At 44.4% G+C, this 72,089-nt stretch overlaps 1 long non-coding RNA gene across 4 annotated transcripts; it reads left to right on the forward strand.

Moving 5' to 3' along the window:
- Positions 1–10,606: 10,606 nt before the first annotated feature.
- Positions 10,607–55,588, forward strand: LOC138467091 (uncharacterized). Of its 4 annotated transcripts, none has more exons than XR_011268025.1 (5): positions 10,607–10,857; positions 16,280–16,464; positions 54,600–54,811; positions 54,966–55,089; positions 55,212–55,588. It is a non-coding gene; the product is annotated as an uncharacterized lncRNA (long non-coding RNA). The 4 variants fall into 4 exon arrangements; XR_011268023.1 differs by having other exon boundaries at positions 10,607–10,811; positions 55,212–55,585; XR_011268027.1 differs by lacking the exon at positions 16,280–16,464 and having other exon boundaries at positions 55,212–55,583.
- The last annotated feature ends 16,501 nt before the right edge of the window (positions 55,589–72,089 follow it).

Genomic DNA, 72,089 nt, shown 5'->3' on the forward strand with positions numbered 1-72,089 from the left:
CTCGCCGGTAAATGATGGTGCATCGAGCGCGTCTTGATGCGGTAAGTAGGCGCTATGCGCAGCGCTATGATGCCTTGCCTTTGCAAACCTGTTGCCTTTTTGTTCCCGTAGATAGCAGTGCTCACCCGGAGCAAGAAGTCCCAAGGCGCTGCTGGTCGATGGGCGACTTGTGAGGTAAGCTTCCGGCACGATTGTAAAATGTCTAATGTCCTGTTTCTCCCTTTTTTGCAGATCCGTCGGTCCAGGAGGCCCGCTGATCCTTGGATGCTGTTTGCAGGAGCTGAGGGCAGATAGCAATGGAATTACAGGTAAAATGCTGCTATTAATGATGTCCTTTTGTTTTTCAGATGCTGTTCTTCCGAGGTTCGCAGGTACAGCTGAACACGATGAGCGTCACGTTGCAGGATTGCAAAGTAACGCGAAGTGTGTCATTCAAGTCGGGTGTGGTTTAAATAGCTTCAGAAAAGTAGTCCAGGAAAAGTAGTTGCTAGGCTACCACACCCAAAACACTATACTGCATAGCTTGGTTCCAAGGGAACCAAGGGAACCAAGCTATGTGGGTGCCTCCATGTTGGCTGGCACTGAAAACAAAGTAGTCCCAAAAACACAAGTCCTCACGAAGTATGAGCCTGGTGCCAACAGCGCCAGGACTGGCCCAAAGAGGGCTTCAGCAAGGGATGCCTGAGTTTGTTAGAGACCCGATCCAAGGCCCCTCCTGGCCCATGGGCTGGGCAGGGGGGGTTTTGGATACGGGTTGTGACACAATGTTGAAGTCCCCGAATAAAATAAATGTGCGTGAAAACTTTGCGGATAGGCGGACGGGATATGTGTTCTACGGATATCTTAATTCTGGTTGCGGACATTATGAACAGTGGGGGTGTTATTAGGACACCCCCGTTTTGGGTGATTGCAGAGAGGCAGACATCTTGTGTGTTCTAAGAACATCTCCATTTTAATTACAAACAGTACGAATAGGTATATTGTCCTTAGGACACCCTCATTTGGGTTAATTGCGGACAAGCGGACATCTTGTGTGCTCTGAGGACATCGCCATTTCAATTACAAACAGTACAAACAGGTATATTGTCCTTAGGACACCCCCATTTTGGTTAATTACGGACAGGCGGACATCTTGTGTGTTTTAATGACACCTCCATTTTAATTACGGACAGTACGAACAGGTATAGTGTCCTTAGGACACCCCCATGTTGGTTAATTGAGGACAACCCGGACAGCCGCGCTGTCCGCGGACACCCTGTCTGCCTTTTAAAAAAAAAAATAAGACATGGGCATATACTAAGAAAACACTTAACATTTTATTATTGTTTAACAGTAGAGAAATTAGGAAAGAGAGGGGGAAGCAGAAACGGAAACAAATACAGGTGAATTAGGGGTTTGGACATGATGTCTGCGAGGGAGGAAGGGATAGAGGTCTCATTGTACTGTTTTTCTTGGTGGGGAGGGTTTGGGGATAGTTGGCCGGGACATGGAGAGGGGGAACAGGTACATGTGGGACAGTGGTATTTAGTGTTTTATTTAATGTGGCCCACAACACATTCTTTTGGTTGATAGAAATGTTGCATTAACAAATCCATTTTTAGTTCCATTCGTTACAGAGGATCTTCTAATATCTTTTTTGGTATATTATTTTTATTGGTTGTCTGGTCTGTTAAAAAAATGTGTTAAGTACACATAAAGTAATGGGTATTAATTGGCTTAAATAGAGAAATGTTGTGTCTACCATTGTTATCACTGTCTTCACTCATTTCCTCTTGTGGGAAATTTTCTTCCAGCCATTCCAAAGTACTGGACATTTTTGTGTTAAAAAAAAATATATTAATTTTAGTGTACATACTACAGAAAATGTATAAGTATATGAAATAAATGTAGTGTACTTACTACTTTTTTACAAACGTTTGCTGTTACTGCTTTGTAAGTATATTCTTGCTTCTTGCTGTGCAGTTTTTGTGAGGTAATTCGGTAGGAGGTATATTTATTTTGTTTTGGCATATTCCATTATATTGGAAATGCTACTTCAGTGGATGGTTGGTGTCTTACATATACAGTTTCCACTTCTTATTTATTATTAAATGTAATGGGCCTCATTACGACCCTGGCGGAAAGTGACTGACCGGACCGCAACAGCGTAAATAGCGTTTCCGCCATTGCACGAAGGAGCAAAGTGCGGCTAATCACGACCCATCGGGCACGAGCATTACGCCATGGCGGAATAAGAAAGGCTGCGATGGCGGAAATGACCCCAAAACGGCCCTTACCGCCGCCGTACGCTGCACCAGGTGCAATACCGCCACCCATCTTAGCGGTCACCGTAATGAGCGGTCACCGTAACGAGCGGGCACCGCAAATTACGGCCACCGTAAATATACGGAAACGGAAGTAAAAGCATGTGGCCGGAACGGGAAACAGCACGCCGCACAACTATAAAATCCGAATCCCAACACAACCATTAAAAATCCGACCCTGACACACATCCCAACCCGTTAGCAACCCCAGTTAAAAAAATAAATATGGGAAAGGTAGCCAAGAAAGCGTGTGACCGCAAGCGGCAGGTACACTTCTCCCGAGAGGAACTGACCGTGCTCACCGAGACCCTCCAGGAAAATGCCGCCGTCGTCTTCTCCAGTCAAATGACCAGGACGGCCCTTGCCAACAAGAAGGCCATATGGGCCCTGGTGGCACAGCGCGTAAGTGCGGTGGGGACAACACCCCGCACGCCACAGCAATGTCGCAAGCGGTGGGACGACCTGCGGATCCGCGTACGCAGCATACTTTCTGCGAACAGGAACATCGCCACAGCTACCGGGGGGGGTTCAGAGTCGCCCATCAAGTTGACCCCCTGGGAGGAAATCTGCGCCTCCACCATAGGAATGGAGAGCATAGAGGGAGTCGGAGGGATGGAGAAAGGAGTGCCGACATCCGGAGAATCAGGTAGGTTGGCCAAGAGAAACAATGCGAAATCCACAAACCACGAACATGTGCAGTACCATGTGACCCCATAGTGCAATACATACTTTGCCCTGACAGCGCCCTCTAAAAGTCAGAATGAACAAACAAATCAATCAAGAAGCCATAAACAACCCCTACATGTGCAGCATGCACCCCCTAACTGCAGGCAGCCAAATGAATGCATCCTCAATCCACACGAAAATGAGACCACCTCCAAGGCCCAGTCCCAAATCAGCCTCATGTACCACCCCAATGCATTTGATACGTTGCCATTCCAAATCCGACAGACCCATAACTAACGCTCGCCCCTCTTTACTCCACCACAGGGTCCGATACCAACGACGAGCTGCAGGACACCCCTACCAGCACGCCTGCAAAGAGGGCCAGGACCAACGTCCCAAGAGCCTCCACCTCAGGTGCAAGGATCAAGACACGGCAGCAGCAGGAATCAAGTGGCAGCACACTGGAGGGGACTGCAACAGGCACCCCAGCAGCCAGCAAGTCCACAACCCCAGCACCACAGGTCCCCCCAAAGAACGTATCTGATGGCACTGCCTCTGGTGGTAGCAGCACCATAGGTGACACAGCTGTCATGCCAGCATGCTCCGACACGGAAAACAGTGCTGGCGACGTAGGTACCATCCATGACCTTTCCCAATCCCCCTGCATGTTCCATCCCCTACACCATGACGAAACCACGCAGGGGCACCCTGAAGACGACGACTGGCCAACCCCCACAAGTCCTGTGCCAAGGCAACATGTGTTGAGCAGCCCCCCTGTCACACCACCGCAAATGTCCATGGCCCAGCAGAGGCAACAGTCCCTCGACCTGCTGATCGAGCAACAGCAGGAAGTGTCCACGCTACTCAAGGACCATGCAAATGAATGCGGGGGTTCCAGGGCAGCCATGGAAACATCCACCGAGACACTCAGGGCACAAATAGAGAAAAGTAGTGAGAGCCTCAGGGGAGAAATGGAGAGAAGCACCGAGAGCCTGAGAGCACAAATGGAGAAAAGCACCGAGAGCCTGAGAGCACAAATGGAGAAAAGCACCGAGAGCCTGAGGGGGGAACTGCATGCGACGTCCAAAGACGTTTGTGCTGAACTTGCTGCTGTGCGCCGTGTGCTCTCGGAGCTCTCACAAACCCTCAGAGACATGCATGGACGCGAGCAGGCAGAGACATCATCCGTGGCAAGTTCCGTCCAGGGCAGCCCCCAACGCAGATCTGGCAGGAACCTGCGCTCCACGGGCAGGGGTGCCCCTGATACCCGTAGAGGGGGCTTGCAATAGCGTCCAACCACGGACAGCATGCATATTTGGACACTGGTGTTGGGGGGTGAGGTAGTAGGGTGGAGGGGGTGTGTTGGGCTTCACTGGGTGGCGGGTCCATAGGGTGTATAAATCAAATCACATTAACAATACAGCATCTCATAATCATCCAATGACATGTGTGGACATTGATATTTGCGTACGAGGCCTTCATAGGCGTACAGTCCACAATGTGCCTGTACTACACACACACAGTGCCACAGGTCCCCTTTCCGTGTAATAGGCACCATGCGTGGTTGCTAGAAGCATGCATCTATGATGCTCTGTCGGATTGCACGTGCATCCTGTGCCTCATGGACTCCTTGAGGTGCCTCCACATCCCCACCCTCATCATCATCATCATCTTCAGGTGCATGCAGTACAGCGTCAGGGGGCATGGGCACATTCCTACGTATGCACATGTTGTGCAGCATGACACATGCCATGACCATCTTAGAAACCTTCTCATGGCTGTACATGAGTGCCCCGCCAGACCTGCTGAGGCTGCGGAAACGAGCCTTCAGTAGGCCGAATGCCTGTTCAATGACCACACGGGTACGTGAGTGGGCATGGTTGTAGTCCTCCTCATGCTCGTTCTGTGGGTTCCGGATTGGTGTAAGGAGCCATCTCTTCAGTGGATACCCGGCATCACCTGTATGAGACGAATAAAGGGTGTCAGTGGAATGATAGTGCTAAGTAGCCCCCCCCCCCTGCAAGGTCATTGACGCATCAAATGGGCCACGATGTCATGCATGGAATGAGACTCACCGAGTAGCCAGGATCTGTGCCCTGCGTGTCGCTCCATGTAGCGTGGTATTCTTGTGTTCCTCAGGACCATAGAATCATGGGTAGATCCTGGAAATCTGGCACAACAATGCGTAAATATCTTGTTGGAGTCACACACCATTTGCACATTGATTGAATGAAATTGTTTCCGGTTGCGGTACTGGACCTCCATGGCATGTGGGACAACCAATTCAACATGGGTGCAGTCGATGGCACCAATGCAACCCGGGATGCCGCCAAGTGCATGGAATCCCACTTTAGCGTTGGTAATCTCCTGGTACGTGCGTGGTAGTGTGATGTGGTCGTCGGCGTGCTTCAGGAGGGCATCGTGCACTTGGAAGAGTGTCCGTGAGAACAGTGGCTGTGAAATGCCATGCAACTGTCCCACTGTGTGCTGATAGGTGCCTGTGGCCAGGAAGTGGAGTGCAGACACCACCTTCAGTAGGGGTGGGATGGCGGTTGGGCTATCTATCATGCTCACGAGGTCAGCATGTGTCATGTCCACAATGGCGATTATGGTGTCCCGGTCCAAACGGTAGAGGGTGTGGATCTGCTCAGCAGTGAGGTTGAACGGATCGGCTCGGAGGCGTGGGATTGCGGGCCGCCTGCGTGGTGGTAGTGGCAGTGCTTGTGGGCCTTGCTGACCCTGCCTTGCCCTCCTCCTCCTCCTTCTCCTCCGTCTCCCCTGTGCGCCCGGTTGTTGTACCTGTTGTTGTTCGTCGTCTTCTTGTAGTTGTAGCACTTGCAGTGCTATCTGGTCCCCCAGGCCCAACATCGCTAGTCCTGCCGGTAGCATTTTGGAGTGGGAGTGGTTGTGGGAGGGGTTTGGGTCTGCAATATATGTGCTGTCGGCCTGTATGGCCTCCACCTGTGCTGATTGAATGAATCTGTGGCAGATGCAATCCCTTCTGGCCGAGCACGTCCCGCACGTAAGGCTGCATTTGGCCGCATGGCATCTTGGGATTGGAATCATGTATCTAATCCCGATGGCAGTGTGATGTACTTTGACTGATCTTCATGGTATGCTCCCATTGTTACACATGCTATGATTGCAGCCGCTTACATACCTGTGAAGAGTCAGTGGTATGTAGGGCTCGATCGATGGCCGACCCTCATGCAGCACAGTAACGTACTTCACCGACGGGCGTGGCGTCCCATTTGTGATTGCAGCCAGTTAGCATCATGACACACAGCCGCACTACATTGATGTAATTGTGAATGCAAGCGTTCACAGAAGCCTTTTCGACGTAATGTTGCAAGTGAGGAATTCGAAGGCCAGCATTTTGGGTTTTGAAGTAGCGGCGAGGATACGCCCACAGGTCTGGCTGGAAATGTAACGTTCTATTGTAGAATGTCCTTGGGACATGGCCCATAACGAGCAGGCAATGAATGATATGAATTGAATGGGATGCGCAATAGCGTAGTGGACGATAAGGCAGGACGTTCCCAAATCCATCTTGCTTCACAACACTACAGATCCGGCCAGGGGCACAGTGGTTTTTGCGGACTGCATTACGCACAGACGCGATGGAAGTTTCACATATTATGTGAGTGAATATTCATGCGTTTTCATTGCGGGATGAGGGAATGATGAATGGATGCATGGACTGATGATTCCGTTTAGGGTCTGCCATGTACATGGGTTTTTTGATTCACTCCCCTTCCCCTGCGTTATGTGATGCAAGGCTGCCATAGTGGGACATACGTCTATCTGCCCTTGTCGGATCCTCCCTGTCTCGACGCGCCTTCATACACTTGTGTCTAGGCACGTTACTAATCCCATGTCATGGGTTCTATCTTGACGGACGCATGCACAGTAACCGACGTTGCCAATGGTGTATTTAGCTCGATTGGTTTCGTTATGATTCGATACTGATTTAGGGGTGTGTATATTCCTTTGGAGTGGGCTAGCATGCATATGGGTGTGGATTTGGTGTGTTGAATGAAGATTGTAATGCATCATGAGTCCCGTAATGCAATCGGTTAATTTGTGTTTCTTTTGGGTGACAGGTATCTCCTGCCCTATTGCAGATGCCATCTCTACGCCACTCCTCCAGATGGTTTTTACTCTCGACTCCTGCAGCTTCGGGTGAATCAGTGGAGCACCATTTCGATCTTATGGGACGATCGCCAATGGGCCACATGCCCTTACGCTGTACTGGTGGCTAGGTGCAACATTTCGGCCTTTCAGCTCGACTAGTGCCTGCCTCATGGGACGGACCTGCGGTTCTTGCCGCTTCCATGTTGCCTTTTGGAACGTTGATGTAGGCCCTGTGTGCCATGATGGTACAGGGCGTCACACAAGTGGAAGCCGGTCAATTATTGCAGATGCAGCCCTCGGTGATGATGGTTGTTTTGGTGGTATTTTGCAAATTGCTGTGGGGCCTTTGTCATTTGGATGTGCATTTAAATTGTATTCCGATATTTGTCGTGTTGCGTTGTTCTTTGCAGGTGATGTGGCGATTTTCGCTTTGTGGCGGTATGTATTGCGAGATGATCTGCATTGTGTTCCGCCTTCTGAGTTGAGTTGTGTGGTACAGTACTGGCCGCGTTTGCCTACGTAGCACAGTATGGTCACGGATAGGGGCTGCCATTGTGTCTGTTTACATGATGTGCTGTTCAGGGGCGGGGGATTGGCTTTTGGCCGACTGGTGCCTGTCAGCCAGGTCGATTGGTGGAATGATGGGTTGTTCAGAATGTGGCTGGTCACAGGTGACTGTGTTTGCGTGCGTTTGTTGGAGGGGGACTGGGGTCATGTCCATTGGAATAGCTTCTGTATTGATGCCATCTGTGCCCTGCAGCTCCCATCGGCCCCTCTTGGGATGAGCCTGGCTGCTCAGTCACTCTGCCGACTTGTGTGGTACATGCTTCTGCTGATGGTTGGTTTGTTTACTGGCATGAGTACAGGGCTGGTGCAATCCCCCTCAGGATGCTGTTTTGGATGTTGCCTTGCGCTGGTGGCAAGCGATGGGGGACTACTGTTGTTTTGTGTCATGTGTTCTTGATTTTCATTTTGATGTATTGTACCTTCGCATGCCTGTGCTGCGTCAGTACGGCTATGGTGACATGCCGTACATGGATGCCCACTCACGGGGCGCTTTGAGCCCCTGCATGCTTTTCTACGTTGGCATGCATGGGTGAATTGTGGATTTCACTGGTTGCATAGTGTGAGTACATTGCGCCTGCCAGGAGTTGTGCAATGAGGCCAGGGAGTGGAGTACAGGCACTCAGTGGGCCATTTACGGTTGGTTCACGTTGCCGTATTTCTCGCCATGGCGGAATGGTACTTTACGACGTGCTTGATGGCGTTCAGTACATGTCCGCTAGGGTCAGAATTCGCGTACCGTTGCGCCATGGCGGTGATTCCGGTTTTGCAAGGCGCGCGTGCGCGTACTTGGTGCAGTTAGCGTTGCCGTTCACTGCGGTGTCGCTAATGGCATCGTACTTTACGGTGACGGGTCATGATCGCAACGAGCGGTGTTCGATGGCGGTATTGCATTTCCGCCATCATTTTTCCATTTCCGCAAGGGTCGTAATGAGGCCCAATGTGTTTATGTGGTGCTTTTTGAATATGTTTGGTGTTTTTATTGTATGATACAATAATGTGAGATACCCCCTGAGTTTTTGGATAGTGCTGATGGTGACCGCGTTCGCCTGCGGAAATGCGCACGGTCCGTGGAAATCAAAATCACTAGCAGGACAGGGGGTTTAGTATATTCTATGTTATATAAATATAAGGTAAGGGAGTCTTAGTAAACAATTATCAGATTTCCATTATCTATATTTATATTCAGTGAAAAAAAATGTAGTTAAAGGGATGTTATGGTTAAGTTACTCTACAAAAAAACTATGAAATTCAGTGAAAAAAACTTTGTCAAGGGGATGTTATGGTTCCAACTAAAACCGAAAAACCCTTGAAATTCGCCAGTTACGGTAAGCTAAGCAACCATAACTCATGCTACCACCGTGCACTGCTAAGACTAACACCCAGAACATCAATAATGACATCACAAATGTCATTGATGACATCACTGATGACATCACATGTGCATTTACTTTTCATGAAAAGTCTGTTCAAGGGATTCTTATTGTAATGTTGATAAAAAGTGTCAATGATCATTAGAATAAATGTCATGAGGTACGCAGTGCATTAAGCAATGCATTGATATAAATAGCATTCTATTATGAAGTTCTTTCCAGTATACTAAGCTGCTCTTGTAGAACCGTAGGAATTGAGTGTAGCATACATGATGGAGGTGTAATACTAGTAATCTTGCTATGTGGAATAGTGAAATGATAAAAGCTTTCTTATTAGAGTTTAGTATACTGTGAAACATTTAATAAGTACCTAATAAAACCCACTTGCTACATAATTGCATTATTGCAAACAAAACACAGGCAACAACACATACAAATATGAGCATATACAGGGAGAATGAAGTAAACAAAAAAAACGCAGTATTACCAGACAATCTCCATAACCTAACTGATTATCTTCATGCACAGAAATGATTGCTGTGCTTCAAAACTACTACTTCCCTATGTATAACTATCACATGATGTGAGTAGACCCTAAGAAAATTATTGTGAGTACAATGTATACAGGTATGAGCATATCCAGGGAAAGTACAGTAATAAAAAAACAACAGAACTATAAGACAGTGTTGATAACTATACTGATTATCCTCATACATAGAAAGCATTGTTGTCTTCCAAGTCTGTGCTTTCCCCTATGTATATGTTTCATATGCTGTGAGTGAACCCTGAGTGAATTACTGTAAGAACTCATTTGAAGTTATAAGTCTACAAATGTAGTACTTTTAGAATTTTTAGTTCCTGACTGTTACTGTAATCAGTGATGTTATCAATGACATTTGTGATGTCATATTTGATGTCCTGGGTGTTAGTCTTAGCAGTACACGGTGGTGGCGCGAGTTATGGTTGCTTAGCTTACCCTAACTGGAGAATTTCAAGGGTTTTTCGGTTTTACTTGGAACCATTACATCCCTTTAATAAAGTTTTTTTTCACTGAATTTCATAGGGTTTTAGTAGCGCAACTTAACCATAATGTCCCTTTAACAAAGTTTTTTTTCACTGAATTATATATATACATATATGTGTGTGTGTGCATATTTTATGAAACACCCTCATTGATGAGTAGCAAAAGCTTGATGCTGCAATATTTCGCACACACGGCTGTTTCCTGGTGTATGATTGATTCGTTCTGGGTCCTCCAAAGCACAAGGTCTGCAAGAAAGTCTGAGCAAAGCACACATCTGAGGCAGACCTGATTCCGTTTAGAGATGTGCTCTATTAAAGGTCGATGAAACATTCTCCCCTACACCATAATCAATGAAAGCAATTCTACAGCTGTCAATGAAGGCCGCCTAGCTTGGTACCGTGCCTGCTTTCCATACCACGAATTCTCATACCTCATTGTATCAAGGGCAGGTGGAACTCCGAGGCTAATCCTAATAAGCTGTTAAATCTTGTCCAAAAGAAGCACAGGATTTGGGCGGGCTTTACGAGCTGTTTCTTTTTTTTTTCTTCTCTTCAAACCAATGCAGGAAACAAGTCGCCGAGTGCACCTGGATATGTTTTGAAAAACAGTGATGGAATAAGGCCGCGCGCTGAATAAGAGTGGAATCTGCCCTCGGGATGGCACCTACCAACAGGCCTGAGCGCATTGATGAAACTGTTCATGTGGAGCAATTGCTGTCAATACAATGAGCACGGGGCGGAAAGAACAGTACGTATCAACCGCCTGCTCGAAAGCCTCTGTTCTAATGCGCTGGGTAAGCAGAACGCTGACGCAATGCAAACGGAGATCATTTCGTTTCACTTATTTCCACGCAGCGTTTCATAGAAGCATACACAATAGACCCGCTCGCAACATTTCAGAGCACCGGCAAATAGAAGTGCAGTCAAACAAACGTCAAAACAAGGGACGAGGATGTTGGTAGTGTATTTAAAACTAGCAGCATTTCAGCAAATATAGGGTGTTGGCACTTTCTAGAGTTATAGTTGAAATGTGCCGATCTCTCATTCTGTCCCATGTGAGGCGTGAGTAATGTGTTCGGTTGCATGTTTTTCATTACCTTCTGAGACTTGGGGCCTGATTTACAAAAACACGTTTGAATGGGAAAACCCTACTGAAAAAAAACTGTGTAAATCGGGCCCTTGTAGTTTAGTGTTCGTACATGGAAAAGTAAAACTGCAAGAACTAGACTACAATGAATACAACCAGGACTGAATGTTTTACCCAAGAGCTCTGGGGGTGAAGGGGAAAGGGAAACAGGTAAGTTCACTGCCTGTGGCGTTTGGGTCAGTGGTGCTGCCCACATGGCATGACAGATATCTGCTGGTGGATGGGTGTGAGGGGGGGCACTACAAATCATAGAAACCCCTAGGATGTTTAGCAGTTTACTCTGGGTTGCTGATCTGGAAGGCTTCCGAGGCATTGATGGTGTTGGGGTCCAAGAAAGGGCCTGTAGTCTGAGATGGATTGATGGGGTATTTGTTGTTGTGGACTGGTGGTAAGAGTGTCACATAGCTGGCAAGGGCCCCTCAGATGTAGGGTGGTAGGAAGAGGGCTCCAACGAGTTGTTTGGAGAGTTGAGTCTCCATTTTGGGAGTTTGCTGTTGGGCAGGGTGGAGTTGGGATGCTCTTGCCCCAAACCTCCCTCCTCCACCCCCTTTTGTTTGGGGAAGTGGACTTGGGTTAATTTATGGGAGCCAGCAACTACTGCAACAGGATGTGTGGCCAAGGGATATTCTCAAGCCTCCTGAACCAGGACATGCAGGAGGTTGGGGTTCCTGACTGGGAGGGCATGGGTGCCGTGGGAAGAAAATGAGGGCGGGATGTCAGGAGTTATGAAGACATAACCAGAGCTTTACTCATACTCAGCAAGTCTTGGAGCAACAGGGTTGCTTAGATGGGAGAGAGTTTCAGTGCTGCTGGCAGCACGGTTGTATCAGGTAGGGTTGCATCAGCAGCGTTGGAGTTCTCTGCACCGTGTGCCAAGCCAAATAGGGGTGTAGGAGGATGGGGACTCGTCCAGCATCTATCCAGGTGAATGATGTGCCTGATAGGGTTCAGAACCGGAGTAGAGGGATAAGTAGTGGTTTCTAAATTGCTACTGAGCCTCTCACACTATTACTAAACTAGCAGTGATCTCAATCATAAAGGTACACCAGGCACAACAACAACAGTACACCTCCTTCATCTCTTTATGATAGCATGGCAGACTGCACTCTTCAAAGAGGTGCGAGCCACCAAAGAACCACCCAACACAAGAACATTACTTTGATAACAAACTAGTCTTTGATTAAATTAAAATGTAAAAACATTATTTTAAACCATAAAAACCCACTCCTGTAAAGAAATACACTGGATGTTTAGACCTTCAGTTGAAAGTGGCTCTATGGGTATGAAGACAGGGGTACATATGAACTGTCTTTTGTAGCAATGTTCACTTTTAAGCATGTCTTAAAAGTTAAAGATTGAGGTCTTAAATGTCTCCAGAGCTCTTAAAACCAAGCCAAGGGGACAGAACCACTACACATACCATTTGGACTTGTTCTGGTGGGGAAGGTTTCTATGGGGTAAGTTGGGACGAAACGTGGAGCGGTGGTGGGTGGAGTTAAATGGGTGAGGCATTGCATGGCTCAAGGACAGGCTCCCATGGGATAGAAGATGTCAGGGCTATTGAAGGTGAGCATGCGTCAGATCAGTGGGCAAGGCATTGAATAGGAGGAGGCTTGATGGCACCTCTGTGATCAATGAAATAAATGGAGGGGCTGGGTATGGTCTTCCAGGTGCTAACTGAAGAAGAAGGGGTGCTGGAATTGGCCCCTTTGCCGAACATCCAAAGCTGTGCAGACGATTAGCTCTGTGTGGGTATTGACATGTTAGCACGGTACAAGAAGAGATGGTGGGATGAGTAGAACTCATAAGGTTATGAGAGGTATTCAGCTGTGTGTGTGTGTGGTTTCAGGGGTTGCAGCCAACTATGGAGGGCAATGTAAGGGTGGCATTTAGGGGATGGGATGGGGATGGGTTAGGCTGAAAATCTGCATTAGGTCGCAACCCAGGTTAGCATAGTTTCTTAAGCCTTTGACCTGTCACATTAAAGCAAACTTTTATGCATAATCTGAATGTCAGTGGTGCATGTGCCATCCCTCCCAAAGGGCCATGGACTTAAGATAGTGGTTCTGCCTGCAATACGTGGGGGCTTTCTATTGCTGTGTGGGTTGTTGTGTTACATCAAAACATAGAACTTTCTTGAACATTTTTCAGTTTTCTCAGCATTGTTGATCCCCTTCCTCCCTCCCATAGTGGGGTCCCTGCCCTTAAGGGTGATATTAGTAGTGACAGGTGGTCACTTGATGGGGCATAGGCAATAGTGGCATGCGATTTCCATGTTTCTGGGTTAGGAAGTTTCTACTGGTAAGATGCTGGAAGTTTTGTGTCGCAGGCCGATGCAGTTAGGGGTTACATTTGTAATGTGTTATGAAAAGAATGTGCTTTTGCTGTAGAGATGGGTGTAGTTGCCTCAGGACAATAGAGAGAGGGAGTGAACTTTGTTAGGAAGGGTGCTTTCGTTGAGTACAGGATATTAGGGAGGGACTGTAAACTCTGTCTGGGTGTGGACAAGCTAGCATGTGGGAGAAGAATGTGGGGAAGGACTAGACCTCAAAGGGTTAAGAGATGTAGACGGGATTCAATTGTGTACGTTTTTTTTACTGCTGAATATTCTGGGTGTTATTCTCTTCTCGTGTTCTTCGTTGTCTTATCTGTTATGTTCTTTGTGTGCTCTGAGGCCTATGTGCGTGTGGCGCTCTATAAAAAGTAAAATAAATAAATGAATAAACAAATAAAGTCATTGGGTTTGCAGCCATGAAATGCTATGGGCATTTGACATGGGTAGAGTGATTTGAGGGTGGCATTTACTGGAGGTGGATGGGTTAAATTGACACTCTAAGTTGCAAGGCCCTTGGTCTATGAAGGCAGCATGCCAGGTTAGCATGTTTTTGTGCGCTTTTGATCTAACAGATTGCAGCAAACTTTTACACGTAAATAAGGCCAAGGCAACTGCTATGCTTGTGCCACTGCCCCAATTTGTATTCAAGGCAAAACAAGGAGGCTTGGCATCTCACTAATCGGTTAAGGGTAATGAAGGCAAGTCAGTTGACTATTGCTCACAAGAGTCAACGATTTACCCTCTGCCTCTCCTCACACAATATCTACAACCCCTTCTGTGCCTTTTAAATAACTTTTTGCGTGTGATTTTGTGATATTTAAAACTACAATAAAACACAATAAAAGTAAAAATACAGCACAGTTTAAACAAACAACATTACAATGAAAGTGCTCTTACTCATGTCTTTCTCACTGGGTCCTAACATGATGAGGCCTTTGATAATGATGAACACCACAGCATACTAACATTCCTAACCACCATATCCATCACTCACTAACTCCAGGTGAAATTCAAAGTTACTAGCATTTTGGCTGGTTCATACAAACAGAACTTTCCCAAAGCCTTTTGGAGTTTGGGTGAGTTCAGTATCAAAGGTTATAAAAAAGGCATGTGTGGTTGGAGTTTATGCTCATGTGCCCCTCATCTGCTCATCTGCCCCTACCTGTGCTTACAAACTCAGTCTTGTAAGCACAGGTAGGGGCAGATGTTTTCTAAGCAATTAAGGAACTGAAATTGTGTTTAGTTGAGGAAGAACTATTAAACTGAGATATGGTGTCATTAAGCCGGTCAGATAGCGCAGTGAGCTGAGCCCTAGCCCCGATATCTTTGCAGAGACTGCTGTGGCAGGTTCGAATCCTGGCTGGATCATCTCAGTCCTTTATCCTTCTGTTATTCCAGCGCTCTGAGACCTATGGGTGTGTACCACTATATAAGAAATAGATTATTAAGGGAGATTTATAAAGTTAAATTAGGATTTAGCTGAACAAATGGTAGCATTTTAAAAATAGTATAGATAATTGTTGTGTAATTTATACAGAGGACAGGAACCCAGTGACCCTCTTGAATGACATGCACCCATTTTAAATGGGGCGAGTGACAATACAATGAAGAGAATGTTATAGAAATATTTGGAGACATGACATTCCATGCATTGGTTGTAGTTGAGTGGGGCATATTTGTGTACTAGGAAACAGAACATCTTACAATCGTTTAGACGTAGAAGATGACATTAATGTTCTGTAATTGAGCATGCCACCTTTTTGTAGTGAAACAGAATACAAGAATAGAGTTAATCAATTTGTATTTTTATTCGTTTTATTTGTATTGAGGGCCTGGCCCAGAGGCTTCTGGGCGCATTTCTTAAGAGTACATGGTTACAGGAGATATAAAGAGTAGTTACACAGTAACATACAGACAGTAGGAGAGTAGGCAAACACATGTACATTAGATATTATCAGGTAAGTTGGGTAGTATTACATTTGAAGCTGCTAGCACTTGACAAGGTTACAGGTATTACATTTGAAGCTGCTAACACTTGACAAGGTTACAGGTATTACATTTGAAGCTGCTAACACTTGACAAGGTTACAGGTATTACACTTGAAGCTGCTAGCACTTGACAAGGTTACAGGTATTACATTTGAAGCTGCTAACACTTGACAAGTTTACATGTATTACATTTGAAGCTGCTAGCACTTGACAAGGTTACAGGTATTACATTTGAAGCTGCTAGCACTTGACAAGGTTACAGGTATGACATTTGGAGCTGCTAGCAATTGACAATGTTACAAGCGAGTACATTGAACAGATGCATATATAGAGTTACAAACGTGTGCAAAGATAAGTTAAACTAGAATGCCAACAAGGTAAATTCGCAGTGGGAAGAAGAAAGTATGTAGGTAGTTTCCAGATGGGAACAAGTGAGGAAGGTGCGGTAGCAGTAGACCTAGTAGGATCAAACCTAGGTGCGGGCCTGGGCACAGTCTTGAGCAGAGAGCCAGGTTTTCGTTTTTCTCTTAAACGTGTGTTAAGATGGCTCAGCTCTAAGTAGGTTAGGTAATGTATTCCACAGTTTGGCAGCGAGAACAGGGTAGCTGGACGTACCTGCTTTTTGCAGCTTGAATCAATAAATTAAAGAAATAATTCTGGTGTTGTATAAGGCGCTGTTGACACCGGGAATTCCGGTTCAGAGTACTTCCAAATTAATCTTACGTTGTACCTGCTTTGTTTCCTAGACATATGTATTCAGTTGAACTGGAGTGATGAACGGATGAGTCGATCTGACTTGGGTATTGAACCACTGACACAGCATTGTGCTTGAGTTATTTGAAGGCAGGAGTTTACATTAATTGGCTCTAAGTGTGCCATGTTTTGATGGAACAGACTACCAGTGAAGAGAACAACGTGAAACAAATTGGAGGTGAGAAGTGCATGACTAAGAGGCTGTAACAGAGTGTGTTATCTTTTTGTGATTAGACAAAATACTAGTGAAGAGAAAACCATGAAATTATTTAGTGGCAAGACATCATTTTCAGTGGCTGCAATCAAAATATGTTTCCACAAAGGGCTTCACAAGTAGTGTCCTTTTTTTCCATACAGTTAAGGGGGAGGGTTTAGAAAGTGCACAAATGTTGTGTCACACAAAGGTTGTCAAGAAGGTTTCTACAAAGATTTTCGCTAAGGTATTGCGTTTTCTCGTTTTGTCGGAAGGAGAGAGGTTGAAGGGAAATGGCTTCCAAAAACAACCACATAGGGAGTGTCACAAGGGTTTATCTTTTTTTTCCTTTTTCGTGGAACGAGTAAAGTTGAAGTGAACATTTTAAAAAGAATCGTAAAGGCGATCTCACAGAAAGGTTTTCACATTAGCTATTGATTTTTCCTTGTTTTTGTGGGTGGAACGTTGAAGACAAGTGATACAATGTGGAAAAAACACACAACACAGGCTGCAACACATGCTTGCCTGCTCTTTCCTTAAGTGGCTTTTCTATTTATTGTTAGTTTATAATACACCCACTGCAAAAAAAGTTTCAAGGACAAGAGGGGCCAAAAGCAGGAGACTGAGAGTTCACTGTCTTGGGGCATTGGTATCTGGTAAGTGAAGAAAATAATAGTATGGTGGTATTCAACAACCTCAATTAGTTAGGCTGAGAGTGTACTGATGTGTTCTCTTCTTCTGTCCACACTGTTTGTCAGGAAGCCTGCAAGTACTGAGAGGGGTAGGAGACATCACAACATGTGACAGGAACTATCTAGGTGCCAGTGAAACCAGTTAGGAGGCTAGAGCTGGTGCTGTTTGTAGGTCGAAGAGCCCTCTAAACAAGGGCCAGTGCAGGCTGGCAACCCAGCATCAGAATACATCTGGTTTGTTTCAGGGATTTTTCCACGTTTCACAAAAGAGGGCAATTCCATAGCAACCACTCAAAGTGATATGAGTTTGTTTAGATTGCCAGGTCCGACTTTTGTACAAAGAGAGTCTCCTCTTAGATGCTGAAGGCTTGTTTGAAACGCCAGGTCCTCAGGAGTTTTCTAAATCTCAGTAGCCCTGCTCCTCCTACTAATAGCCAGGCACACACCACAAGGCCTCTACACTTCTCTCAGGATTTAGGGCTTCCTACCTCAGCCAAGTGTCCCAAAAACCCTCCCATTCACTGGGACTCCCTCCTTCAATCTGTTACTTATTCTCTCATTCTTGGGCCCTTCTGTTGTGTTAATCAGGCATATGGTGGCCTGCTCACCCTGCCACAGCCATGGATATAGTGTCTTCGTCACTAATCAACATCAGGAGATAGGGGGTTTCTCTCTCTCTCTCTCTCTCTCTCTCCCTCTTCTCTCTCGCTCTCTCTCTCTCTTTCTCTCTCTCTCTCTCTCTCTCCCTCTCTCTCTCTCTATATTCAATGTAGCAAACAACCTCTTCTGGATGCCTGCAGCTCTCCTCTGCTGTTGCAGATCACCTCTTATAGGGACAGAGTTAGTCCCTCATTTACTACTGCTCACATCTCTCTTCTCTTGGGTCAGGGTTCTTTTTCTCTTTCTTTTGGTTTCATGGGGCTCCCATCCCCCTCAATGGAGATCACTCCTTTCCTAGGGTACCAGGGGCTCACCTCTTCTTCACAGGAGGACACCCCACTTCTATGGTTCTGGAAATCTTCTCCTCCAGTGGAGCACATCTCTCTTCTGGAGTTCAGGGGGTTCTTCTCCCCTCACTGGAGCACACCCCTCTATTAGAGTTCAGGTTGCTCCTCTCCCCCTCACTGGGGCAGTCTCCTCTTTCTGGGTTTCAGAGAGCTCCTCTCCCCTTCACTGATCAGGCCCCTCTTTTTGGGGTTATAGGGGGTCTCTTCTCCACACTGAAACACACCCCCTTCTGGGGTTCAGGGGTTCTTCTTTCCCCTACTAGCGAACACACTTCTCCTGGAATCAAGGGGATTACCTGCTCTCGTGCCCTCCCGCTTCCACAGCAAGCTCCTTTCCTCAGCTCCCAGCATGTTCAGGCCCTCACTGTTCTCTCATTGTCTGAGGCACACATTTGAATTGATTGGTTAATTGGCTTCCCATTGCAAGCCAGGAAAAGGAAGTGTTTAAAAGGCTGGGTTTGGGGAATAGTTCAGGAATGATCCTGTCAGTCCTACTGTCAGATGGACCAGGGACTGGATGCAATGTTGGCACTGTGACTTTGTCACACCACTCAATCCCACATTGCACTCCCTGCCACTCCCTCCACACATAATACCATCACTCCATAACCATATCAAACCGCAAGGTTTACACCAAGGGGTTCATAGAGAAGACATGATTCCTGAGACAACTAGCCCTATTACCTCTCTGTATATGGAATACAATATTGCATGAGAATCACAAATCACCTGGAAGATGCATATGCCATTAAGGGCCATTCCATATTCCATTTCTATCCATTTGTAAAGCAATCCACCACCACAGAAGTGGTGCTGAGGCCCAGAGGTAGAGCTCATAATTGGTTAGTGACTAAAGACTTGCAAGAACAACCAGGATTTAAATTTACAAGGAAAGTCAGAGGAGGAAGTACAGAGGCAGAGGACAAACAAATTGGAGTTCGAGAGAGTGGGGAGCTTAACAAGAAAAACATAATTACATGAACACTAACATTTGGGACTTTTGACCAGATTTAAAAAATAAGAAAAGGGAGCAAATGTTGTCCCCAAGCTACCCTCAAGTCCCCAAACTACCTCATTGAGAAACCCAGACTCTCCAGAGGCCTACAAACCATAAAATGTAAGGGCATTTGCAGACTTGAACTCCACCGTTTAAAGAAGGAAAGAACCAGAAGACAGGCCTTCTCTGTCTGCACCCTTCCCCTCCCCATCAATATCAGAACCTCCCCTTAGCTTCTTGATTTCAGGATGGTGTTCAAGGCCATCTTTGTAGACAAATAGATTTTCCCCTTCACCTAGGTCTAGACACCCTCTGCTCCACACCTAAACTGAGACTTGGAGATCTGCTCCCCTTGTTTTCTCCCCTGGTTGCATGTAGATGTCTTACTGCCAAATTGGCCGCCCTATCCCATCACCCATTTGTAGCTCACTGCTCCCTTGTATCTGTGCTTACCTGACCATTTTCTTCCCTCCATGATTTGTAGTGTTTCATTTCATCCCGAATCTAGGTCCATGCTCAGCAAATACCCTAATAATACTACTAATAATATTAAAATTATTTTGAACTGGATGAACTGTGTAATAGATAACCAGTGAAGTGTAATCAAAAATTGAGTGGTGTGGGCAGAGCCACAAAGTCCAACAACAAAATGGACCCACCCATTTTAAAGTAATTAAAGATGGATTATCAAGAGAGGGAGACTGAAGTACAAAGAATTATCATAATCAAGTATGGATTTTACAAAGGATGGTCAAGCAGCTGTCCAAGCAGATAATGAACAAAAGGGAGCAATCTGCTGCAGCAGGTGAAAGTAAAACAAACGATGAAGGGACTTCATGAATATGGAGGAGGAAGCAAAGAAAATGTGAGAGGAACAGGGCAAGCAACAACAGTAGAAGGCCAGAACCGGGAGCACAAAGATGTAGCTTGACTGTAAAAAGAAATACAACACTCTCTGTTGTATCAGAATTTAACATAGGGATATTGTGTCTCATTCACATGGATATGGCTGACATTCAAGGCAAAAACGACACAGTTGCAGAATACACGTCCCCATTCAGAGGGACAATGAGCTGGGTATCATTGGTGTAGGTGTAAAAGCTTAGATGAAATATGCAATAGCAGCACATTGCTGAACTTAAACATTAAAGAAAAGGGGAAAGAGGGATGAGCCCTCAGGGGCTCTGCAAATAAGGGGATGGAAAGAGAAAAAGACAGGAGAAAGAAGTCTCCGCTGCCAATCACTTAGGGGCAGACCATTCTAAGAAGAATGCCATAATCAATTATGTCAAATGCCACAGATAAGTAGAACATGTCAAGGCCAATGGCACCTCCCACATCATTAGTCATTCTGATGTCACTGAGTTCGGTAAGTAGATCAGACTCCATTCCCTGGCCAGGATGGCACTGGTCTCTAAAGGATGAAAAATCCCCAGGCCTGAAGACTGTAGTTGTCCTGAGAACATGTTCCCAGAACATTTAGCAGAGAAAGGAATAATTGACTCAGGCAACGATAGGAGGAGACAGTAAGGTCCATGTAAACTTTCTTCAAGAAGAGGAGGAACAACAGTTCTTTTAAATGATTCCAGGACACAGTTCATAGGGAAGCATTAATCACTGAGAGGGAATGAATGTAGATGAGTGTGAGGCAAAGCTTTGAAATATTTACTGTAGACATATCCAAAGGAGAGCCATATAACACTTTGACAAATCTGTCCATAGGAGTCTGATATGGAGCAATAAAGTGAAGAAGATGGAAAAGTATAAAACGCCAAAGACCAAATGATAGATAAATGAGGGGGAGCAACGCGATCTTGGTGCAAAGGTTTGCGAGAAAGATCCTCACATCATTCCAAAGAAAGAGTAACCGGAGAGGTAAATGCAAAAGGATAGGGAAGCTCTTCAGAATAGCCTGCATTATTTGAAAAGTTAATCTTCAACCAAAATATGGGAAGTTACTTTATATGAGTTGGGGGTGTGTGCTTTGGTACTGTAAATAATGTCACACTTTCTGTTTTTAGTATAGCATGTTACCATATTGATTTTAGCATAGACACACAGGCCATGAACACAATCTATTCTACCATCCAGTCTTGGATGAAAACCAAATCCTTGGCCCTCAATTCTGGAAAAAACAGAGCTTCTAGTGGTTGCCACCGGGCCACATGCTCAAAAAACTTTCCCCAGAGTACAAAAACATTGTCATTGCTAACATCACCATCCCAGTAGCCAAGCATGTGAAGACCCTGGGTGTTATCCTGGATGCCAAACTGACCATGAGACAGCACATCATCCAGATCCGGGCCTCTTGCAGCTTTACTAATAAGCTGCTCAATCACATCCACCCTTTTCTCTCACACAGAAACATCTCTCTTCTAGACTCAGTCCTGATAAATTCGTGGCTGGATTATTGTAACAGTCTACTATCCGGTACATCCCAATCCAACCTCTCAGCCTTACAAGTGACCCAAAATGGGGCGGTTCGGGCAACACCGGGTCTCTCCAGATGAGATCATCTTACCCAAGCAAGGAGGGAGTTGCACTGGCTGCCCGTGAAGCAGCATGTCTCCCACAAGATCCTGACTCTGACCCACAAATGTCTGACTCATGAGGCCCCAACATACCACATGGGGCCATATAGTCCTATCAGCCATCCCGCACAACTCTCCCAGCCTAGATTTAGGCTGGCTAGATTTGGGGGCACAAGCTCTGACTGCCAAGCTCCTCTAATCTGGAACACCATCTCATCTGAACTGAAAAAAATGCAAACAACAAATGAGTTTAAAAAAAGGCTGAAGACATTCCTTTTCAACTGCCCTTCTAGTTAATCATCGATATCCCTCACAAACCGCTTTTGACTCCCCCCTATTGTTGTTTGTCTTGTATTGTTTTGTGTGCGCCCTGAGGCCTTCGGGCGAGCTGGCGCATTACAAAAATGTAATTAAAATAAATAAATAAACAAATAAATAAATAAGAGTTATGGGAATGCAAAATATGCATTGATGTATTTTTTCCATAGTAGGATAGTACATCTTATTTAGCATTAGGGATATTATAACAGTGGTCCTGAGGAAATATATTTGGGTACAACCCAGACCCATCTGAATTTCTGTAGATTAAGCCGCAGTGAACATTCCCAAACTCGAAGGCAATGCTTGCGGCAAGGGGCTGAGGGTGGGGTTTCAGGCAAGTTGAGCCTTGAAGGTTATATAAGACACATGTGGTTGGAGGTTCATAATCGATCTTCTAGGCAGTGCTAGTGTTATTAGGCTTCTTGTGGTTTGGCGAATGTAGGTAGATATAATGTAAAGTGGTCTTTTATAGCTCCCTTCTGGCAATAATGTTGGCTTCTGTGTGCATGGCTCTGGAAGAAAGGAAGGCAGGGTGTGTTAGTCGGATAGCAGGAAGGCAGATGCAGAAACCTTCAGTGTTAATGGATTCGGGTCAGAAGTACCACTTACCGTTGTGCTGATATGAAAATCCCTATTTTTTATGTGGTTGGTACTTGTTGCTCACTGGGTAGGTTAGCCATATGGGCAGCCCCCATCATTGTGGAGTGCAAATACTGACAGAATGTTTGTTGATAGAAGATGGATAGGGTCTGAATCTATTAAGTATGCTGGACCTAGAAGATGCCTGAAGGGGCCTGGGAGGTGTAAGGATGTAAGACTTTAGTAGAGATATGTTAGTTGATGGATGAGGGGGTGAATAGGAGGGGGAGAGGTGAGGGTGTTGTTGCTTCCTGGCTCTTACTTATATATTTCACTGAAATTAAAGTGTGGGACAATGTCACACAACAGAGGTTCCATGAATCAAATTGGTTTCCCCCAGATGATAGTGTCAAGTGTTGCAAAAATTGCTTGCTGTAAATCAGCTCATGTTTCTGGTGCACATTTCTGTGTCATTTGCTATTATTTTTCATTTCTTTCAAAGTGATTGGTTGAAAAGCCAAGGTTCAAGCTGTTTCCTAAAAGTCAGGTTGTTCACTTCCAGGTGTAGAGGTTTGTGCACGGTGTTGCACAGTTTTGTGGCCAGAACTGCAAAAGAGGGTCCTCCTTGCTGTTTCTTGTAGAGGTTGGGGACTAGTACCAATGCAGCATTGCTGTACCTAAGTGGTCTGTAAGGAGCATAGAGTTGAACATTATTTATGAATGAGGAAGGGCCCCCTGCCTGGTATGAATGATGGATGATGTACAATATTTTTAAATGAACCCTTTTTTAATGGGTATCCAGTGGAGAATACATAATGCTTGTGTGGTATGTTCAAATAATTTGATTCTGAGAAGTAGTCTTACTGCTGCATTTTGAACTCATTGAACTTTCCTTATTAGTTAATCTGGGCGTCTGAGATAGAGGCTGTTACATAGTCTAGTTTGCATTGAATTAGAGAAATTATGGCCATGGCCCTGCAGGTTAATGTTAAATAAGATAGGATGTGATGTTGCATGCATAGCTAGGAGAATCAGCTCATGACAATGGCTTTGACTGGTGGAAAAAGGGTTAAGGTGTTGTGCATTGCTTACTGTAGATTGCTTACTGTAGTTGACATGTTTAGGCAAGGGCCAATCTTGCAAGGCCGGAGGACTGTAGGATTACAGGGCATCAGTTATGTTTTTCTAGTGGTGAGTTTTAGTATTTTTGCTGTCCTCCGTGCATCCATCTGAGCAAGGCAGTTTTTAATATCTGCAGTGTTTGGTGATGGATGGTTCACAAACGTGTAGATTATTTGTGTAATCCGTGTAGTCGTAGCAAGAGATACAGGATTTATTGATGATATCTAGTACGGGTGTCATGTAAATGTGGAAAGGTAGAGGTGAGAGTGTGAATCCTTGGGGACTCTGCAGGTAAGTAGGTGAGGTTGGAAATTGTAGCGACCCAAAACAGTAGTTTATGTAATACTCATGAGTATGGAGGTGATCAGTGTAGAGTTGTTTCTTCAATACCAATTTCTTACAGTCTTTTTAGAAGGATCGTGTTACTGATTTTGTCAAACGCGGCTGAGATGTCTAACAGAATGTGCACACTCTGAGAGTTTTCATCTGCACTGTTAAGTGCATCTCAGATGGAGCACAGAGCCAATTTTGTACTCCTAGAAGGTCTAAATCTGTGCTGTGTCCTATTCAGGATTTGGTTTGTTGTCATGAAATCCCAGAGTTGCCAATATATGATTTTTTTCAAGATGTTTCCCAATGTAAGGCGTGTTTGAGATGAGGCGATAGCTGGCTGTGTAGGTCAGTTCTGGTCTTTTTAAGCAAAGGTTAGATGAATGCAGATTTCAACTGAGCTTGGACTCTTCCAGTACTGATGGAGTTGTTGAGGAGGGATAGTAAGATGGTTCAGAAATCTGAAGATTTCATAATTGATTTGTAAAGATTGGGGCGGGGGGCATGGATCCTTAGGAGAACCTGATTGGTTGCATTAGTCCTCCAACATAACCAACACCTCTACTCCAGACCCTTGGGCTAGCCACACTACACATAAACAAACCAAGTATAATTTCTATGTCCACACTCACCATCACTGAGATGCTGAAGCACACCTAGAGTGAACCAAACCACATAATCTGTATAATCGTCAACAACTCAAGTACTCCTCAAGACTCCAGATAGTCTTACAGCTGCAGCCACCCGAGACTCTGCACCCCTTAAGGACACTATCTAACCAGTGCATACAACCACAACCCACCCCAACACCATACAACACACAAACACTACCACACACCTGAGGCACTGAGTCTTACCCACATGGTTACAATGCACAGGGCCTCCCGCACCAACTCCCACATACAAAACAACACTCGCAGACACCAGTTCCTCCTGGTTCTGAAACTATCCTTTCATCCTATCCTCACTAACCTCCCCAGGCCCCTTTCCTGCAGAGCCATGTAAGCACCTGGAGACTATCTCTGGGTGGTAGCGGTGCACGGTACAAATCAATATGCCATAACATATATAACAATGTTAGCTTGGGTTCCATGTAATAATGTCACTTGGAAAAAGTCACCAGGTAGATGACTTTTTTTTCCTGACCCCGACAATTCTTTCCCCAAATATTCTAGGAGGTATATAATTATATATTATTTCCTCCAATCCTAGAATATTTGGGGAAGCGGTTTGATTGTCTGGATGATGAATCTATAGGAAAATGTCACCACCTAGTTGCTATTTACACAGAAACATCATCACTGGATACCGTAGCTTGCAGGTCCTCTGCAGACAGAAGGCAGAAAGATAATAGAGAGGAGGTAGTGGGAGGTGTTGGTGGGATCTTGTAGGTAGCATTTTTTCTATTCTATACATTTTTTATACTGCGCCAACACACCCACAGACCTCATGGTACTCACAAGGCATACAACAAAACAAAAAGCAAGACACTGCTAGCAGCTAGAGCTCAACTTCTATACTTTATCCAACAAGAATGTTTTTAAACCTTTCTTGAATTGAGCAATTGATGGGATCAATTTAAGTGACAGCGGTAGGTTGTTCCACATGGTTGGAGCCCATGAATCAAAGATGATTCCTCCAAACCTCTTCAGAGAATAGTGAGGCTGGGGCAGTAGTTCATCCTTGTTTGAATGCAGAGAGCGCCTATTTGGCACTCTCTTGATATGTGAACTAAGATACAAGGGGGGGTTACCAGCTATGCATTTGTATACCAAACTGGAGGCTTTAAAGTGAATTCTCTGTTGAATGAGGAGCCAATGCAGCTTCCTGTGGGTCTCAGAAATATGTGCCTTCCTGTCCGTGCCACATACTGCATGGACTGCCCCATTCTGAATCACTTGTAACTTTTTGATATTGGCCTTGGAGGTTCCAACCAACAGACTGTTACAATAGTCTAGTTTTGTGTTAATCGTTGCGGCCGCAATTAACACTCTATTCTTTTGTGACAGATAAGGTTGAATCTGCCCGAGTAAGTGTGTTACATAGGAACAGGAGGAGCTTAAGTATGCAATGTGCTTTTTAAAAGTTAGATGGGGGTCAAAATAAACCCCTAGGGTTTTTACATGTTACGAGTTCTGAATCATATGCCCTTCAATAGCAAACACATTATACCGTGGGCCAAGTGTTTTTAGCCTAGTTTCGGTGCCCAGTATCAGAATCTCTGTTTTTTTATCGTTTAGGGCATGTGAGTTTCTGGCCATCAATATTTTGATGGCCCCGAAAACTTAATTTACCCTTGCTAGATCTTCTGAGTATATTCCTGACAAGGCCAGGATGATCTGGGTGTCGTCCACATAGTTTCAAACTTGACACCCAGGCCATCCAAGAGATCACACAATGGTCTGGAGTAAACATTGTACAGCAGAGGTGACAGACACGATCCCTGTGGGACACCTGAGTTTTAGTGGAATCTGTTGTGATTGAAAGTCATCCCTGGCTACTCTTGCCATCCATGGTCCAAGGAAGGATTTTAACCAGTTGCAGCCGGTTTGGAGCATTTACCAATATAAATCAACCTGTCTGCCAGCATCCCGTGGTTCACCAAATCAAAAGCCACTGACAGATCGAGTAGCAAGAACAATGCCACCCCACCCTTATCGATAATTTGGGCTATATTGGACTTCAAATGAAGTAGTGCAGCCTCTGTACCATTCTTCATAAGAAAGCCAGATTGTCCACTAGCCAAGATTCTCTGTCGCTCAATGAACCTCTGGTCTGACTGCAATAACCTTCAAAAGGTAAGGGACATTTGTTATTGGTCTGTAAATGGCAGGGTCTTTGGGATCAAGGTTGTCCTGTTTTAGCAAGTGGGATGTCTTTAGCAAGCGCCTCCTTAAGACTCCCTGGAACAAACCATTCCTGAAAAGAGCAATTAATAAAAGCTGTGACCCAAGGGACAAAGAAAGGCAGAAATTCTTTAAACAGTGTCGCAGGAAAGGTATTTCCTTTGCATAATGTAGGTTTCATTACACATATTGTATCTAGGACCCCACTGTCTGAGATTTGTTTAAAAGTAAAACAATCATCAGGGTTTAATTCTACATAAGGAGCAGAAATTACAACTTCGGGTTCCACCATGTTCTTAAGACAGTCTACAATACGAGCACAGTGCTGATCTATTATGTGTGTAAATCCCTCATGCACTTTTTGACACCAAAGAGAATCAACAACAACGTGTGAATCCTTATTGAATCCTTTTAACTCCTGTAAAATAGTAAATTACTCTCTCGAGTTAGATTTAGCTCCCTTAATCCGTTCATCTAGTTTAATCTCCTTTGCCTTAAAGATTGAAGTTTTATAACTTTTGGCAGCTGTTTTGTAAATATCAAGAGTGGAATCAGATGGATTCTTCTTCCAGTTCCGCTCAGCCGTCCTCTTAACCTTCACAGCAGCTAGGACCTCAGTAGAGAACCGCTTCTTTATGTTTATTTACTTTTTTAACTGTAAGCGTGGTGGTGCTAAGGTTTTGAAGGCTATCTTGGTGATGGAGCGAAACTGGTTGATGAGAGACTCTAATGGTATGTTTTCTTCAAGAGAACTTAGTTGGGGAATAACAATCACCTCAAAGGCCTCATGAGTACCTTTCTGGATATTTCTAGAAAGAAATGGTTCCCTCCCCTGGTTTACTATTTTTCATTTGTACATTCGAAAGTTGGATACCAAATGTCAGGAAAGAGTGATCAGACCATATACACTGTTGGACATTGATTGGGGGAATAACTTGATTTTTTATTAAAATCCAATCAAGAATATTTCCACCACAATGCGTGGCTCTTTTAATCTGTTGTTTTAGTCTTTCCTGGAGGTTCAACAATGTTCCAGCAACTTGATCACGTGGCCAGAGTTTAAAGTCACCTAAAACTATAAGTGGAAAGTTACGTCTTATAGTGGATCCCAAAAAAGCCATTAGTCGCTCTTCAAAACTAGGGTTCGCTGTTGGTGGGTGATAAAGTATGAAAATATTAAGGGTTGTCATGGGATTTAATCCCATTTTCACCAGCATGGCTTCACATGAGTCCAATGTTGGAGAGTTGGATGTTAAGATATTAAAATTATCTTGTACAATTATTGCTACACCACCTCCTCTCTAGCCTATGCGATCAGCATGCAAGAGCCTATACCCAGATGGGGAGGCAATTTGTACGGCATGTATACTTGCTTCCTGCAGCCAGATCTCAGTTATAATGGCCAAATCAATATTTTCCTTGCATACATAATCTGACAATTCTGTGGCATGGCATACAAGTGAGCGTTTGTTCAACAAAACTGTTTTTAATATCAAAGCCGAGTCACCTAGTAGTGAGGGACTCTCTGATACGAACACTCAATCTCTTTTATTTGTTAAATCTTTTGTTTTGTGTACTTTTGTCAGGGTTTTGGAGCTGTTGACTCGACTATGATTGACTTGGTTTGTTGCTACTACAGGAGGGTAAGATTGGGCTACTACATTGTGAGTCTAAGTTTCTTCAGAAGCATGGTCATCTACAGCCCTCTCTAATCTTGGTTTACAGTTTGCTTGGATTTTAATAATCAATTTCATGTGAGACATCTTAAAGAGCTACGTAAGAAATGTAATGAAGCAGAGTCTAAGGCTTCCTTGAGCCTTAATGTTATACAGATCAAGAGGTCTCTGCACTACTCACCACACATGAAACAGCACAAACCGGCTCTGACGCGCCAGCGCAGGCACACCTGACCTTGTAATAAAAGGTCACATGGACTACAAAAATCTTGGGAACTGTAGTTCTCAATTACAGTGCGAAGGCTTCAGCTTCCTAGTCAGTTCAAGAAAGCTTTTTACAAAATGTAGCACACTTTAAAATTATTAGCTGTAAAAAGAATGTGGCACAGTATAATTAATCAAGAAAAGTGAAATGTAGATAATGTTTTCTAAAAAGAATCATTTAAATGGCTAAAACACAGTAGAATGTTAAAATTGAGAATTAAAGGTACAAATAAGAAGCTCTAAAAGGTAATTCTTGTGCATGTGTGCGGGAGCATCCCTTATTGTCAAGATGATCCTGGATGTTGAGGATCTTTTGGTTGAAATGTGCAGCAATCTGGTCACAGAGTTCTTGTGTAGGTGTAGGGGTTGCATTGCAGGATGTCAGAATTTTTTATTCTCTGATGATTTTATACATTTCCCGTTTGCTGTGATGCACCAAATCAATGCATTTGGAGTAGTGTTCTTCATTTGCTTTGCCCTGTAAAGCCCTAACTATCGATGGTAGTAAAATGTGCTAGAGTATAGTTTGCAGAAATAATCCAGTTGTAATTGAGAGGGAGTTTTTCATCCATTGCAGTTGTTGGTCCACCTTCTGGGACATTAGATGTGGTTGCTTCTAGTCTTTCTAGTAGGGAGTTGATGTGTATTTCTTTCCATGTCCTGGTCATGTTTGATGGTTCTTTTGGAGGTCCTGTTTGCTGTGGTGTCCCTATGAATATTATGAATGTGATAGATAAGTGATCTCCCAGTGGAGGTACATTGGGGAGCAGACAGTGACTATGTTTTAATTACAAAAATCCCATTCAGTTTATGTCCAGCTACGTGGGTGAGACCCTTAACCATCACTTTGAGGTGTAATGCAGCAATTCCCACTCCAAATGACTACAATCATGTCATTTTCTTTCTCTGGCCAGATGTTGAAAACTGCAAATATAGTTAGTAGTTGGCAATCTACGGAAAGGATGATGGCAGCATCTGCGAGTTTTTCAGCAGCATGTGGGCTGTAGGAGGGAGCTATGTAGATTAAGAGGAAGCTTAGTGTAGCTGTGGGAGAAATGGATCAGGTCAGAGTGAGCAATTCACATTCTAGGATGATGTCAATGGAGGGTGTTGAGACTACAAAGGAGTCTTTGTACTCCAGGGATATGCTACCTCATCTCTGTGTGTTGCAATTAACACAGAGGATCTTGAAGCCTAGTTAACTGGGGACTGCTCATCTGATAGACACATTTTTGTGATGAAGAGTATGTCTATCTAGTCTTCAGAGAGAAGGTAAATAAATGGCTGAGGAGTGCTTGGATAAAGAACGTGTACTGATCAGGAGGCATCTTGCACCTGGTCTTTATGGGCGGGTCTGGCAGCATGGACCAGTATTGTTGGGTTGTTCAAGGTTGCTTTTGTTAGTTTCCCACGGGTCCACATTAAGGCTTTCAGATTCAAAGGGGCTTAGTACATCTCTCAGTTCCAGCTCTGTCGTAAGGTAGATGGTGCAGGATGTCTAGTGATGAATGGAGTCCTAGGTATTGTTTCTTGCGGGTACCGCCTTAAAGTTGGTTGAATGGCTATTGGGTTAAAAGCAGGCAAAGACATTAGGTCATTGGTGAGCCCTGTTTCTCGGGCCAGAGTTAGGTCATGGTAATGTGGTTCAGCTGGGTGGTCCAGGAGGTATCTGGATATAAAAGTCAATAGTTTCCTGGGATGAGGTAGTGGTAAGCCTGTAGAGTCTTGGGATGCCTGACCAGTGGGGGTAGTGAGGGCTGCATCCAATCCTCTCCTTGTTCTTTCTTACTTTCTGATTCTGCATCTTTGCATTTTCTAAACATCTGGTCACAATGTTTTCCCCCTGTAGTTGTTGAGGATCAGGAAGAGGGGTGATATGATAGGCAGAGATGGGTGGGGTGCTATTTCCCTTTTGATTTCATTTGGGCCTCCATTTGAGGTCAGCTCGTTTAAGGATTTCCTTATCCTTCTGTGACAATGGTTAGTTGGGAGATTATGGAACTGATCTGAGAATACTATAGGCCATTTGGCTTTTAGACTGTACAGATTAGATGATTTTCAATGGGCCATGTGATGGAAAGAGTTCCTTCAGTGTATCATTGTATGTGGCTAAGGTTGTAATGATTCCAGAATGTGTGAGGAATTGTTTGTGTTTGATACTCTATGTGTAAGGGGCCTAGTTGCAGTGAGACCCAACATTTGTGTCCTTATCCCCCTCCACAATATCAGCCTTCTTTTGACATCTGTTTGCTACCTCTCCTCGTATTTGCCTCATTTACCTCCTAGTGTTAAACATGCTGACCCCTATATTCCTGCCCAACACCCACCACCTTTTTTATCATCTCCTGCTATTCCTTCTCCTCCTGCTGCTCCTCATTTGCCTCATTGTGTTCAACATGTGACCACTGCTCTTCTTGTACTGTATATAACTCCTGATATTCTTTCTCCAGCCCCACAATTGTTTTTGGAGGATAATTCAGCAGGCTCCACAAAACAATGATAATCAATATAAATGAAGAGCTTTAGATGGGGAAGCCCCTTACCATTGCGCCAGGGAGGTGAGGCCACTCTCTGATAGTCCCCCTGTGGGTGGTACTAAGTGTGTGGATTTAATGGGGAGGGAAATCACCTATGGGACAAGGGATGAAAAGTTGGATGATACATGGTATTATTCTCCTACACCCGAACCTCTCTCACTGTGTAACCCTGCACAAGACATAGCTCCACATATTTCCATGCATGTTTGCAGAGTAGACAATATCAATTCCCCAAGAAATACTGAGACGAGGAAGAACATTGAGTACTGGGATCACTATAATACTGGGATGTGGAAGAAAAACAGCAACCTAGTGAGAAGTGAAGACCTCACTATTGGAACGAGGACGAGCAACAACAACCTTGTGAGGAGTGAAACCTCACTACTGAAATGAGGAAGAGGCACAGATCCATGTGGCAGGTTCTGCAGAACCATTGTGCGCAGACCAGATAACATAGAATGACTAATATTGTTCATAAAAAGTGAAGAATGACTGGGAAGAAGAGGGAGAGGCCCTACCGGGAGGAAGGAGGATATTAAAATGCTGGCAGTTGTAAAGGAGACGGGACATCAAGAGTACCGAGATCGGGAAGCTTACCCGCTGTTAAAGGCTTCCTTAAAAGCTCTGTCACAGACAAACACGTGCGATAGGCCTGAGCTCCCATCCAGTCGTGAAGCCTGTAGTGTGTGTGTGGAAGCCGAGACATGCAGCTCAGTGGCCGGAAGTCAGCACAGAGCAACCAAAAGCCATGGAAACAGTGAAGGGAAGCTGTGAAAGCCCGAAGTGCCCGCAAACAACTGAAAAGCACCGGAAAGCTCTTCAGAGAAATTGGGAGGCGAAAGAAATTTGGTTGGCAGGATGGCTAGGAGAAGGGAGGAACATGAAAGCGAGTATGGGACCCACACGTATATACCTAATTAAGGCCTCCACACCACTCCTCATGGTCACAGTACCTGGCAGTATAATATACCAGGTTGGCTGTGACCCATGGAGTAGCAGTAGCAGTAGTCAATCAGGAATACCATATTTTAAGAAAAGATGAGTCTGGGATTCACACCCACATGAAGAGAGAGCCAAAGCAATCTTCTTATTCACAGTACCTGGCAGGATAGTATACCAGGTTGACTGTGACCAACGAAGAAGTAGTAGTAGCAAAGCAAGAAGACCACAATTAAAGAAAAGGAAAGTCTGGAATGCTCAACCACATGTAGAGAGAGCCAAAACAATGTTCACACTCAGAGCATCTAGCAGGAGAGTATTCCAGGTTGGCTGTGACCACAAGGCATTAGCAGCCAAGCAAGAAAATGCACAATTGGAAAGTATAGAGAAGTCAAAGCCTGGGGCTCACTCACATAGGAAGAGAGAGCTAATGCTCTCTTCACTTTCACAGTATCTGGCAGGATAGGATACCAGGTTGTCTCTGAAGCCAAGGAGAAGGCAAGAGGAAACAAGACATTACGCTGGGAACATGGTCAAGAACATATTCTACATTATCACAGTTAATAAGAGAAACAAAAACCAGATTGACTGTGGAATAAACTGGGAAGAAGCTTGGGGAAGGGAAGCCTCCTCCCTAGTAATTTGTATTGAGATTTTCAAGGACATTTTAGGAACACTAAAGGAGGAGAAGACCCTCATTGGACGTTTGCAGGGCACGACAGGAATACTAAGGGCCTCATTACACAGTAGGCGCTAAGGGTTTACCGGTACCGGTAAGGGCACTGGTACCGGTAAACCCTTACCGCCTTACTACAAGGTCCCTTTGCGGGACCTGAACTTAACGGCTGGTGTAGACCAGCCATTAAAGTTGGGACCCGCAAAGGGACCATGGTGCTAATTACGGTACCGCAATATGCGGTACCGTAATTAGCCCCTTCCCTATTCCCATTGAGCCCTATGGGGCAAAAATGGGAATGGGGAAGGGCCATGGGGAAAGGGGGAATTACTGCCCTGTCAACCTTGGAATGGGGTGGTAATTCCCCTTTTCTCCATGGTGGTACCGGTATGGTACCGGCGGCAACCATGGTGCTAATAGCACCATGGTTTACCGCCTACCGTGTAATGAGGCCCTAAAAGAGGAAAAGACCCTCATTGAACATTCAGAGGGCACAACAACCTGGGAGTAAGGTTGTCCTTTCTTTTGGAGTTTATTTGTTGCACCATTTTGTAACTTTGTTATGTGAGTTGGAACAGAACTTTGAGACTAAAGAAGATCGCCTTTTCACATTAGTTTAGGTTCTGAATGTGAAGGTTGGAAATAGACATTTTGACACAACTGTGGACTTGTTTATTTGGACTATCCTGAAAGACTCCTTAAAATATAATTTCAAGTCAGGGAAACCCCTCTTAGTATTAAGGTCAGGGAGGTAGTTCTCCAACCCTTATTTGTTTAGTAAAAGTCTCTGTCAACAATCATTCAACTTGTGTGTCAATCTGATCCTCCCACACCCTTAGAACACATAGAAAGTGAGTGCAAATTTTGTGTGAAACACAGTGTTCTTGACATGTTTTAGAATTTTGAATTGCTATTATTTATGAGTTGATGAAATAGTGGGGGGTGGAAGCTCACTCAGATGAATAAAGACAACATACAATATTGCATGAGTATAAACGAAGTGTTGAGGTGTATCTCTCCTAATGCAGGGAAAGATGATGTCAAAGTGATGAAATGTGATGAATTCATGTGGGGAAGCTCCTCTTAAAATGGTCATAAAAAAGTGTTGTATATAATGTAATGGTTATTTGAGAAAAAGACAGGTTATGCTTCAGTTCTAGAAGTGAAGGGAACTTGAGGAGGGTTTAATATCTTCACCTCGAGGTAAGCAGGTAGGGGAAGGATCTACCTCATTGTGTGAAGAAATGTGTTTTTATATTGCAGGTATTGTTAGTAGTTGTGCAAATAGAGGTATTCGCTGTGAGGCATTGTTAGCACATTGTGCATAAAGAGGTGTTTGTGGGTGAGGAGGTTTTGGCAATTGCTCAACCAAAGGTGTTCTAGAGTTTGGTGTTCTGTGACTATTATGTGAATAATTGGTTTATTGTGTTCTTTGAGCTTTGGAAATAAGACACAGCTGGTTCGGTATCAGTGGATTTTTGTTTGGAGTGAGGTTGGAACCTTTTGTAATTCTGGATAATCCTTTGGAGTGTGTGCGTAAAGCACTTCTGCAATATAAGGCAACAGTTGTAAAGTACCATAAAGAATGGGTGCAGGGAACAGTGGGTAAATGGTTTGAACCATGGCCCAAGGAGGGCAGGCACAAAAATAATGTGCTAGAACATATGCACATGTATTTTTTGTCAATAAAGGGAAACAGTTGAAAAATAGACAGCGCATACTTGATTTAGGGAAAATGTGTGTAGAGGAAGAGAATGTTTCTGAAAATGGTAAAGAGAGATTCAGTCAGGTCCACAATCATGACACCACCCTGCACCCATATGGGTCCTGTACCCTACAGCCTGCAGTAGGATACACACTAACACCCAGTTCTCACCCCCAACCGAAGACACAAAGGGAACTTTAGGGAAACCCAGGGACACCACCAGAGACCCATTGATTTTTCAAATTGTGAATAATGCTTTCTGACAATCAGAAGCAGCATTACAGAAAGCAGAGAAGGAGCTGGCAAAAGCAGCAGAGGAGCAAGGGAAGGGGCAGTGTGAGTCAATAGGCCCAGAGCAATGGAGGGCAGAACAGATTCTTTTTAGATTAGATAGCCGCTAAGGAGGAAACACCCAACTTAGGAACGGCTATAGGGGGGTCCACAAGACATGAATGAACACAACAACAGTGTAGACTATGACTCATTATGTACCGATAGAGAAGTAGAGGATGATGACGATGGGTGGCAGACAGAGGACCCGGAAGAAGTAAGACAATGGGGCTGCAGGCTCAGATCATAGCTTGGTCGAATGGCTCCAGCCAAGGGTAAGAAGTGTGGGAAAGTATTGCAGTATAAAAAGGGAGGGAGACATTTCCTGTCGCTGCAGAAGGGACCATCAAAATATCATTATGTACCTTGGCCCCACATGGATCAGGAACACTAAATGTGCACCTTGACCTCCCTCACTGCGGGAGCTGTCAAGAGAAGCATACAGCAGGAATCACTTTAGCTGTAGGACATATAAAGAGTTTGTTCACCCCCTTTTGTGAGATCAGGCTGATGAGATATGTAAAAGGATAGGTTATAGGTGAGTGATGTTGAGAAATGCAGCTCATGATGGTGCTCCATTTAACAACTGTCGAACACAAATACAGAATGTTTTGAGAGACATGTACCCCGACAGACCTGGCATAAATTCTATCATGGTTCACATGATGAAGGTAGATGAGGACCCCACACTCTTTATCCAGCAGATACAAGAGATGTGGCTGTTAGGGGTGGGAGAGGATAGGGAGAAAAATATCACAATTTTCTATCACGTTGCGCAAGGGGATCCCTGCAGAGGCACAAGCTGATTTGAATAAGTTGGTTGGGATCAAAGCAAAGGACTGACCCAAGATACAGATATACATAATACATCATTTCAGACAGAAGTAGGACAAGGATAAGGATAGAGCAGAACAAACACAGAGGGCAGAATCAAACCCAGTGCAGAAAAAGCGGGCTAAATGGAGCATGGAAGGGGCCTCAATAATGAGCACCATGGAAGAGCAACCTGAACATAGCCCCATGCAGGGAAGCACAGCAGAGCCGATAGATGGTAGAGGGGAAATGGGAGGTTTCCAGACAGGAAGAGGAGGTTTTCAGAGAGGTCGAGGGCGTGGATTTGCGGGCATGAGACCTTGATTTGGGGTGCAGTGTTGGTTCTGTCGGAGGACAGGCAATTTTGCATGAGAATACAGAAGTAGACCAACCATGCACCACCACCCTAATGTCCTAGGGTATCACCCCACCTTTTACCCAGAACCCAAAATTTTGAAGCACCAGTTTTCCCCATATGCAGAAGGCCCCATGCAACAACAGCCAGTACAATACTTGGCACCAAAACTCATTCAGTCACATATGCAGCTGTTGCCTGCTCAGCTGTGGGATAAGATCCCCTTGCCATAGTGATATGATAACTCACTACACAGGAGCGAGCGTGTTTGGGGGCAATCCCTTCCCACACCCAGGTACGAATGGTCACACACAACAGGACAGTCCACAGAGAGCTCTGACGTGCCCAGTACTATCAGTAACTGACGACCCACATGAGGATGCCCAAGTAGGAAGGAAGATAGGAGATTGAAAATTTTCTTTTTTGGTTCACCCAGGGGCTACCAAATCCTGTATATCAGTTCCTTTGGCCAAATCGTACTCATCACTGTAGGCATACAAGAAGTGTCAGCACCTTTATTGTATTCACATGACACCTCAGTCAACCTCTTGGGCGGGAATGTCATTAGCAAGCTGAATATGACCATCTCATTCAAAGAGGAGGGTATAATGTGTTCCACCCCAGACACAGACCATGCAAGGGCTGTAACACTGACACAAGCTCTCTGCAGTCACAGCACTCTGCAATGCATACCACTCCATCTAGATGGGCTTTTATGGGATAACAATTGTGTTAGGTTGGGTGCCAGGGATTAAAGACAAGATTTGGCGCATACCTGCCGATTTTCTATTCAGACCAGCTGTCGCCCAGGAAAGGTCACCAAGGGCCATTACAAGATATATTTTGAATTGGTGATCACCAAGGCAGGCATTGTAATCCTGTCCGGTTTGGAAGAAGAAGATGGTGCACCGTTCTATGCATTGACCTAACACAGTGATTAAGGAATATATCCGATGAATGACTGTTTGAAGACACAGAGGATGAAGGAGAAATGCTATTTTAAATATCCATACCTTGTCAGATAATTGTAGAGCAAAGAGAATTATCCCACATCATGCTCCTTGCCAAGACATTACGGCTGCATATGCAGAGAGATTTAGAGAAGGTGCCCAGTGAGTTATGGACCAGTATCCCTACCATTCAGGGCTGTTAAAGGGCATAGGGGTGGTTCATATTAAATTGAAACCAGGTGCATTGGTGCCCAGAATAAAGCAGTTTCCCATGTCAAAACAGGCAGAGGAGGGGATCTATGAAACTATTGTAGCTTTATGGCAGCAGGGCATAATACAGCCATCAGGATCACCATGTAACATGGCTATATACCCTGTCAAAAAACAAAAGGGTAATCTTGGAGGATGTTTCAGGACATCTGCCCATTGAAGACCATTGTAGAGGCAGAATTCCCAGTGGTCTCCAACCCAGCCATGATCCTTTGTAACATGCACACAGAAGTCACTAATTTCACCGAAGTAGAACTCAAAAATGCATTTCTTCTCCATCCCACTACACCCTGAGTACCAGCACCTCACAGTACTAACTTATAGGGGCCAGAGATTCCAACACACCCTTTTGCCTCAAGGGTATTGTGAATCCCATAGTATTTTTAACAGAGTATTGCAAATGGGCTCAGGAAACTTACAAGTACAGAGCACCTTCTGATCTGCAGATGAGACTCAGTGGAACTACTGACTTTATTGGCAGGAAAGGGCTAAGAAAGTTGTGTACCTAGGAAAGATCATATAATTGGCAAGGAAAAGTGTTATGCCAGAAAGGGCAGCAGCAGTACACCACAAATCACAGCCAACCACAGTAAAACAGATGCAACAGTTCTTACAGTTATGTAACTACGGCCAAGCATGGATATTTGACTACTCTCCTTAAATCAAACCCCTACTGCAATAGTTGAAGGAAGCACATAAAGTTAAGGAACCCATTGTTTGGGCAGATGGTATGCTCCAATCATTTCAGGAACTTAAAAATGTGTTCGGTAGTACACCAGTATTAGCAACACCAGATTACAGAAAATAATTCTTCTTGTTCTCTCATTCTAATGGCCAAGTGATGCTGGCTGTCCTCACCCAACAAACATCAATGGGGCATACGCATTTGGCTTACTACAGTGGGATCTTAGAGCCAGTCATGCAGGGACATTTCCATTGTGAGCACGCTCTTGCAGCCACTGTCTTTGCTATACAGAAATCATCCACCATCATTATGGGATTCACGGTCACCTTATATCAGGAACATGCAGTTTTTGTAACATTAGAAAAATCAAAATTCACTCTCTCCACACAACAAACATCAGAGTATGTGGTTATTTTGTCCAGCCCCTCCATTCACATTGTCAGGGGCCACAATGTCAGCAACATTCACTGCAGAGCCCATTAAGCAGAAGACAGACATGGTAAGGCTCATCAAAGCTCTTTATTATTTAACTTCTTAAGAGCAAACGTTATACACAGCCCAAACCTCCTCCTTCAACTGCCCAACTCCTTTTTCCAATCATAACATTCCTTTGTACTGTGCTTGGGGCAGTAAAACTCTAGAACTATGTATATTCCATAACCATGAGCATCAAATAATAATATATTAATGAAAATAAGCATTTATATAAACTATGTAGTAAACCTATCACACTGCTGTGTCTATCACATATAGCACCCATACAGCAAGAAGATATAGTGCATGATTGTGCTACATATGAAGAGATTCCAGATTACATTATCCACGTTAGAGAAGATGCACTCAAGGAAGGCAAATTACTCTTAGTTTATGGTTCATCCGCGCTCGATCAGGGCACAGGAAAGACACAGAGGAACAGCAGTGGTATGCCTTGAATCGGGAAAGTACCAGGTGTTAGAAAAATAATGACTTTCTGCACAATACTCACAGGCAGCAGAGCTTGTAGCACTCATAAGAGCATTGGAACTAACCCATGGGTGTTCTACCACCATTTATTCAGATGTAGAATATGTCACCTCGGCAGTACATTCAGGTCTATCCAGATGGCGTATGAGAGGGTTCAGATAATCAGATGGCACACCAGTGCAGCATGTACCTCTACTCTCCAGGTTAATTGACGCATTAGCCCTCCAATACAGACCGAATTGCTTATGCCAGCAGGCAGCAGCCCTAGCAGCAAAAGGAGCAGCATACTCAGAAAATTCCAGTGCCACAGTAGGCAGTGTTACAGCAAGTAGAACGTACAGTTCCTTACAATGCAATCCCTTTTTCCCAAATTGTCGAAGTACAAGTACAATCTACCCAGCAGGAGAAAACGTTATGGACAAACAGAGGGTGTACATTATATGGAGACAAAGTGTTTCAGGGATACCGTTATGCCACAAGTATTACTTACAGTTGCCCTCGAGCTGTTGCACTACCCTGCAAACACATACAAACAGTACATTTTTGCTCATTTATTGGAAGAGTGGTATATTCAAAACCTTCAATAACATATTGATGATTGCATATCTAATTCTACAGCATGCAAAATGTACACCACAGGTTGTTGCAAACTTAGGACCCTGAAAGTCACATTGCCCTGCACGTCTAGGCCTTTTCAACACTTTCACATTGACTATGTGGACATGGTTAACAGGTACAGTAACTTTCATTATCTAATTGTTGTTACATGCCCATTCTCCCGATGGCTTGAAGCAGGTCAATCTGTTCACCATGATGCCAAATCAGCAGCCACAGTTCTAGAGTGTGAAGTATTCCTTCGGTAGGGAATATGTGATGTCCTGAGATCTGACAACAAGTCTTACTTTTTCAATGAGATGTTTAAAGAGAACTCCTCTTATTGGGCATTAAGCACAAACTGTGCTTAATTTACCACCATCAGGCCAATGGAATAGTGGAACAATTAAATGGTTTATTAAAACTAAGACTTGCTAAATTGTGCAATTCTCTGCACAAGAGCTGGCTAGACTGTTTGCCGCTCATCCTGTCCACAGTAAAATATCAGCCTGGTTCTTATCCTCACCTTACACTGCATGAGATAGTCATGACAGGAGGCTGCATACACCGCTTACACCCGCACACACAGCCTCCAATGCACACAATTTTGCTGACATGTTAGGTGATGAATTTGGGGGGTATTTTAGAGAATTAACAAAATCTGTCAGATTTATTTTCTGCCAGATTGGGCCTCACCAGAAAAAGAGCATGTTCCACCAGTGACTGACTTATTGCAGCAACAGCAAGAATCGTCACAGCTACTGCCACTACCGCTCTTCTCAGGCAATCCAGTTTTGGTACAGAACTTTTTGCACAAGTGGAATGACCTTAAGTTTGAAGGACCGCATCACATCATCTATGCCACATCCAGAGCTGTCAAAGTTGCCGACAGGAAGCAATGGGTCCACATCAGCAATATCAGGAAAGAGATGAGCTCCCCCTCCCTCACCAACAGCAGGAGGAAGAAGATGGGAGATTAATAAGATGAGTGACTTTGCTTTAACTGTTTTAAAAACAATACATCCAATTGGGCAGTTGGACATCAACGTTTCTCCACAGCCTCCAAAGACTACTGGCAACATTACAAAGTATATGTCTTACATTGTTCTTCTCTTAAGCCCTATGTCTTTATCTTTCTTCATGGTTGAACACATATGGTTTCCTTCTAGGGGTGGGTGCAATAATGGTATTAACATTGCAAATATACCAGTGAATATTTGTGTTTCTATGACTAGAATTAGGAGGGTTATTTGTAACCCAAAGGTTAATTCAGGAAGATCTAAGGATGTGCTTCACCATGCAGTTGACAACATGTGGTACCACGATAGGAGGGCAGTGGGAAGTGGGAAATCGAGCAGACTTTGTTTTGTTTGTTCACTGAACTCCCATGCAACAGCCACGCATAAATTGTTTATACAGTAAGAAATACCACTGGAGGTGATACAGTGTTTAGTGCACCTGGCCTTGTGTAAAGTACAATGGATGACTCAGGGATACAAGGTTCAAGTACAGTGGGTAGACGTTGACACAACAGTATATGAAGATAACTGTATGAAAGTGAAAAAGATGACAGAGAGAGATAGTTTGAAGGATATTATACTTAGGTATCAAACAAAAGAAGAGGGCAAGAATGGGGTCATTTTTATGGCACTAACCACATTCCAGTGTTCTAACGATATAGGACAAGGGTAGCTTCACTGCAGAAGAAGAACTCGGTTACAGATGAAAGGTGCTGTTTTCTACAAAAATGAACGGGTCAATGGGCTGATTGGGTGCAAAGCAGGAGGGATGTGTGGGTTACCAAAGAGTACAGTACTACATATAAATGAAATATGTTATGCTGTCTTGGAAAAATATGTCAAAAGTTGGACTTGGATAGATCAATATCAACCCCCGACAAAGATTGTGAAATGTACATGATTCTCCTTGTGTTTAAGAGGCAATGGCAGTATTGTGAGCACTAACAAGCAGTGTAACATGCCAAATGATCTCCCAAACAATCAAGGGGGTACAGCACCACTCATGGATATTTATTGCGTGTGTGGAGGGATGGCTTATATGCAATTACTGCCATCCTAGAGAGGAACATGTTCCGTGGCAAGAATACATGTCCTCATGTTGGTAATTCCCAATGTTAAAATCACAGCAATCCGTAAACACCCAATGACAAAGCCTGTGTTCTTAATGGATCAGCCGGTCTGGCAACATCACTGCCATTGCGGTTGCCTGTCTAGGGCTCCAGTGATAAGTTCAATGACATGCCCAAGGAATATAGGTAATTTAGCAAAGCAGAAACATGTTTTTCATCAATTATTTGATCCTGTGGTACAAATAGCAGCCAATGCCAAATGGCTCCAAACTACAAGGTGGGAAATTATACAAATGGCTAATGTTACAGACATGGGGTGACTGCCATGAGGGAAGAACTGAGAGCAATTAGGCTGACCACTCTTCAGAATCACTATGTTTGAGATGTACTAACTGTAATGGAAGGCAGAGTTTGTGTGAAACTTGGTACTTCCTGTTGCACTTATGCACTTTCCAACAACACAGACAATCAAACTCTTACCCAGGCAATACATGCAGTTCACAATTTGGGCACCACAATGGAGAAAGAGGGGTGAAGCAAAATGACTGGTTTGTGTCATATTTTGCATTGATGCTCTAATGGATGAGTAATATTTTCAAACTGCTGACTCCTGTTCTTCTTTTGCTGCTTGTTCTTTTCTGTATTTGTCAACTGATTGTGGGATGCTCCAAGAGGATAATGTTTAAAGCAATGCCCATGATGGCACTCAGACTGAAACCTGTCAATGACACTCCCCCTTTTGCAAAATATGCACACACAAACAGAACAATGGACTGGCGAGGATCTACCTCGCATGGTTAGAATAGAACCTCCAATTGGTCCATCAGGAACACGATGCAATCTCCTGAATGACCCTGAAAACTCTATTGAAACGTATGTTGATTGCATAGGGGATGGGGGATGCTGTTTTCTTACTATGCAGTACTAAATAATATGGAAAGATTTGTGTAATGTCAGTTAAGTGTGGTTACTAAAACTCCTTTTGACATGATGGAAGAGAGTGGGGGTTTACTTAATTAATTAACTAGAGGCAGGAATGTTGATATGCAAATTCAATACCTTAAATGTAAGGTGAAATACTGGTTGTGAGAATACAAAAACTTGAGGGTTTCTGACATTTTAATGTTGATATTGTTGCCATGTTCCTTTGGTGTCTCAGCTTTTTGAATTAGGCCTTGTTTCTGCCACATTCAAGAGAACCTTTTAAGTTGCTGACTACATGGTAGAATAGGAAGGCAGTGCAAATATTAATCATAGATGAGGTTCCTGTTAGCCTGTCTCATGGAGCCTTTCCCTGGGAATCTGAGGACCTGGAATAATAATGATGTTTGTCTTCAGCATTAGTCAAATGGAATTGCAATACTTGCAAAAGACATGTCCTGGTGTGAACTAGGCCTCTGGGGGAGGCAGTGACAAAATAATGAATCAGTGTTTAGATTTACTGCTCTCTGGGGAAGTCTTAAGGACTGCCAAGTTCATGACAGAGTGACCTGGTAGCACAAATAGTAAACAAAATTCTCAAAAGTGGAGTCTCTGCTACATTTTTTTCTATGAGGATCTCTCTTTCCCAAGTAAGATGAACATCCTGTCAACTAACAGTTTCTGTCCTTGGCCTAGCTAGAAGAATTAGTAATGGGGACAGCAACATCCATCAATGTGGTAGCTGCAAAGATATGTTTCACAGTGAGGAAGCTGCAAGGTCTGGGAATGGTCTAGGGTGCCAAGACGTCTGGTGCCATGGGAAAAGATGTTAGTGTATCTACTATAGTTGCCACGAGGTGATGACTTCACTTTTCAATAATTGCCTTTTTAGGTCATATGCAGGGGGATGGATTTGGAATATCATGTGTAATGTACTAACCAAGAGAGTAGGGTAATGTTTATTATTTGTTATTTGTTTGTCTTCTTTTGTCTCCACCTTGTATTGTTTTACACGTTTATTTATTCTTCCTGTTGGAAGTTCCTTTAATTGTTGGTGTTCTTTAGTTACTTGTTTCGTTTTGTATGTATTATTTTACTTTGTTGATTTTCTGCTTTTGAATGTCATTTGAATGCTACTTAAATTGATGTGCTATTTCAAACATATCTTTGTTTTGTTGGTTCAATTCTTATTTTCTTAAAATTCTTTAAATATGCTTTATATACTTTTGCTGGCTTTGCCTCTGTATTTGTTTTAATTAATTGGTATTGTTTGGTGCTGGATACATTCATAAAGCCAACCGTAATATTTCATTTTCTTTCTTCTCTGTCGTATTTTACTATGACAACGTTGTATTTTTGATCACTATCACATCCAAAATGGCTGTACGCTTTTGCACATCTTTAGGTCCTTTACTTTAATGGGATCTACTCTATGCACATTGCATCATGTAGATACTATTGTCCCAAGATAGCGGCACGTTTTCCGACGTCTTTGGGTTCTTTTCTTTTATATTTGAGCACTCTCATTCATTTGCTGTGTTTACTATTACTGCTCGCGCTACAGGTACTTCATTTGTTTCACTGCCCGCGCTTCAGATTTGAAAAATGCCACTGCTTTCCATCTCATGAACACTGTATTTTTAAATGTTTTTCAAGTTTATTAGTTTATATGACCCATCCATTTGAAGGAGATTCATGCCTGCATACTTCCTTACCGCTTTTCTTTCATTTGTTCTTTTGCCTTCAATGGTCGTTACGTTCGACAATATTGTTTATTTTCTTGTATTTTATCTTCTTCCTTTCTGACTTTTAACTTCTACCCCTCTGTTCATGCTCCGGTCACGTTTCCCCTCATTGCCATTGTTATGTGCCTGGCATACTTATTAAAGTAAACACAGGAGCCTTAAGTATATGTTCTTTCTTATTTAATCCCATATAATAACTGCCTTAGCCCCCACTACATTCCACAATTCCCCCAAGCCCATTGCACAATCTGTTACCTCATTCATAGGGATCTTATAGAACATCTCATGTAGTAGACAAGCAGCATGCACATCATATAATATATATAACAGGTAATGCATTTTGTTCTTAAGGTTTGTAAATGGCGAGAGCCAATAGGAGGATAGGGATTTGCATTTACTTAATTTCTGGAACGTATTGTAATTTTATGGTTTTTGTCTGTAAATACTCTAGCCTGATGTGGGCGGGTTCAAAGCTCTCAGACTTTTGGTCACTTGAGACTGACTGACCTCCCGGACCATAATTGAATGCAATAAAAGCTCACTTTCTGCAATTTTTGCTCCTCGTTATTGTTTCCTGGATTTACTGGAGTCAAACACTTTGCTTCCCAGAATGCATAAGTGGGATTCATAATAGAAAAAAAGGACTGTGTGAAGGAAGTCAAGTTTGCTGCAGCTGGCTAATAACACCAGGAGGTCAAATAGCAAAGAAACTACATTTGGTGACTAGGTAAACCTGGGTTAGATTAGCGGATCATTGAACAAAAGAAGTTCCATTTGATGGATTAATTTTTGGAAACATCAGCTACTCCCCCCCCCCCAATAAAAATACCATGGTAAAACAAAGTGAAATGTCCTTTCACCAAATGAGGTGAAAGGGCTGTAGTGGGTTGGGCGATACCAATAAAACAAGAGGTGTGCTCTGCTTCTTTAGCCATACAGGTGTCAGGATAAAGGTGATCTAAAACTCTGGGACCTATAGAGAATGTGATCCATTTGACTTTTTTGCATCATCATAACTCATGATCAGGAGTCGGCATGTGCTCTCCTGCAGACTGCACTTGATACTTAGAGGGTTTTAGACATGAAGTTGCAAGTGTGTGGGCACCCGTGTTGTGGCCTTCTTATTCCTTCTTACACTGGGCTGCCTGCATATCCGTTCCTGCCCGCAACACATGGAGCAACCTGCACCATTGGACCAGCGAGCCCCTCTCCATCACGGCCCCACGTGGCACACTCATCAGCTGATTTTTGCAATCCGATGAAGCCTGTCCGATTTGCTGAGCCATGGGAGATCTGGAAGCAAACCTGTAGGTGGTAGGCGATTGTCAGCCCCTCAGCAACCGCCTCTACAAGTGTGTGGGCACCCGGGATGTGCCCTTCTTATTCTGTCTTGCACCGGCTGCCATTCATAATACAAAATAAGTAAGGTTATGAAACCCAATGAACACTTACTCCTACTGTCAATTACCAAATGGTGACAAGGGCCCTCATCACAAGGTTGGCACTAAAAATCTGGCCATACCGGCATGGCGGTAATAACATGTCCGGCTTGGCACCAACCCGCAAATAGCGGACGATCAAGAGTGCGCGGTTGCGTGCTTCCCTGCATGCCGGTAACGGCTGTACCGGCATGCCGGTAACGACCCCAAGCCGCCAGACAGCGGCATCGACCAATACGCACAGAACGCCTCTGCCCTCGGCAACCCCTAAATACCGTTACCGTTATTAACATAGTGCAAATAACGGGTGCGTTAATACCGGACCCGGAAGTAACGTCATCGCGCCGGAACGGGAAATGCCATGGCGGCCATCTTTAAAAACACAATCCATTGCCATCCTCCACCTACAGGACCCTCTACACCCCAACTCCCAGGCCACCACGGACAACATGTCGAAGACCACCCGGAGAGGCACGGCCCGCCTGCGCAAACCATGTTTTACAGACGATGAGCTGAACATGTTGGCCGACACACTTGTGGCAAATGCTGAAGTGGTGTTCTGCAACGACCTCAGGCGTCCAGCCCAGCTCAAGAAAAAGGCAATCTGGGAAGAAGTTGCCCAGAAAGTAAGTGCAGTTGGCACCACCGCACGCACAGTGCGTGATTGCAAAAAACATTGGGACGACCTCAGGCTGACAGTCCGGCACATAGTGTTGGCTAATCAGAGCCAGGGGCTGGCAGCAGGAGGAGGACCACACTCCCCACTGAAAGTGGCCAGATGGGAGGAGACCTGCAGCTCCATCATAGACGTGGAGTCTATCGAAGGAGTCGGTGAAGCAGAGTTTGGCGTGCCAACATCGGCAGATGAAGGTGAGTGTCCCTACTGAAACAATAAAAAATAATCATCCTCCCCCAAATGTGGCTGCTACACCAGCCAACAAATGGGCCATCATGCACACCTACACATATCCATGTACACATTCTGGGTCTACCACCATCCCATCCCAATGTATGTTGCGGTCATACACGAATATACCCACAAGACACATTTCATGGGCATGTGCCACCCAGGACGACCCTCCAAAAACACATCAATGTCCAACTGCACCCAACAATGCGTACATGTGGACACGACTACGCTATCAAAATCCACTCTTCAACATTGCATGTACACAGTCCCCTACAAAGCCACGAATGCAACTGATCAGATGGCGCCACATGTCCAATGACTAATGCATGCACTATGCAAGCGGAACAATCACTGATGTCCTGCCACACTCTGTCCCCCACAGGTACGGATGCTGACAGTGATGAAGCGCAAGGGAGTGCACAATGCACAACACCAGCCAAAAGGCCTAGGGGGCAATCTGATGGCACAGGTCCATCAACCTCAAGTGGACCAAGGATGGGCCATGTGGGAAGCGGGCCAAGAACCGGTGCAAAAACAGCACCACAGACAAGCACACATGACGAGATGACACCTGCACCTGCATCCGTGGTCACACCATCCACACTGGCTGAGGACACAGCAGGCATGGAGGATGGCACACAGTCTGCTGCTGCCAGCACAATTGGGGAGATGGCTGCATCGGCAGATCACAGTGTTGATGAGGTAGCTGAGCCGGACAATGAGGGCGATGCAGGACTTGTCCACTCAGAGCCTGTAGTGCACACACCAAGCCCGCAGGCCACCCCACAGGACACACCTCAGCGGGACTCATCTGACCAGGGCAGCCATGGACAGTGGTCTCCGGCCATGCACAGCCCCATGATCCATGCTGTGCCACCACATCACCCACCGACCACAACCCACACTGCCATACGGGTCCTTGAGGGACGTCTCTCCAGGATGGAGGCCCGGCAGGAGGTGATGCAAGGCTATGTGGAGCAGTACCTTGCTGAAGGGGAGACAACACGCCGTATTATCCAGGACAGCACTGCGGCCGTTATCCAGGCCATTAACTCAAGTGCACAGCAAGTGCGTGATGGCTTCAATGCCTTGGGTCAGATCCTCACCAGGATTGCTGACCGCATTGACCAACGGCAAACCCTGCCCCTTGGATCACAACCATCTGGGTCATCCGCATTATCCACGCCAGTGAGCTTGAGGCAGACCAGCCCCGTGCGCATGTCCCTGCGGAGTTTGCGCTGCTCAGAGATCCAACCTCCACCTCTGAAGGGGGCTCAACAGTAGCAGGGCCACCGTGCATAATCCCTTTGGGCATACATCCAGACACTTGTCGTGCCATAGTTGACTTTGGGTGTTAGGGGTGGGTGGAGGGTGGTGGTGGGTGTAGTGTGTAGTACTGGGATCTTTGGGGGCATGGGAGTAGGGTGGGGGAGGTGGAGGGGTGGTGGGTGTAGTGTGTAGTATTGGTGTGTTTGGGGGCATGGGAGTAGGGTGGGGGAGGTGGAGGGGTGGTGGGTGTAGTGTGTAGGACTGGGGTGTTTGGGGGCATGGGAGTAGGGTGGGGGAGGTGGAGGGGTGGTGGCGGCGTGGATTGTTGAATCATGTTGTACTTAATTTCTCACGAATACACCAGTTGTGTAACAAACATCAAAATGAGTGGACATTGCTGATTTTTTTTATGTCAATGTATTGCTTCATGGTGATTCGTGCACATGTTCCCACACAACCAGTGCCCAGAGTTCACAACACATGGCACCCTCTGCATCAGAGTACATCAGAATGATTGGTCTATGACCATTTTGCGCACTGCGCGACCCTCACGAGTTTCACGTCCTGGCCTATGTCCTACTTCTACTCCTTCCTCTCCTTCTACTTCACCAGGTGGTGGCAGCTCCACGTCAGGTGGCAGGGGTATGTTCCGCCGGATGCACATGTTATGTAGCATTGCACATGCTGTGATGATCTTGCCCACCTTCTCTGGCCCGTATATAAGTGCCCCTCCCGACCTGATGATTCAGCGAAACCGTGCCTTGAAAAGGCCAAACGTCTGCTCAATGACCACACATGTACGTGTATGTGCACGATTTAAGTCCTCCTCGTGCCTGTTTTGCGGGTTCCTGACAGGGGTGAGTAGCCACGGCTTCAGAGGATATCCAGCATCACCTACCTGGGAGCAGAAGGAGGTATGTGTGAGGATGAGGCTCAGTTGACAGGTGTGCTCAGCCTGTACATCATTCAAGTTCATATGCACTATCTCATCATTGGCAGCCACATCCACATGACTGTCAGCCCTGTACAGTGCATGCCAATCCATAGAGGGAGCCTTGTGTGACATACACGACCTAGGGTCCTAGGATTTTAAACCACCAGGCCACCCAATGTATGTCTTGGCTAGGGGCATTTTGCATGCAAATGTGAGGGCTGTGTGTCGGCGGATGACTTAAGAAACTTCAATTCCCCCCAATCCATCTGCCCCCATGGCCTAGAGGGCATTCCCCTTGCATATGCATGTACCTCCCCCCCAATCGATCTGCCCCCATGGCCCAGAGGGCATTCCCCTTGCATATGCATGTACCCCCCCCCAATCCATCTGCCCCCATGGCCCAGAGGGCATTCCCCTTGCATATGCATGTACCTCCCCCCGCCCAATCAATCTGCCCCCATGGCCCAGAGGGCAGATTCACCCAACAGCCAGCCACTTCATACAACGTCTCCTTCCATGTAGCGGGGTAGTGAGGAGTTACGCAGCACCATGGCATCATGCGTAGATCCTGGGTATCTGGCACAGCAATGTGTTATTATCTGGCTGGCATCACACACCATCTGCACATTGATGGAATGGTATAGCTTCCGATTGCGGTACACCTCCTCCACGGCATGTGGGACTACCAACTCTACATGGGTACAGTCGAGGACACCAATTACATTGGGCATGCCTGCCAGTGCATGGAATGCTATTTTGGTGGCATTTGCCTCCTGTGGTGTCCTTGGTAAGCATATGTAGGCACTTGCGTGCTTCAGTAGTGCATCCAGCACTTGGTTTAACACAACAGAGAAGCATGATTGGGACATGCCATGCATTTGGCCCACTGTGTGTTGGTAAGTGCCTGTGCCTGTGGCTTAACCCCAGCACAGATGCCACCTTCAGCAAAGGGAGGATGGCTGTGCGGATGTTGATCAGGCTGACCAAGTCATCCTGTATTAATTCCACTATGTTGGTGATGGTGTCACTGTCCAGGCGGTACAGGGTGTGGATCTGTGCTGGGGTTAAGTCAAATGGATTGGCCCTTATACGTGGGATTGTTGGCTGTCTGCGGGGAGCGACTGCCTGCACTGGTGGGATTTGCTGGGCATGTCTCACCCTCCTTCTCCTCCTGCGTCTCCTCTGTGTTTCCTGTTGTACTGCCTGCTCAAGGAGTAGCGGTGCAGGCATGTCCTCCAGGCCCAGTATGGCAAGATCAAGTGGTAGCATTTTGCCTTGGAAGGGGGTGTGGTGTGTGGGTGTGGTCCTTTTGTGCTGACCCTGACTCCATTGCCTCCACCTGTGCTGATTGTGTGCACCTGTGGCACTTGGTTACACAGCAGTTTGCTGTTTACGGGTGGTCCGCGATGCCGGTATTGCCGGCATCATGGTGGCCTTTCTTACCGGCATCTCGATGCCGGTATGTACTTGTACGTGTGACTCGTGGTGTCCCCTTCTTTGCGGCATGCCGGTATGAAGGCCTCCCCATCTGCGCACGTGCCCGCATGCCGGTACGGTGGTGCACGGCCACAGCGGGTCCTTGACGATGCCGGTAGCAACGGCATCTAGGGTCATGATACACCAGCCCGGTAATGGATGCCGGTATTGCCTTACCGGTGCCGTTCTTACCGGAGCGCCAACCTTGTGATGAGGCCCAATGACTGCTGTTTTACAATTTTAATATATAAAAAGCATTTATCTTCAATTGGTCGATAATCACAGGACACTCAACAAATTACATTCTCTATGATCCTATCAAGAGTAGCATGAGCAATCAAATGTGCATTTGTAATACAAAGTGCTATTGGCACTGATCTGGACAGTGCATCAGTGGAACACTGGGACAAAAATTCATATCGTTAACACGGCTGTGTTTTAGCCTAATAGAGCACAACTGGTGTAGCTGCTGTTCGGTCGGCCTTCATCAGGATGGGGTAACTTTACATAGGGAGTATCCTGTGGACTCTGCCATGAAATAGACAGAGAGGCGAGTAAGGAGTGTGTAGGGTTCAAAGCAAAATTGATAGTTTTATGATTGCAATGTATGCTAGTTAATAATAAAGGTCTCTGGGAGGAGACAGAGCCAAAACGGGTCTTACCAAATTGGGTTGCGTAGGGGCAACAGTCTAGACGTCCAAGTGGTCAGACAAAGGATTAGATAATCCAGCGCAGGTCAGATCTGTAGATAATGACTGAAGGCTTACGTGAGAAAACTGGCTAGAGGTGAGCTAGGTTATGGTAAGGCTGTTAAAAAATAAAAGCACTTACCCGCTCTATGCCAGTAGACTGGATGAGTCAGATGGTTGTTGCATCAGCATATGGATAAATTCCAAAGTTTGGTTGGGGCAACGTCACATGGAGATTGTTGCTGTGGGTGGAACAAAATAATAGTTGGTGAATTGTGCATACGTCCCTAATGGGGATCATGCAAATCACTGGTGTACAAGCAGTAGTAAACCATAATGAGGTAAGTGTGGCATGGGTACTACGGCAAACCATCCCCTTGATCAGTATTGAAATGTGGAGTGGAGTTATAGAATAGTAATCAATAGCCATTGCGTGCTGGCACAGGATCGCTGTAAAAAAGTTAATCACCAGACCCAGAGTGAACACGCAGAATCTATTGATTGTGAATGCATGTCTCATGCAGAAAAAACAGTGACATGGTCAGACCCCATGATGTACTGAGAGGGATTCTCACCACAAGCAGATCGATAAGAGCGAGTCCGGATCACTGCAAGGTGTGGGGCAGCCTCTTGCCATCTGCTGCAGGCAAAGCATGTGATTGCCATGGTTACGGCAGCCTTATATGGCGGTAGCCATATTGGATTGCCAACGTGGCATGGCGGAACAGACCCGTTGTGCCGTGTGCATAGGCAACTTATACGGTGGAAAAAACACATTAAAAATAATTTAAGGGCCAATGTGAGATAGCCCAATAATTTAGGTCCCATAATCTTGGGATGTTGTGAACCGTTGTCATGGTAACCATAGCGTGAGTCTGAATGGAAGTAAAACCTTTGGGGGGTCAATGGTGACATACAACATGGAGGGATACCAGTTTAGACCAGTGTCTGGATCGTGCTAGCAAAGTCCAGGCAAAGTATATGGTGATACGGTCCTGCATTCTGGGGAACTCATAAGGCATGTGTCACAGTCAAAAAACGTAGTGCCATACAAACATGTCCAGCTATATAGTGTTCACGGACACCTAGGTGGTGTCTGATTACATATAAGTGTAACAGATTGCATTGAGTAGCATATTGTCACAACAAGCGCATTACATAACTCGGCACCTCGAAAGCTGGTAGTGTCTGGTTACATATCAGCACAACATATTGCGTTGTGTAGCATATTGTTAAAACAAGCGTGTTACATCACTTGGCACTTTAGATGCTGCTGGGGGTGCCTAGGTGGTGTCTAATTACATATCGGCAAAATAAATTGCATTAAGTAGCATGTCAATAAGCGTGCTCCATAACTTACCACTATAGAAGCTGGTAACGTCTGATTACATGTCAGTATGACACATTGCATTATGCAGCATATTGTTAAAACAAGCGCATAACATATCTTTCCACTTTAGGTGGTGCTTAGGGTACCCGGGGGATGTGGATGTTCTTATATAAAACACCTAGATCACTCATGGAGTTTGCTGAGTAAACCTTCAGTGTTCCAGGGACAGGTAGGCAGAGATATGGACACAAGTACCCCGGTACTGAGGCCCCTTCAGTAGGGATATAGCCACAGTGGAGATGTACAAAGCTAGATGAAATGTTTCCACTCTACGGTCACATTGAGTCCCTCTCTTACAGTGTTCAGTTTATGCACCCGCTTATGTTGAAGTTGGGTCAAGGCTTTATTGATGTCGCCTCCCCTTCTTCTCATGGACAATTTCTGAAGTACAAACCACTTTAGGTCCACATTGGTATGTTGTTTGCGGTTGTAATATTCAACCAACGGTTTGTCAGTTATATTGTTTTTAATGCACGACCGGTGCTCTGATATTCTCGTCTTGATTGCTCTCATGGTTTTTCCAACATATAGAAACCACACGGACATTCAATGATGTATATAACTTGTTTACTGTTGCCATTGGTGTGGTCTTTAAACAGCCAAGAGCCGTTTTTGTGTTCAAAAATCTTTTTTGTCTCAGTAAATTGACGGGCTAAACATTGGCCACATTTGAAATGTCCTTTGGTGGGAGGTTCCATAGAGTATTGGGTGGAACGACCAGTTCAGTAAATGTGTGATCAAGAGATTCTTTCAAGTTTTGACTTTTCTTAAATGCAAAAAGAGGTATCTTGTTGAGGGTTTCAGTGTTCTTTATCAGATGCCAATGTTTTTTGACTGTGTTTTTGATGAGGTTGCTCAAAGGACTGTATATGGTCACACATACCAGTCTATCCAAATCCTTTTTTGTTTTTTTGTGAGGTATATAGCTCTGTCTATGTTTGCCACTCTTTTCTTGGCATTCTTAATAGCTTTCTTAGGGTATCCTCTACGGGATAGTCTCTTTTGAAGTTCCAAAGCATGTTTGTTGTATTTTTCAACTTCAGCGCAGTTTCTTCTAACTCTCAAAAAACGGCCATATGGTAAGTTATATTTAAGGCCGTCTGGGTGATAACTGTCAAAGTGTAAAAGGCTATTCCGATCAGTCTGTTTGCGATAAAGCTCAGTCTTCAAATCGTTGCCAGATCTGTAGATATAAAGATCTAGAAAGTCAATGCAGTGGTAGTCCCATTGTATCGTAAATCGTATGTGTTCATTGCATTGATTCACAGGGATAGATTTGGTGTAGAGGAGCACTCCTAACTTGTCCGTTACTTAGCGTGTACTCAGTTGATTTTTCATATAGCTGCGACTTACTTAGGTGCCATACAGAGTCTGATTCTGGGCTACAGAATCTGTAATCAGCAGAATAATTTGTGGGATCACTTAGAACAAAGTGACCTAACTCTGTGCACACTATTGCGCATGAACTCATGCAAAATAAATCTTCTTGATACAATTTTGTAGTTGATAATGTTTTTTACTTTTAAATAATTCAAAATAAAAAGTATCAATATACTTAATGTCGATGTCACTGTTCGACTTTAGCAATATTCCAAAAAACACTTAATTCTCAATTTGACATTATTCTTCATGCAAATCATTAATTCAAATTATGTACAGTTTTTTCAATGAAACAGATGTGTAACTTGTAACAGCTTTTTAAAATAGCATCACCAATTTTGTGAGTTCAATAATTCTTTTTGTATAAGTTTTGGACCTTTTTTTGTAGTTTAATTTTTCTAGATCCTTTAAGACTTGTTTTTGAAACACATCCATCAGTGAGTTTTGGACTGGTTGCATAAATGAACTCTTAGGTTTCATCTCCAAGTAGGGACAATCCTGTTTACTGGTACCCCATTCACATGTATCGAAAAATTTTCAATTTCATCTTCCGTGTTAATTTGAAAAAGTCAATTTGTTCTTTTAAAAGTGAGCTACTGTGATAGGGGACAAATGAGATGCCCTTTTGTAAAGTTGTTTCCTCAAATTTACTGAGTCTGTAATCTGAAATATTAATCACTAGTTTCTCTTTTGCAGAAAGTTCACTTTCCTGGATGGATTTTTTCTTCTTACCACTTCTGGTTTTGCCCTGTCTAAAAAAGACGCATTATTCAACATACCGCACACATCGAGCGGTGAAATTGAAGAAACCGAGTGTTTGGATGAATTTCGGCATACGCGTACTGAACATCAAGCGCGCACGCTTCTCAAACGAGGTGTTTGTTCCCCACGTCGGTCGCTCGACACAGGTGAGACAACCAAATGTTAAACATGCAACAAATTGTTAAGACGCTAAATTTTGGTTTTGTGACTGGGGCACAGCGCTCTTCACAGCGACTGTTCCCAGCACAAAACCGACCATTACAGAAAGTTGAATCAGCTTTAAAAATGAATGTTTGCTAGTTTCTTAACAGATCGAGCAAACCTCCTTACATGCATAATAGAACCGAAGTGGCTAAAACTCTTGGAGCTAAATTGAACATGTAGTAGATGAAGGCGAAGAGGAGAGAAGTTCACAGGATCACAGGTACAATGGTCACTTAATAAACACAATAAGAAATCATTTTTCTAAAAAAACATTTGCTTTTAAAAAACAGACAATATATGAAGGGCAGAATTTCTAAATAGAAATATATGTTTAATTTTCAGAATCAACACATTGAAAAATAGTATTTGGTCGCACCTGATGAAGGGCATAAAGAGCCCGAAACGCGTCATGCATTAGAGAAAAAGACTACCTAAAGACCAGTTCAATAATCATCATGGAACGCCTTGGACTTTAAGTTTTCACAAACTTATACAAAATGAATTATTGAACTCACAAAATTGGTGATGCTATTTTAAAAAGCTGTTACAAGTTACACATCTGTTTCATTGAAAAAACTGTACTTAATTTGAATTAATGATTTGCATGAAGAATAATGTCAAATTGTGAATTATGTGTTTTTTGGAATATTGCTAAAGTCGAACAGTGACATCAACATTAAGTATATTGATACTTTTTATTTTTAATTATTTAAAAGTAAAAAACATTATCAACTACAAAATTGTATCAAGAAGATTTATTTTGCATGAGTTCATGCCCAATAGTGTGCACAGAGTTAGGTCACTTTGTTCTAAGTGATCCCACACATTTTTCTGCTCATTTCATTGATTCAGCCATTGATGGAATAATGACAATTCGGCAGCCTGCATATCCTTCCCTGCCCGCAATGCATGGAGCAGCCTGCACCATAGGGCCGCCGAGCCCCTCTACATCATGGCCGCCCCGCGTGGCACACTCATCAGCAGATCTGTGCAATCCAAGGAGGCCCGCCTGATTGGCTGGGCCATGGGATATCTGGAGGCAAACTCGGAGCCGGCAGGCGATCACCAGCCCCTTCAAAGGCCGCCTCAATAAGTGTGTGGGCACCAGTGTTGTGGCCTTCTTATTCTTTCTTACACAGGGCTGCCTGCATATCCTTCCCTGCCCACAACGCATGGATCAGTCATCAACTGATCTGTGCAATTCGATGATGCCCGCCTGTTCGGCTGGGCCATGGGAGTAAACACCAAAGGCGGCAGGTGATCGCCAGCCTCCTGAAACTACCTCCTAAAAGGGTCAGGGCCTCACCCTGTCTGGCCCTGTACAGGCCTGGGAGGGCTATGAGTCCCCCCTATCTCATCCCTTGATGTAGCCCACATTCGCAGCTCCGCACTGCCTAGATTCTTCATTGGTTGCCAAAACTCTTTCTGGTGCTGTACAAGGTAAGAGTGTCATTGTGCGCTTAATCCACAGGCCTCTTCCTGGCCAGCACACCTACTCTAATCCTTGCACTGGGCCTGGTCAACCCCCCCTCCATCACCGCGCACACATTGTCACCTCTGCCCCTCTGCCTACTATCTAGCCTGAAGGTGCTCCTGCGAGTATCTTCAGGTTGCAGCATAATCCTGTGGTACGCACACCATTTTGACCGTTGTATAAAATACACTGCACACTATCTCCCAATTCCGCTTTGTCTAATGCACTGGCCCTACACCGAAGCACATCCACCTTGTTTGGTGACCCCCCAAACATCCAAGCCCTGGACCATAGACCTCTTTCACTACCTACCATCCTTTGATTTCCCTCGCCCCCTCGGTTGGATCCTTGATGTACTTTTTTAATCTGCCTTTCCACTGCACTCTAGGCCTTGTAATTGAGCTTAGGGCCATTTAGGATGTCTAATGTCTGGAACATTCGGTTCACTTAGCAGCACATAAGCCCAGACCCAGGTGCAAGGATGTGGGCCTGACTCTATCTCCCCACCCAATTAGCCCAACATCTCTCATTGCCCATGCCTTCTGCCATAATGATTGTCTTTGACCCTGAACTTGCAAAGTATCCTTGTGTCTGGGAATACATGGGAGTGCAGGCACTCTCTATCATTGTTCTAGGACTCCAAGTTTCACTTTGTTTTTATCCTTGGCTCACGTCACAGGAGACCGCGATTTGGTCCATTTTGCAGGTTTTAAATGTCTTAAATGAATAAAACTTGGCACTATTGCTGTTCTTTCTCTGCAACTTAACAAGAGATGATTCATCCTTCGCATGTTCACTCCTTTCAAAAATAGATAGCTGAGCATGGCTGCTTCAGTTTTGATAGCAGGCTAGGCAGCCTCTCCATGCAGCTCCATGATGTCAGCTTATTCTTGCTGCAACATGATTCTCTCTTTCTTCTTTATGGGTCCTGGTTTACTAAATTTCATGATACCGATTTCCAGCTTCTATACAATGGCAGGTTCGCCTGCATTCTATTCACTACATACTACATACACTACTACTACTCTATGATGACTTAGTCTACCTTGCTTTTCAGCATCTGTACAATTATTGAATAGTTGATTAAATGCAGCACTTTGATCAAATGTAATCTTCTTTTTAGTATTCAAAAGTTCCCTTCACTCTTTACTACGTCATTAGTTTCTGTAGGATCAATCCATCCTCTTAACCCAGTATCTCGGAACGTCGCACATGTCTCTTGTGACGTCACTAGCTTCTCTCTTTGCTCTTTTTCATATTCCTTCAGGGAGTTCCTCCCTCAGATTGTCGTATCTTCGGGGGTACATTCGATAGGGTTGTCTCAATGGGTATCCTCTTTCGAATATACGCTGTTGTATTGGCACAACTGCTAGTGTCAAACATGGCACAATCTCAGACTTCCAAATTATAGGGTGTAGGGGGGCAGGATTTCCTGCAGAGGCATGCAACTGTTCCTCTGCATAATTTGAATGTGGAAAAATCAAATCTGGATGCAATTATAGTCCGTCCATTAACTCCAAACTCTGCATTGCATTTTAGTGTGCTGTGAGAAAAATGATTCTAATTGTAATTTACCCTGCTCTTTTTAACTGCATACTGTGGATTACTGGTGTGCTGTGGGAATATTGAATCTAAAGGTATGCTTACCTTGCTTGCCTAAGTACAATCTGGGCCTTCCATTACTAGTATCTTGTAGGGATATTGCATCTAAATGTAATATACTCTTCTTTTTTAATTCTTTCTGCTGCATCCCTAGTGTGCTGCCCTCCCTTGTGATCCTGTCTTCCTTTGCAACGGCGGCCCTGTATTCACTGCTGGCAATTCACATGTAATACCTAAACCACAGTACTGGGTATTTACAACTCAGCTACCCGTTTGCAAACCTTGAGCACGCCACTCCCATGATTAATGATATGCCTCTCTTCCTCCTTTATCTTAAATGTCAAAATGTGATGCCCTGTATGCTCTGTTTGCTCTGACTCGTGAGGCACTTCTTCTGTAATTCTACACCACCTTAATCTTGATTCAGCTGCATTTTGTGCTTTGTTGGAAAGCTGAATTCAGATGTGCCTTAAACCTATGCATTGAATGTTTTCTGCTGCATTTTGTGCTTCGTTGGAAAGTTGAATTCAGATGTGCTTTAAACCTGGGCATTGATTGTTTTAGCTGCATTTTAGCCCTCACCCAGGATGGGTACTTAAAATTCTCATACCTCTTGCACATCCTGTTCAATCACCTCTTTCATCAGTGCCTGCTTGGCTGCTAGGCATCATGGGAGTGTATTCGTGCACTGTGCAGCTCCCCTATCTGTCTCTCCCCCTAACCCCCACTACTCACATGGCACTTTCTCCCCTATCTACTCTAACTGCTAATTTATCACCTATCCTATCTCTCTTGCAAAGTCTGATAAATAAAAAGCTTTAAAAAGCTCTCATGGCCTCTAAACCAGGCCTACCTATTGCTGACACCTACGTCAATGCCACTTCCAGGCACACTATTACTGATATCCTCTTTTCTGTCCCCTCCCTGGGCCTATGGACTCCCCACTTGGTCTCCACTATCTCCCCTTTCTCCTCCTCTCCTATTAATGATGGCATTAGATGGGAAGTACTCTTGGCATACTTCTCATTCTATAGGTGCATTAGTATTGTCTATCACAATGGCACTATCATGGCCCAGGGTTCTCAGCCTACTCTTCTCCTTCTTGACTGGCACCTGCCCTCTCTAATTACTTTCCTCCTTTCTCCTGCTACTCCTCCTTCCTCCTCTCTAAACTCTTCACAATCACCGATGGGAGTACCACACCCCTGTAACTTCCTCAGAAAACTTTCAAAGGTGGCAATCAGCTTCACTTAGCTACTTTGAGCACTCGTTCTGCTATCAAACACTCCTCTGACATCTGTCTCCTTCTTGAAGACCCTGACCGCGACGTCCTCACCCTTACCAAGCATGGTTCAATGCCAGCTCTGTCACTGCTCTAGACACTCTATTTCCTGAGGGCTACAAACTCCTCTCCAAACAAAGGCCCAACCAGCCCAAAGGTGGAGTGGCCCCGATTTCCCTGATTGGGTTCGTGCTTCTATCATACCTACTCAATCCTACACCTCTTTTGAATGCCTTGTCTGTAGGCTGAAGGCCTCTTCTACTCTCTCACTTACCCTGACCGCCATCTACAGGCCCCTTTACCGTATCTCTCTCTTCCTCTCTGAATGGGCTGACCTCACCTCTTCCCTCTTGACCTCTACTTCCAAACTCCTGCTCCTTGGTGACTTTAATATACACCTCAACTCTCCAGAATCAGCCACTTCACAGCTCTGTTATCTCTGTGACTCCCTCTCTCTCTCTCTTACTATTCTCCCCTACGGTCTGATCACTCAGCTGGACACACTCTGGATGCCTTAATCTCTGGTGACATCCCTATCTCTAACCCGGTCACCACACCCCCACTCTTGGTCCGCCCACTCTCTCCTCTCCACCCATTGGGGGCCCATTGGCCCTCTGGCCGAGCTGCCTCCCGCACTGCCAGCCTCCTTCACCGCCATTCGAACGATGAAGTGAGTGTGAGTCGCTGCTTTTGCTTCCACTTTCACTCCCCCATCCCTGCTTCTGACTCTCCCTCTGACTCTGTCCCCGCTAACCTTCACCTCTCCATCTCTAACACTCTTGACATCCTTGCCTCTGTTATGAGGATCAACCTGAAGCCTGCCTCCAAGTGCAATGGCTGGTATGACTCCAATCTAGCTTCTCTGAAACATAAGTACACAGTTGCTTACCGGAAGTGGCAGACGTCAGGCTCATCATCTGACAAGCTGGCCTGTCACCTGCTCCAAAGGAAATATAATTTCTCTATCCACTCCAAAAAGAGGGTCCCCATCCGAGCCTGCATCTCTGGAGCCACTAACAACATGGCTGGACTTTTCAAAATCTGCAAGTAACTCACCAATCTGACTGCAGTATCCACCTCGCTCCTTCCTTCTCAGGATCTCTGCACTGCTGTGGCCTCCCATTTCAATTCTAAAACCAGGACATCCTGTCCTCACTCTCCACCACTCCAGCTCCCAATCCCCTGCCTCCCTTGGCTCCCCTCCCACCTCCCCCACACTCTCCTCCTTCATGCCCATTGCACCTGATGAGGTTGCTAAAGTTGTCCACTCTATGTAGGTCTCATCCAAACAGCTACTCCCCTGCTCTTCTAGAACCATTAAGGACTAAACCCCCTCTCTTGCCCCGGCTCTTTCCAACTTCTGTAACCAATCCTTTGCCACTGAATGTTTCCCTCTATCCTCAAACACTCCCTTTTGTACCTCTCCTAAAAAAAGCTGTCTGCTGACCCGTCCTGCCCGGCTAACTATCTCCACCACCCCCTTCCTGGGTAAACTCTTGGAGAAGTTGGTCCTCCCTCAATTGATCCTTCATACTGAACTTGTTGGTTGCCTCCATGACCATCAATCTAGATTCTGGGCATCCAGAGGCACAGAAACTGCTCTCCTGAACACCCGTAAAGACTTGTTGCAAATCTTGATTCTAACTCTCCTGCTGTTCTCATTCTCCTCCATCTCTCCTCTGCTTTTGACATGGTTAACCATTCTATCCTCATAAAATGGCTCCATGATACCCTCAGCATCACAGACTGGGCACTGGATTGGCTGACCTCCTTCCTCACTAACAGCCCTTCCCAGTGCAACTGGGCCCTTTCTTCTCCATTGCCTCACTCTCTACCGGCAGCGTCCCCCAGGGCTCTATCCTATCACTGTGGCTCTTCAATATCTATCCTGCCCCTCTTGCTCACCTAATCTCCTCCTTCTCTCCTCACTTCCATTGTTATTCTGATGACACACAACTTTTCTTCAAATTTCTCTCTACTACCTCTGCTTCCTCCTCTTACATCCCCAATTGTCTGACCACCATCCAGGCATGGTGTGTGACTACGATATCTGCCTTAATGCCAGTAAGACAGAGATCCTTCTCATTGGGACACCTGCACCCTGTTTCCCTCTTACCCTCTGGCCACCCTCCCGGGACCCTCACCATGGTGTGAGGCCAAAAACCTTGGGGTCATCTTCGACTCCTCACTCTCCTTCACCCCTCAAATCTTGGACCTTGCCAAGAAGGCCCACTTTCAGCTTCACCTCCTTAGAGGCATTCTCCATTTCCTCACCTTTCCCCAGAAGCTCCATGTCTCCAGAGCTCTGGTCCTCTCTGGGCTGGACTACTGCAATAACATCTTCCTCAATTTCACCCTTTCCTCCCCACGCCCCCTTCAGCTAATCCAGAATAGAACTGGAAGAATTATCCTGAGCCTCAAGCCCAGGGAATGTATCTCTCCAGACCTACAATCTCTCCATTGGCTCCCAGTGGCTGTGAGGATCAAATTCAAGACCCTCTGCATGATCCACAAGGCTTTCTGGGTCCAGGGACCACACTATCTCCAAATTCTTCCCTGACAGAGCCCTCTGCTCCTCTAACTCCAACCCTATGCTTGCCAAACGCTTCTGCAAGCAGACAGTGTGGGCAGGTCTCTCTCTTCGGCCAGTGCCTCTCTTTTGAAAAGCCTCCCTCAGACTTGAGCTGGACCTCATTAAGTTCCAGGAACTCCTCAAAACTCAGATATTCTACACCTCTTTCCCTCACCTGCTAATCACTCCACTACCACTGAGACTGCTGGCCTGGTCCTTCATGAATCTCACAGGTTACCAGGCCTTCTACCCAGTTGACACAAGTACCCACATCCCCTATAAGCACTGCCCTGCAAATCCCCTGCATGGCAGCTATGCATCCGCCCTTTCCATTCCTCCGCCCTAGCTCTTAACCAGTGGCCTCCACCCTTGACACCCCTCTGCACATCCCTCCTGGGCTCCACCAGAACTAGCCCTGACATTCTCCCCCGCCACCCTCCCTTCCCTTTCTCCTGCACTGCTCTACACTGCACTTGCACGTCCGAATGTCACAAGGCCTAGGAGGAAAACGATTGTATATTTACTGTTGCCATTGTTATTTACTCCCCTTTTTCCCTACCCACTTGCCTTGTGGCACATTGAAACACCATTTGTTGTATAGGCGCCTAACAAATGCTAAAAAAATAAATAATAATAAGTCCTTATACTAAAAGTAGTCTTGCTTTTTCTCTCTTCCAGTGGGTACAAGATAGTAAAATTACCTTACTGTTAATTGCCGCAATATAAAAATAGTATGGGCTTAAAACCTATAGGTGATTATTCTCTCCGTAGGTATTACTTATTGTTTTATTTTTATTGGTCATTGATATTGGCTTAATGCCAGACTGCTTCAGTTTCTAAGTGGAGTAATCGTATCTTTCTGATTAAACTATTGAATATATATACTGGTACATTGGCACACCTTGCATTTAGCGTCAATAGGGTCCACACGCCAGACACAAACAGTCATACTCGGCAGACACATTCCTTGCATACAAATCTGTAAGATAAGTTACCCAAAGATTACAAGAGCAAGATCTCTGACAAATTGTTGACCAACTCACTTGAGCATTGAACACGCCCACTTTTCAATTTAAAGTACACAATTTTGGACTATTAACAAAGTCCAGATAATATCAATAATAACATGGGATAAACTTAATCAATGTTATCTTTAAATTGTAATGATTAAACCATCAAATGGAAACGTATAGTGTGAATATGTTACATTTTGCTATGTGGAGGAAGAATAGCTCAGGGGAAACACGTTTGTCTTGGAAGCACTTGTTGGTATTAAGCGCGTTATAAAAGAATAATTATAATGATATGTATCAAAAAGTGTATTACATGTTTGATTGCAATTCTCCCTTGAAAAAATCTCTAGAACAGCAAAACACATCAGAACATTTTACCAATGTAAAGTTGACCAATTTAATTTATGTTATTTTGTTAAATAACAAACAATAAGTTGGCGATGAAATACCCATAGTGATAGCTATGATGTTCTGCCAATAGATGTAAATTACAGATACTGACCAGTGCGCGGGTACCTATTCCAAATTTTGGAATGGTTAACTCGTAAGCTTTATTTTAGTATGGGGTCTGGATTCTGTTTGCTTCACTTCCAGATTGTCAATAGTAGATGAACAGATCAGGTTTTATGTGCATCGATGAACATCATACAATTTGTGTAATTTAAATGATGTACACATGAAGAATGTTCAAGGATCGAGAGCTTTGTAGGACAGAAATATGTTACGATTGTTTTTGGAGGCTAATTCAGTATTCTCCACAGCAATGAAGAATTCATATAAATACGAGTAAAGTCTGGGGTCTTATAAGAACAAATGTACCCTAATGCTAGTCCATAACTTAATATCAGATTTGTTACTGTGCAATTGCATTCGAGATAAGACCATATGACTTTTTAAAGCCCAGAGGAGTGGGAAAAGAAATTGAGTGATTAAAGCATGGCTGTGCATAAAAGTGTGCTGCTTGGAGGGTAATGGTCTAACATTGATGAGCTGGAAGTTTAGAAAAAATATATTTTGTAAGACTTGTTGATGAAAAACAGAGGATGTCATTCGTTTTACTGTAAAATTATTTTAAATAATCAGAGAGTAAGTATATCACCAATCACCACGGGAAAGGGAGGGGCAAGAAGTTGAAAAGAATGTTGAAAAGAATATGCATGGAAACTAATCATAAATTGATGTCAGTGGACCCATAAATGTAGCTTTTTTGCATTAAAAATATGAAAAACCTATTTGCATTTTGTCTGCTGCAATTTGAGAAAACAGGTCAGCAGGTTAGCAGACACACATATGTGTTCAATGTAACACCTCTACAATATCCAATGCTTATTTAATATAAACTACATCTTTTATCATCTAGCTAACATGGTATTTCCTGATTCTTCCAAAAATAATGAATATACATTACTGTAGTCAAGAAACTATCAGCAATACAATGTATTCCTCCAAGGAATTTTCAGTGCCCTGCTAGGCCAGCACTTTTGCTAATCTGCTTCAACTTCCCTATTTCACCTTTTCCTGTTCCTTTCCCTGACCCTCACCTTCTTCTGCAACTAGCGCCTAGATGCCTGCAGGCATTGTGCACGGTTATAAATAGAGAAATAAATCAAATGAGCATTGTCCAGAGCCACCGGCTGGCTGGCAACTTTCTACAGTCCTGTGCTCTAGCACCTTAAAGTGTCTCTTGTGCTAGATGGAATTACCAATCAAGAACTCAGACCAAATAACTGGACAGACTCAAAGAATATGGCAAAGTGCTACTTTATTCTCAATTTAATAAAGCAGGGCAAACTGGCAGACATCAGACTGATGCTTGCATACTCATACACAAACTGATTACACATGGGTTTTATACCCCAATATGCGTCATCTATGACATCATCCTGTGTGGCAAACTGTAAAACCTAAGGGATTGGTTAGGGGAACATATCTACTTATAGAATACATATGGGTTAGTACTGCATTGGCTGTCTTTTATCTGTAAAACAAGCCTTGAACTACCTCTAAATACGTATAATTCTGATTATAGCGGACAAAATGGCAGCAGATTGGTCTACTCAACATTGTATGGCAGGTTGCCCCATAGACCCACTGATTGGTTGGCATTCCCACCCAACCTTGGACTTTCGGCTCAGCTGTGAGCATGTATGCAAAGCAAAACTCAGGTGCTTCAGTCACGTCAGTTTACTTCCCACTTTGCCAATTAGTCCATCATCTCTCATCACTCTGACCATGAGGCAAAGTTTCTGTCTGTAGTTGACCTTGTAGTCTCTCTAGTCTGGGACATTCAAGGGAGTGTAAGCATATCACTATCTTCATCCATAGCTTAATGATTAGCCCTTGTTTTCAACTTCTGAATCACGTGTGAGGAGGCTGCAAATGGGTCCATTTCGACCTCTTATTTAATGCTATTTTATTCAATTTTCCTGGGTGTTACTGCTCCTCTTGGCCTCTAGAGACTTGCTCACTCCATCCTGTAGGAGCCTTATCCATTGTTTATTGTCCAATACTTGGTTCTTGCAAATGTTTTCTTCTTTAATCTAAGAGAACTATGTTTCACGTTCATGGCTTATCCGTCTGCCTCCCTTTGAGCTTTGCAGCTATTCCTTAAATGGTATCCTTGATCCCAGGCCAACATAGACTCCTCTTCGTTTTGCATACAAAGCTAATTCTTCAGCATCTCATGACTCTGCACCCCTGGTCTTTTTCTGAGGTAGGATGATAAAATATTTGCACAAGCTGACATCCATTTTCCTATCATGGCCACCTTGCCATGTTATATTTTCAGCAACAGCAAACTTCTATATGTCTCATCTATCTTGAGTTACTGCGCATTTACACTTATTGGTCAGCAAGTTGCTTTATCTTCTTTTGCATATGTGATCACTATATTATTTTGTGCATGTTTCTCTTGTCACTTCAGTTACATCATAACTCTTAAGTATTTTCGTATCGTTTCAGTATATCTTCTTTATGACATCACACTGACCTGATTTCACTCAGCACTACATGATGTCCAACGGTGCGTGCTGACATTCTTCCACACAATATCCTTCCACTATCTCAGTGCGAGGATACATTTGATACATTTGTCTGAGTGCATATCATCGCTCATACACTCAATGCGTTATAGCGTAACACATGGGGTCCCATTCAGGGCCCTTCGCCTGCTGCTCCAGCATGATGGTGCTGAGGGGCCAGGAGTTAGGGAAAGGGCGTCCACCTGCTCCTCCACAGCCCCATTTCCCATGCTCTAGCAGGATTAATGCAGAAGGGGACAGCTCTGCGGCATTGACTGTCTCAGCATCCTTGCCCCTTTTGGGTGGAAGCAGTGCTCTCTTGCCTCATATCTAAGAAGACACAGGGAGGAAAGAACATGCTGTATTCCCTTGCCTTGGTGTCACTGGCGGTCGAATAGTGCTTCCATGTTATACTGCTTTCATGCAACAGTAGGAATGTACCCAATTCTGCAAAGAGTTATCTTAATGGTGCGTGGGGAGCAGTGCTCCTCTACCTTTTTTTAGTTAAGTTTTTACTGTTTCTATAATTTCATTTTAAAAAGGTTTCGTATTTAAAAATGATTTTGTTTTAAAATAAATGTGTTGGAAGAAGTTGAAACCTGCACTGAACGTTCCTTAAACAGCAGCCATATGTGTTTGGGGGTTTGTATTGTGTGTGGGAGTGGGCGTGGTAAGGGGATTTGTAGGGAGCGTAGGATTTGGGGGGTTGGAGGGGGTAGTCCAGTAGGGCACATAGTTCCACTACTTCTTTTTGTGCACTTCGACCACTGATTTCGAGTAAGGTAGAAACCCTCCTAAAGGCATCCGAACCTGACAATAATGTTTCTAGGCAATTGTAACATTATTATTTCAGACTTAGATCCACCTTCAAGTAAAACTAAAATCAGCCGGAGCCAGTTAACCTGCCTATTATGTATGGCTGGCCGAAATACATTGGGTGTGACTTACGTGACTGATCGGAATCAATATGTGGCTCCTGTAATCCATATACAGTGCGCTGCGATAAACTTGGATCTGGCGCCGTGAATCCACGTGCAGATGCCGTTATTCAGGGGCGCTCTGTAAAGTACCTACTGCAGCGGTGACGTCTGCGAGACAACGTGCAGGAACCCAGTTTACCCCTTTGCTTTTTTTCATTTACTTCCCCATTAACCTCGGCTACAATCACACTCCACCCGATAGCACGCGCCCCCTCCCCTTCACATTCAGACGTTCTCATATTTCTATTTGCTTTATTGCGAACGGTGCTATTCGTTATATGGCACCGAGGAAAGTGTTTACTGCGCGCTGTCTAATTTTTATTGTCCTGGATGTATTGTGACACCAGCTCTAGCAGCAGTTAATATACCTGCGAGCACACACGGTGACCTTTCTCAGACTCATGCCTGACTTCATTCCCTGATCTCATTAAACACGAGAAATTATCCACTGAAAGAGCAAAACCAGAACGGCGCGCGTTTACTGCAGAGCCTCGCTGATAACACTTTGATTTAAAGTGCAGCCTGGCAGGGAAACGAGAGGACCGTGTTGTGGAGACAGTTTGCCCTTCTTGGTCGAAAACAACAGCACGGCAGTGCAAAAAAAGCCGCCACCCTTATGGATCTCTGTTCCCTTGGTGCATTGTTAAAAGCTGCACCTCTCAGTTGCAATTGATTTTGCCTTGGGTGTGTTGGTATAGCAATAGACAGGGTCTCACCATATGGTTATGAGATATTTCGTATCTTCAAAAACTTCTATAATAGACAGGAAGGCTGTCCTTTTTCATTCAAGAGAAGGACCCTCAAGTCTCCCAGGTCTCAGACAGGGAGCAGTATTCCCCTCACTTTTCACCACGTGCACCACATCAATACATTTCACCAAATTTCACTTAGCGGGAAAGTGAATAATAGAAAACAGGGTCTTCAAATATCCACTTTCGATTCTGACGATGTCATGCATCCAATTTTCATCTGGGCTTCCGTTCAATTAATAGTTTCAGGCCTGACTGAAACAGGGTTGGCAGCAGGCGCAAACCTGTCGATGATACCGACTTGCTTGCTGTGTGGCCAGTGTGCTTTAAAATGAAGAATTTGCAACCAATTTCCCCAAGAATTCATCTTTCTAGTACTACTCAAAAAGTTAAAAGCAAATTGCATTCACAAATTTGTGTCTCTCCTTTTGGTGTGTAGAAATATGTTTATTTTTACATGTTTAATTACATATTCCTATTCGAATGACGCAACTAATTTCATGCCCCCTGTATACAGTTCCACCTCATAATTCTGGACAAGACAAACGTGTATTTCTCAAAATTCGAAAGGTATTTAAAGAAATAGAAACACATTCACACAGTCCTGTTGTGACTGCAGGGGCCATGTTAATCTCAAAGAATTAGCCAACTCAAGTAGTACATTCTTTGCACTATTTTCAGATACTGGATAGCTAATCGCTCCCTTGTGTTCGTCAGGCAGATTCACTAAACTAATACTGCACACCCATAATTGGGTAGTCTAGCCTCCAGAAAAATTAGCAAGACTGCTCTAGATAAAAAATACACTTTGTTACTTTTTTCCCCATGATAACACATTTCGGATATTTTGAAACGTGAATGAGTGATTGGCCCTCATTACAAGGTGGGCGCAAAGGGATACCGGACACCGGTAATGACACCAGTGCCGGTAATCCCTTTGCGCCCTATTCTGAGGTCCCTTTGTGGGTCCTTCCCTTAACGCCTGGTTTTACCAGGCGTTAAGGACAGGACCCGCAAAGGGATACCGGGGTCAATAACGGTACTGCAATTTGCGGTACCGTTATTGACGCCTTCCCCCTTCCCATTGAGCCCTGTGGCGGCTCAAATGGGAATGGGGAATGGCTTTACAAATGGGGATTTACCAGTCCCGCCAAGGTCGGACCGGACCGGTAAGTCCCCATACCACCAAGTCGGTGGCGGTACCGGTATTGGTGCTAGTCATGGCGCTAATAGCGCCATGGCTAACACCAACCTCGGAATGAAAGCCATTGACTGACTGGATTTATGTAACACATGCCTTAAAGAACAAATCATGTTGTTCATTGACTTGTGGGTTATTCATTGTGGGTGTCTGGTTACTCGTGTGGCGTATTCACAAACATCCACCTCGAATTTGGTTTCACATTCCAGAATTCAAGCACTTGTTTATTCAATTATTGCTAATTTGTACAGCGGGATCTGGAAAACAGAGTTGCTTCTTGGACCCGTAAACAATGGATTGCCACAAATAAGCTAGTCAGGACCATTTGGTCTTCGATGTACCTTAGAAAATAGCTTAACGCAATGATGTGCACTGTTAACACCTAATACGTGGTGTGTTAACATGGCTCATAAAAGGATAGAGTTGAACCAAGTAAACTTCCCTAAAACGGCTCCTCATACCGTCCCATTTCACTAGTCAACCCAGACAATACGATTCTTGCTAAAATATTGGTCCAGTGCCGGTTGCCGCACAAGGAATCACGACTCATACGCAAGCACCAGCTTTGTCCCTGAGCATTCTACACTAAACTATCTTAGATGCCTTTTCTCCATCACGCATTATATAAACATATACATCCCTGTACTGTTTGCCATGTTGGATTCCGGAAAGGTGTTTGATTCCCTAGAATGGCCCTTTCTATTTAAAGAACTCCTTGGTTTTGGGATCGGTCTGCAATTTACACAATGGATCAAATTGCTCCATGCAGATCTTAAGATGAGTGTCCCCATGAATAGCACTGTCTTTGGGAAGTTTACACAAGCAAGGAACACAGGACGTCCCCTCACCCCTCTGCTATTCATACTATCGGGCACCATAGCATGTCTTCTACAAGAACACCACATACACAGTGGTATTCAATTACACACATCTACAACATTGGTGTCACTATATGCTGATGATATGCTTCTTTACATGAAATAACCTGATTAGAATTTAGGATCAGTATTCACAGCTATCAAGAAAAATTGAAAGATTCCAGGCTTATGATTAACTTAAAGATTAACTGGGGAAAGCCTGAACTCCTCCCACCAATGCTCAGTAAAACAACAGGTGGACAACTAAATACGCTACGTAGGAATTGAGGTTTTGAAAGGTTATGGTCTGTTCTGTAAAAATAAATACTTGGGAACTTTTGATGGTTAGGAACCCCGGGCAAAAGATTACTCGTAAGCCACTCTCACTGATGACAAGGATTTCTCTTGTGGAAATAGTGGTGTTTCTCAAAATGATATAGGTATTTTAGAGCACCCCACTGACCTCACCATGACCTTATTTGAAACACTTACAGTGCCTTGTTATTTCCTTGATAAGGGTGTCTAAACAGTCGAGTATTGTTCACAGAATATTTTGGACTGTCGTTTGCGTAAATTGACCAATACAGTTGCTCGGCTCAGCCTTGGTATGCCATGTGTTGGCACCAACAATAACATGAGTGCCCGGATCTGGCATCAGAGCGAGTTTCTATACACCCAGCAAGTTTGCAATCCTTGATCTTGTGGACTATTGTCATCAGCCTGTCTGAAATCCCAATTATGCATGTTACCTAGAAGTCATGTAGCTAAATTGTACCGCTCCTATATTCACCCACATTGTAGATTTAAAGGGGAGGATACGCCTTTGACAATGTTCTTACATTTCAGAATACAGAATGCTTTGAAGGGGCACATTGAAACAATGCCTGCAGAGTAGTATATAACACCAACCCATCACCAGCCAAACATGCAGTCTGAACAATATATAACTTATCAATGTCGGCCAAGCAAAGTAACACAGAGAGGGCAAGGGAGAGAGGGAAAACCCACAGGCTTATGATTCATCGGGTGATGATTGGGAAGCTGCTTGTAAGCAAATTTGATTGAAATCCTTCAATCACATAAAATTGCTTGTACACTATGAACACATACATCATTTTTTATCACACACCCATGGTAGTTTTCCAGTGCTTAGTACGACATGCCCTTGTTTCAGGTAGCCACAAGAATGTTACCATCTATCATCTATCATTGTCCTACCCTAAAACTCAAAGATGCTGGGAACAAGTGCACAACACAGTGTCTGTGATCATATTTGAACCTGTACCCACCAAGCCTCAGATTTGGCTTTTGATGGAATTTGCTCAAGGTACAGTGATCCACTGCAGATTTGTGGTCATGGCATTGGTCATGACTATGGGAATAGTAGCTAGGTTATGGTATTGAGGACCTAATCTGATGCTTAATCTATGGCTACATGATGTACAGTATTTAACTAAATGGGAGACACATACAGATAAATGATGTATTCTTCCTCTTAACCCAAAGATATTTGGGTATGTTCTAGAAAATAGCTGATTAATTCGCTCATAAAGTCAGATATAGATAGCAACAATGCCTGGTTGTTGGCGGGAAGACTAGTTCCTGCACTCTACAACTACGCTTAGTGTATTTAATGGGAGCAATGAATACAAATAAGCTGTTGTCAAGAATGTACCCACTTTGTGAAATCGGTTGCATCATGTATTTAATGACGGCTAAGGAGCTAATGTTTCACAGGTACACTGACCCTTATTATACCTGTTACTTTTTTGTTTTGACAAATATATTAAAGTTGAAAAAAGAGGGAAAATACCATTTGCAAATCATCATGGTGCAGCTCACAAAGACAGTTTAGCAATAAAATGCTGGGTAATTCTCCTCTGAGCAGAATATGAACAGCAACCCTTGGCATGTGTGCCTTCATTTTGGGCTTCATCATTGTGGTGTCATCATGATGCAGCATTTCACTAGGTACGTAATGCAAGTGGTCCATACTTGTATTACTCTTATTATCCAAGGTTTAAATAGAAACCGTTTCAAGTTTGTTACACAAATAAAGCTTTTGCCTTGATGGTGCGGTCATGCAAACCCTTGGAAATTCGCATAACCTGCGGAGGAAATGGACGCTCACTTCATCTGCAGTTAAGTGGTTATAATACTGTCTCTTCTATTCTGAGTTTCCTTACCCTCTGAGGCTCCTTTGATAATTTTGATCACTCCACTCTCCTAAATACACTCTCTTCCCCAGGATTTTCTAACTCTGTCCTTCAATGGTTCTCCTCTTTCATTTCTGACTGCACTTTCTCAGTCTTTTGGGCTAGCACCCAATCCTCTTATACCCTTCAAATTGGTGTATCTCAAGGCTCTGTGCTTGGCCCCCTCCTCTTCTATCTGTACACCTCTCCCTTTTCACTATTATTGCTAAATTTTACTTTTCTTTTCACTTCTACACTTAGGACTCTGAAAGGTG

The sequence above is a fragment of the Ambystoma mexicanum genome, chromosome 4q (genome assembly GCF_040938575.1).
Source record: "Ambystoma mexicanum isolate Mex_15411 chromosome 4q, UKY_AmexF1_1, whole genome shotgun sequence".
In the NCBI taxonomy this organism is placed as follows: Eukaryota; Metazoa; Chordata; class Amphibia; order Caudata; family Ambystomatidae; genus Ambystoma; species Ambystoma mexicanum.